General features: G+C 46.0%; 1 protein-coding gene and 1 pseudogene across 1 annotated transcript; both read left to right on the forward strand.

The window, feature by feature from the left end:
* The first annotated feature begins 25,728 nt into the window (after window positions 1–25,728).
* RTL6 (retrotransposon Gag like 6) lies at window positions 25,729–31,463 on the forward strand. The gene is made up of 2 exons (XM_007976046.3): window positions 25,729–26,039; window positions 26,277–31,463. Exon 2 carries the CDS (start codon window positions 26,540–26,542, stop codon window positions 27,257–27,259), a length of 720 nt encoding a protein of 239 aa, XP_007974237.1. The 5' UTR covers window positions 25,729–26,039; window positions 26,277–26,539; the 3' UTR covers window positions 27,260–31,463.
* Window positions 29,028–31,463, forward strand: LOC140709076 (uncharacterized; annotated as a pseudogene).
* Window positions 31,464–72,089: the final 40,626 nt, after the last annotated feature.

The raw sequence follows: 72,089 nt of genomic DNA on the forward strand, positions 1-72,089 counted from the left end.
AGCTCTCAGCATCTCCATCTCCTCATCGGTAAAATCAGGCTAACGAGGGGAGCGGCTACAGAGGGCTGCTGAGAGCATCACATGAGAGGCTGTGAAGTGCCTGGCAGCTGGTGTTTGCACTAGAAACACTCTCCAACAGGCAGCCTCGGGGCTCCCGCCACTGTCTGAGGTCTGTAATAATGAGACATTGGTCCTGAGAGCCTCTGCTCCCTGGGCTGCCCTCCTGGCCCCATGATCCCCCATATCCTCACCTTCCTGTGGCCACCTGCTAAATCAGCCAGGTCCCTGGACCCTTGGGATTTAACCAAAAGGTCCTTAGAAGGGGTGATGGCTCCCAAAGATGTGACTTGGATACTGCACTTGCAGATGTAGCACTGCCAGGTGGCTATGACTGCCAGATGCCACATGGCATTCCTCTTCATTCATTCAACTATGTGCCTGTGTGGTTGGAGACCCTGGGGCCCGTCCATCCATGGAAGACACAAAGGACACCTGGACTACAGGGGTTGCCACTGACCGGGGTGCTGCAGGGAGCACGGGGCTACCAGGTGGCAGTTTGTCTCTGTGCTATACTTTCACATCATGTTCCTCTAATTATTTCCTTGAGTTAATTTACATTTATCATCGTTACAATTCGCTGTGTTGTGCTCCTGATTTGCAGGAACGCTTCAGCAGCTCAGAACTGATCCATTAACGCACAACGGTGTGATTAAGACGGTGGAACGACGGTGAGAACACAGAATGAGTTCGTAATTGTAAACCAAGTGAGAGGTGTCTGTGTTGGTCCTGGGAGGAGAGCCTCCTGAAAGATGACTTTGCACAGGCAGCCCAAACACACAAGCATGAGTTAAAATACAGCAAGTCCCTGTTTCTGAAAAATGGATTGCATTGTAGCAGTGAACTCACCCATCAGACCTTGTACTTTGTTATCTGTTGTGAAACTTTATCAAACAGCCTCCTGAAGGGGAGGAACGCTTCAACTCTTTTTCAAGGAAAGTGTGGGGATCTCTCGAGCAAGCAAATCGCTTTTCAAGCACAAAACCAGGCGTGCCCATGCAAAATTGAGTAATTTCACGAATAAAGGCCGAAATGAGACAAAAGCAACATCAGTCAAAGTTAGTCGCTCTGTAGCCAAAGCAGAGGAGGTGAAGTGGCTGCTGAGGAGGCAATAAAAGCAACCCCCAAATTAATGCCAAATGTGATGCTCAGGGAGAAAACTAAAGGACCAGCAAAATCCTCTATCAAATGGCACTCTGGGATATAATGTGGAAGAGCAATACCTGAATGTGTGCCTGCCAGCAGTCACTTCTCTTTACGCAGGAAAACCTCTGAGGCAAAGAGGGTGAATTGGGTCCTGGCAGGTTCGATATGAAGAGAGGGTGCATCGGGTCCTGGCAGGTTCGGTATGAAGCATGATGGTTTTGAGGAAAGTGATCGTGATCACAGCCAGCATTTTGTGAGCATGTGCTTGGGCCAGGAAGTGCTAAAAGCACTTTACAAGCATTCAGCCACATTTACTTCTTCTCTTTTATTTACGTATTTATTTAATACGGGATACTTTTATTATTTAGATTTTATAACTGACAAGCCAAGGGACATGGAGGCAGGCTACCTTGCCCACCGTGACACAGCTAGCTAGCAGTGGAGAGGTGCATGCCCTGCCAACTAGCTCCATACACACACTTAACCATCGTGCCAAACAGCTTCTGGCCAAACCTGAGGGAGAAGTGACTTTCTTCCCTGACTTTTGAAAGCTCATGTTTCAGGAAAAGAGGTTTTCCACAGAGTTAAGTTATGAGGATGATAATTTTCTGGTAGCCATGGTGTGGACTGGAAAATGTATGTTCCCGTTGGTTCTGACAATGTGTCACCATCTAATTCCCTGTAGGGGCAACCGTCAAATCCGTGCCCTGGCTGGGCGTGGGGGCTCATGCCTATAATCCCAGCACTTTGGGTGGATCACTTGAGGTCAGGAGTTCGAGACCAGTTGGCCAACATAGTGAAATCTCGTCTGTACTAAAAATACAAAAGTTAGCCTGGCATGGTGGTGCATGCTTGTAATCCCAGCTACTTGGGAGGCCAAAATGGGAGGATTGCCTGGGTGACAGAGTGAGACTCTGCCTAAAAAAAAAAAAAAAGAAAGAAAAATCGGTGCCCTAACTTTGCCTCACATCAAAGGAATTAACTTGAATCACTGACAGCAGGACGAAGCACAGCTGCTGAGGCGTCTGAATTCTCCCTGGGAGGTCATTGACAGCAGGCACCACATTCTCAAGAAGAGATCTGAAACAAAACAGCACATAAGCCTCTGCTTCTTGACACGGATAAAGTGAGTGGATGTCCCTGCCTGATGCCCAGGGGCTCAAGGAGGATCCATTTAGTGTCTGTTTAGTACCAGGAAGGCCCCAGGTCCGTTGTTTCAGGCCAGGAAAGTCAGATGCTTCAAAAAGACCAAATCATAGTGAGAACTGCTGGGAAAAGCAGCTGAGGATTAGACACAAGGGATCCCATCCACGAGCTGCAACCAAACGTGAACGATGTCCAGAGCTGAGCACAGTGAAAAAGCGGGTGAGGAGCCCGTTTCCTGTTATCTTTCTCACAGCCTCCTCTCCAGCATTCGACTGAGTCTGGCAGTGGCAGAATCCGTTTTCTGCAAGAAACCTGTCACAAGTGACTGTCTCTTATCTGATCTCAGCCTATCTTTTCCAGAAGGAGCCACAGTGTGCTGCCTGCCATTGTCAAAGGTCGGGAATTGTGAGATGGGATTTTCTAATTCAGTAGAAATGAGGAGTTGGAAAGAAAAGGAATCCACAACTCAGTCTCTCTGGCCGTGGGGCCATACCACCTCGATACACATTTAATCTCTCAAACTTACAGGAAACAGTCATTATTTATGACTTGTTTTTCAGTATCACCTTCACTTCAATTGCTTTCAAAAATTGTGATGAATTGGCCGGGTGCAGTGGCTCATGTCTGTAATCCCAGCACTTTGGGAGGCCAAGGCGGGCGCATCACTTGAGGTCAGGAGTTCGAGGCCAGCCTGGCCAAAATGGTGAAACCCCGTCTTTACTAAAAATACAAAAAAATTAGCCGGGCATGGTGGCCCACGCCTGTAGTCCCAGCTACTTGGGAGGCCGAGGCAGGAGAATTGCTTGAACCGAGGAAGCAGAGGTTGCAGTGAGCCGAGATTGTGTCATTGTACTCCAGCCCGGGCGACAGAGCAAAACGTCTCAAAAAAAAAAAAAAAAAAAAAAAAAAAATTGTGATGACTCTCTAGTGAAAACAATTCCCTAAACTGGGCTGGGGGATCTCCCGACTTTTCTCTGGACGTGCAGTCTTCCCTTTGAGAGGTCACAGCCAGGCTGGTAGCCTCAGGGCAGGGTGGGAAGTGGTCCCCACATCTGGTTCTTCGCCAGAGCTCTCCATCTCCATGGCTGGGACCGCCACCCACTCAGCCGCTCTGTCTAGAGGTCATACTTAACATTTTCCTCTTCCTCATCTTCTTTTCCTGATTTATCACCGAATCTTGAGGACTTTGCTTCTTCACAGTATCCAGTCTGCCTCCCTCCCCCTATCTTCACCACAGCCCCTGATCCCAGGCCCCATCTCCGGGCTGGACCATCCCAACAGCAACTTCTAGGACATGCTCTGAGTTCCCCCAGGCCCACTGTCATTCAATGGCCTGGGCAGGTGCTTCAAAGCACGAATGGGCGCCCTCCCTTCTCTCCTCTCTTGCCCTTGCACCGCAGACCTCTCAGTCACAGCTCCTGCCCTGCCCTGAGCTGTGTAACTCACCGAATCCCACAGCAAGCCCACGAGGGAGGCAGCTCTGTGTGGGCCACCGGGGAAGCAGATGCTGGTACAGGTTGCAGTCCCAGGAAGCAGGGTGAGGCAGGCCAGGAGGGAAGCCCACCCAGAGTGTGTTACTGCTGCAGGGGATACCCAGCCCCTCCAGGGCCCTACGGCTGTGTAGAAGGCACCTTGACGATATGACGCAGAGCTCTTCTCCACTGACCCCAATCCCACGAGTTGAGGTTTGTCCCAAAGGGTGGTGACTCCCCTCCACATCCAGGCTCCCCATAGGGGGAAGGCTGAGTAGGCTTCTGGCTTCAGAAAAAGCCTGAAAGCACAGAGGTGGGGACATTTTGAGGGCACTAGGGGCAGGGCATTGGCAGTGGCCTGGGTCCTGGCATTGGGGGTGCTCTGCTGAGCCTGCCAGGGTGAGCTGAGGGGGTGGTGTGGGGCCAAAACGGTCTCCTACACCAGAAGGTCTCCATTTTGCAGCTGTGGACACAGAGGCACAGGGAGGCCAGTGGCTTGTTCAGGCTCATGCCATCGCTAAAGACCAACACCATCCATTTGGTTGGCAGCATCCCTGCAAGAGCTGGTCCCGCTCAGAAGTGCTGAAGAGGCCGGGCATGGTGGCTTCTACCTGTAATCTCAGCACTTTGGGAGGTGGAGGCAGGTAAATCGCTTGAGCCCTGGAGTTCAAGAGCAGCCTGGGCACCATAGTGAGACCTCATCTCTACAAAAACAAACAGATAAATAAATAAATAAATGTAAATAAATTAGCCAGGCATGGTGGCACCCACCTGTTGTCTCAGCTACGTGGGAGGCTGAGGCAAGAGGATAATTTGAGCACGAGAGGTTGAGGCTGCAGTGAACTACGATCTTGCCTCTGCACTCCAGCTTGGGTGACAAAGACCCTGTCTCTAAAAAAAAAAAAAAAAAAAAAAAAAAAGTCCTGAATTCTTCACACCTCTGGAACACCCCTCATCCAGCGAGTGCTGAGGGTGGAGAATAGAAACTGCCAGGGGTCCCTGAGGCACCAGCTCTCAAGGGACTCCCAGAGTCCCCAGCTTTCGGGATGAATACGGAATAGAAGCACGCTTATCTGCAGCCGAGACATGGGCCCTCGACCACAGGAGACCCCACCCGGCCAATCACAGTCCCTGGCCCCTTTTGGCTCAGTCTTGTCCTTTTTGGTGTGGGACAAAGACCCAGGCAGCTGGCACTTTCAGCTCCTCTTCCATTCACTGTGTATGTCAGTAATAAACTGTCTCCAGGAGTGGTTTATTGTGTGCACACTGGCTGACTCTGACCGTCAGACCTCGGCTTTGTCCAGCTTGCTGTGAACTTCTGAAGAGGCCCAAACTAAGACAGCTTCTCATTTATTCCAACGTACACTAGAAAAAAATATAACTAGAACCACACACCCTAAGCTAAATCAAGCATCGAAGGTTTGTATGTTTCAGTGAATTTTGATTCAAAGGTGAGAGTCCTGACCAGGTGGCCCCATGGACACAGGACAAATGGAGAGGCGGGTCTTGAAGCTGCTGGCTGAGAAAGGCCCCTGAGTGTTGGCCTCTGGGTCACACGGGAGGTGGGCATGTTCCTGGGATACATCCCAGATGGCTCCTGGTGCTTCCATGACCAGATCCCAGATCTCCGTCCTCCAGGTACGGGGACTCCCCTCACCTTTTCTGGTTAACTGATCCTGAGTCACCGCGGTCCCTGGATTCGTAGGTTGCCCTGCCCTCATATGGTAGAACATACACATTGTGTTTGTCCCTCCCTTCCTTCCTTCCTTCCTTCCTTCCTTCCTTCCTTCCTTCCTTCCTTCCTTCCTTCCTTCCTTCCTTCCTTCCTTCCTCCCTCCCTCCCTCCCTCCCTCCCTTCCTTCTTTTCTCTCTCTCTCCTTTCTTTACTTATCTTTTTTCTTTCTTTTTGAGATAGGGTCTTAGTGTGTGGCCTAGGTTAGAGTGCAGTGGTGCAATCATGGCTCACTGCAGCCTCTACCTCCCAGGCTCCAGCCATCCTCCCACCTCAGCCTCCTGAGTAGCTAGGACCACCATGACCAATACTTTTTTTTTTTTTTTTGGTAGAGACAGGGTCTCCCTGTATTGCCCAGGCTGGTCTCAAACTCCTGGGCTCAAGCAATCCACCTGCCTTAGCCTCTCAAAGTGCTGGGATTACAGGCATGAGCCACTGCGCCCAGCCCACACCGTGTTTTCTTTCTCTCCGTCCCTCCACCCACTTGCAGCTTTCTTCCCAAATTAGATTCGTGGTGGCATACAAAATCCATTTCTCATCCCTAAGATGCCCCCAGGCATGGGAGGCAACACTAATTTGACAGTTTTCCAGGACACTAGCAAACACGACTATAATTCCAAGATTTAAAAAAAAAAAACAAAAACCTCAGTGACAAGTGCATACCTCCAACCACACAATTCCATCCCGATTGCTCAATTTCTTTTTGGTGATCATTATCAAGATTTGAGCCCACGATTTCTTCTGAATCCCACTTGGCCACTGCATGTAACATCACACTTCGCTTTCCAAACCCTGTTTGTGATCTGCCTGCCCCCGCACTCTCAGAACTGGCAGAATGGATCTGAGTGGCATTGAGGAATCCAGGGGGTTTGTACAGGAGCGAGAGTTTCATTTTCCCCTTAATTGAATTACTTATCACTGGAAGTTAAATGGCTCTTTCTGAAAAGCAGCCAGACACTTTAGACAGAGGGATGTTTGCCTCCTGAGTGATATTCCTTTTTAACACACGAATTGGTCACCAAAACCTCTCCAAGCCTCGGAAATGCTAGACTCCATTCTGAGAGATTTGGCAATTTCACCTGCCTTTAATGCATCGGCAGGTGTGTGACAAGCATGGGTCTTACACACAAAATGAATTTTTGGCCTTTTTGTCTATTATTGTAGCTCAGGAATACACTCACAGAATTGGGAGACTATGGTTGGGATGGCCCAACATAAAATGTATTCCAAGAAGTAATTGCAAAATTCACTCGGGGGTGGGGTGGAAGGAGTTGAGGCAGCACTCAAAGACAGAGGCACTCATCCTCCTGAACAACCAGCACTGAAGTGCTTCAGTAGGTCCATGTGACTGCTGTGATATTGTGATATAATTAGAAACGTATATTTTGGTCTTTGTCCCTGGCTGCGGGCCAGAGCTCTGAAAACCCTTGTAATCTTCTGAGTGACAGGGGTGCTAGTAAAACCTTTTGTTCTAACATTTGGTCTGCGACCCTGGTTCCTGACAGTGATTCTGAATCCCTTGGAATTTCTGGGGAGATAGAAACACCTTTTATTCTAATGAGGTGATGCTTGGTGGCTCCTGGGTGGGGGTTGAGGGCTAGAAAGACCCAGACATGATTAGAAGCCTGGAGCTTTCAGCTCCACCCACCACTCTCCAGGCAGGGGAGAGGGGCTGGAGACTGAGCTAATAACCGGACTTGCCTCCATGATGAAGCCTGAACTACAGGTGCAGAGAGCTTCCAGGTGGGTGAGCACATCCAGGTGCCGCACCCCAACTCTGGGGCGACAGAAGCTCCTGCTCTCAGGGCCTTCCCAGGCCTCGCCCTGTGTGCCTCCTCCTCTGCTATTCACCTGCCCTCTTTATCGTCTCCTTTATAATAGACCAGGGAGCACAAGTGCAGCGTTTCCCTGAGATCTGAGTCCTGGCGAATTAATCGAAACCGAGGAGAGGGTCATGGGTGACTTATAGTCAATTTAGAGCCAAGTTGAATGGAAATGTGGGTGACGTGGGGATTTAATACTTGCCACTGGTGTCTGAAGTGGGGGACAGTCTTGTGGGACTGGTCTTTACCTGGTGGGGTCTGCACTAATGCCAGGTACATAGTGTCAGAATTGAGTTAAATTGTGGAACAACCAGCCAGTGTCCAGGGAGCTGCAGAATTGGTTGGTTTGGGAACACATATTTGATGTCAGTTGGGAAGTGGTGGTGAGACTAGAGAAACTTTTTTTTTTTTTGATACGGGGGTTTCACTCTGTCACCTAGGCTGGAGTGAGGTGGCGTGATCTTGGCTCACTGCAACCTCTGCCTCCTGGGTTCAAGCGATTCTCCTGCCTCAGCCTCCTGAGTAGCTGGGATTATAGGTGCCCACCACCATGCCTGGCTAATTTTTGTATTTTTAGTAGAGACAGGGTTTCACCACGTTGGCCAGGCTGGTCTCGAACTCCTGACCTCAAGTGATCCATCTGCCTTAGCCTCCCAAAGTGCTGGGGTTACAGGTGTGAGCCACTGCACCTGGCCTATTTTTAGTTTTTAATTGCCAATTAAGAGAGACAGGCTATGAGTATAAAGATGCTGACATAGATTAGATTATTGTTCCAGAATATTCACTCCCTGCCCCGCACCCCCATGGGGGATGGCACTTCTTCACCCCTTGGTGCTGGACCTGGACATGTGACCTGCATTGGTTCCACAGTGGGTGGAGCCCAGTTGCCCACTTATTGGTGTGACTTGTTTTAGTCAAATGGAAATGAGTGGCTTTGCTACTGCAAAGACCTGAAATACTCTGAAGAAGTGGCCTCACCACACTGCACTTCTACCACCCGTGAGAAGGCTGCCCCGAGGTAGCTGCTGCTTCTTTGGCTTGCAGCTGCAAACAAACACAGGTGGAGCACACCTGGATTCAACCTGCAGCTTAGAGTCAAGCCTGGCCCAGTCCTTGTTCACTGACCTCCAACTAACCACAAGCATGCGGGAGAGAAGACTTGATTATTGTTTGAAGCTGTTGAGTTTGGGGTGGTTTGTTAGGCAGCATCACTGACTATAGCTGACTAATACAAATGCCAACATGGTTTCAAACGTAAGCCTCAAAAGGTAAGGGGGTCTGGCTGCAGTGGCTCACGCCTGTAATCCCAGCACTTTGGGAGGCCAAGGCAGGTGGATCACTAGAGGTCAGGAGTTGGAGACCATCCTGGCCAACATGGTGAAACCCTGTCTCTACTAAAAATACAAAAACTGTCTGAGAGTGGTGGTGTGTGCCTGTAGTCCCAGCTACTCAGGAGGCTGAGGCAGGAGAATCGCTTGAATTAGGAGGCAGAGGTTGCAGTGAGCCGAGATCGCGTCACTGCTCTCCAGCCTGGGCAACAGAGTGAAACTCCATCTCAAAAAAATAAAAAAAGGTAAAGGGAACCCCCCTGCCCCTGGCCAAGTGCAGGCATCAACTCGTGATGAAGCTGCTGATGGCACGGACAGCTCTGCAGATGCCTCATTTCCATGTGGACAACGCCTCATTTCTCCAGGCAGCCTGCACTGACTGAAGAGAAACAAATGTTTGGCTTTAATACTTCACCATCTTGTCCCATGAAACCCAATTTTAAAGTCAAATTAGGTGTGCACACTTAGGTTTCAGTCTAAATGCTGTGGTGCTACCAACGTCCACAAATTAACTGAAGTGATGAGGTTGAGGGGACACCAAGTGGACTGAGGTCACACCCTCTGGCCTGTGCAGCTGGGTTACCCTTGTGTAGGATGACTTGCTTGTCCCACGTTTAAAACGGAAATTCCCCAATCCCAGGACCCCTCTTAGTTTTGGGGGGTGGGGTCCCTCTATGCCCACCTAGGCTTGGGACTGGCCAGGTCTTTGACAGCCGCTGTAAGATGAATTCATTCATTTCAGAAACATTTGTGTTTCAAACATTCAGAAAAATTTGTGTCTTAGGATTATGGAGACATTATTCCTGCAGTAAACAAGATAAAAATAGATGCAGACATTAGGATGGAAATTAGGCTGGTAAAGATGGTGTATGAAGCACACACTATTTCTCACTCTCCCTCTTCAAACCCACTAGCATGACATTCAGTGGATTTTTACAGATGTTTATCCACAAGGACAAAGAGAACAGGACAGGTGATGATGGAAATAAGATTTGAGAAGCAGAAAGAGACACACAGCACCTGACCCGGCAGCTCTGAGAGAGATGAATCAGAACAGGTGTGGGGGGAACCTGAGAAGCCCTGACTTACCCAACAGAATCCCCTGGAAGAGGGATGAAGGGTACCTGGCTAAGAGGCAGTTTGATCCTGATTCTTCTCCCTGGTGCCATGCTGGGGTGGCATGAAACGCAAATTTCCTGAAGCTTATGCTGGCAGAGGAAACGCAAATTTGGTTGTAGTAAAGAAAGCTTTATTCAAAAGGATTATTGCAAGTGGGTGGAAGGGAACTATTGTAATAGAATGAGGTCTGCAAGCATCTCCAGAGTTAGACAAAAAGAACTTTTCTTTTCTAGAGAGGAGTAAGCAAAGCTAGAAAGAGCCAGGTGTAGGGAAATGGGATGAAAGAATGGTGTGTAGCCATGTGCAGTGGCTCATGGCTAGGACTAGCCTGTAGTCCTAGCACTTTGGGAGGCCTAGGTGGGCGGATCACTTGAGCTCAGGAGTGATCCACCTGCCTTGGCCTCCCAAAGTGTGGGATTACAGGCATCAGCCACTGCACCTGGTCACAATTTCTTGATTGTTAGTCAAATTGAGCTTTTCTTTCCTTTTTTTTTTTTCCCGAGTCTGTTTGCTGGCCTTTTGGGTTTCGTCTTCTAAGAAGTAACTCTTCAGAGTCTTTCCTTATTTTTCTATCGTATGTACTCCTGGTCGTAATTTAAACAACGATCTTCTCTCATCTTGACTTTGGTGTGTCTTCATTTTGTGTTATTTGTGTGTGTGCACATGAGGAATTGTTACATGTTTTGATTAACTGAATTTACCTATCTCTCTTAGTAGTTTGAGTTTTGGTGTCTTACTTAAGGGAGACTTCATAACCCTGGGGTCAAATGATACTGTCCTATATTTGCTTCTAAAAGTTTTAGAATTTTGCTACTCATCGTTAGGTCTTTTACCCATGTGTTATTGATTTCTGCAAAAGATACGGAAATAAACGTGTCACATCCTCCAATACAGCAGGGGAAAGTGAAAAAAAAAATCAATGAACTGGAAACTATACCTGAAAAAAGTATCTAGAACATGGCACAGTGGGACAAAGTGGCAGGAAATCTGAAAGAGGCATTGAGAGACATAGATAATAGACATGGAGCACAGACCCAGAAGGATGAGAAGAGTTAGCATCCCCTGTGTTCCAGAAGGGGATTAGGGAGTCCATGTGAGTGAGCAACATGGGAGATGTTTAGACAGATTTCCAGAATGAATGTGAGACACCAATCCTTGAAATCAGGAAATCCTATCAATTTCCAACAAAATAAATAAAAGAAATTCACACTTAGGTAAAGAATAACAGGGATGGAAGGAAGAGTGGGGGCGAGACAGAGAGAGAGAGAGAGAAAGATGTGGGGAAGGAAGGAGAGAGAAAAAAAAGGAGGAGGGGTAGGAGGGACCAATGGCTGGCTCTCAGTAGCAAAAATGGTAATCTGAAAATAGTGAAAAATATCTTCAATACGCATAAAGAAAATATCTACGTAGCAAAAATGACTTTCAAGAATGAACGTAAAGCTGGGTATGGTGGCTCAGCATTTTGGGAGGCTGAGGCAGGAGGATCACTTGAGACCTGGAGTTTAAGGTCAGCCCGGGCAATGAAGTGAGAGCTTGTCTGTATAAACAAAAAAGGCCACATGTGGTGGTTCATGCCTATAATCCCAGAACTTTGGGAAGCCAAGGCAGGAGGATCACTTGAGGCCAGGAGTTCGAGACTAGCCTGACCAACATGGTGAAACCCTGTGTGTACTAAAAATATAAAAAATTAGCCAAGCATGGTGGCAGGTGCTTGTAATCTAGTGACTCAGGAGGCTGAGGCACAAGAATTGCCTGAATCTGGAGGTGAAGGTTGCAGTGAGACAAGATTGTACCACTGTACTCCAGCCTTGGTGACAGTGAGACTGTGTCTCCAAAAAAAAAAAAAAAAAATTTAAAAATCTGCAGGAATTTGCCCCAAAAGATTGTCACTAGAAAGAATTCTAAAGAAAAGTCAGATAAATAAGGAAGAATGATGAGCAAAAACAGTGCTCAATATGAGTAAATCAAGACAAAACTGATTACATAGAAAACCAACATTTTGTGGGGTTTTAAAAGATACGTGTTTACCTTATTCATCGATATTATACAGCAGGAAAAGACTGATCAGAGTTTGAGTGTTTAAGGTTCTTGTGTTATTTAGAAAAAGTTAAAGATTGTGATGAATCTCAGAATTCCTTACTAAAATTACTAGGGCAACCACTAAAGGAATAAAAGTAAAAGCTATAACTTCCAAATTAATAGAGGGAGATACTGGAATGAGGAAAAGGAATTTAATCCAACAGGAGTTAAGGAAGGTTAGAAAAAACAAAATTGGTAGCACAATTTGAAAGCATGTAATGCGTTGGTGGAAATGAATCCAAATAAAACTATAACTACAATAAATATAAATGAAGTAAACTTGTAAAACTCTACGGTTAAAGATTGTCTTACTGAAATTAAAAAAAAAAAATCTGGTCAGGAGTTTGAAACCAGCCTGGTCAACATGGTGATGGTGAAACCCCATCTCTACTAAAAATACAAAAATTAGCCGGACGTGGTGGCATGTGCCTGTAATCCCAGCTACTTGGGAGGCTGAGGCAAGAGAATTGCTTGAACCCAGGAGGTGGAGGTTGCAGTGAGCCAATATTGCGCCATTGTACCCCAGCTCTTGGCAACAGAGCAAGACTCTGTCACAGAAAAAAAAAAAATCTATCTATAGGGTATTAACAAAAGACACACCTAAAACATAAAGGCATAGAAAAATTGAATGCCACTTACTAAAAGAAAGTTATAGCTATATTAATATCAGACCAATTGACTTTAATGTAAACCACTTGACCAGAGACTAAAAGTGCTGCTCATAATGAACAGTTCAATTAACTAGGCGTCTGTAACAATTAAAATTTTGTATGTGTCTAATAATATAAATAAAAATACAAAAAGCAAAAATTGATAGAATTACAGAGAGATAAATTCACTACCATGTGGGGAAGTTTTAGTATACCTCTCTCAGCCATTGATAGATTAGGAAGATAAAAGTTTAGGAAAGATGAGAATATTAGAATAACAAAATAACAGCTCAAAAGGAAAACAAAAGACAAACTTAATCCAGATAGAGGAGGAGCGCCTGCAGCAGCATCCTGATAAAAATCTATGTTCTCACCACTTAGGAGTCCTGTAGAGCAGAGGTGTACTTGGCACTGGTTGAGGTGAACCTGTTATTCATATTTGCAGTCAAAGCATCTCTGATATTTTATCTGATATTTTAACAGTAGAAGCTGTTACAAACGTTTACATTTTTTTTTTTTTTTTTTTTTTTGAGATGGAGTCTCGCTCTGTCCACTAGGCATGTGGCATGATCTTGGCTCACTGCAACCTCCGCCTCCCCGGTTCAAGCAATTCTCTGCTTCAGCCTCCTGAGTAGCTGGGACTACAGGCACATGCCACCATGCCCGGCTAATTTTTGTATTTTTGGTAGAGGTGGAGTTTCACCATGTTGGCCAGGCTGGTCTTGAACTTCTGACCTCAGGCGATCTGCCCACCTGGGCCTCCCAAAATACTGGGATTACAGGCATGAGCCACTGCACCCAGCCTTACAAATATTTTTATATATACTGGAAATTGGGCTACAAAAAACACTGTGACAAAGTTCATGCTGAGTACCAAAATAGACTTCAGCCTCCAAGGCGTCCTGTCTTTGCTGCAGTCATTAATCAGACCCTCGAGATGTTGGAACCCTTTGTACATCAACCTAATGTCCTTGAGAGGGACGCAACTTTTTGTAAATAAGTCCTCTAAATTTTTGTCGCACTGTTTTCAAATTTGTTGGAAGTCTTTAATCAATGTGTTCAATAAATGAGTGCCAAGAATTTTGAGCTTTGAAGCTCTAGTGAATTATAATTATCAGAAACAATCCTTGCCAATAGAGAAACATGGAAATTCATTCCTACAAAAGCAAGGGAGGAGATGAAGAAATTAAATGCTGAGAGCTCCAATGGTGTACGAGGTATAATTTTTAAATCCCATAATTGTTTTTGGAATAGCTCAACACGTGGGGAAGAAACTTTTGATGAGATTCTTAGTTTTAATTGGAAAAATTTATATTCAGTACTGGAATGGAAGGAAATCAAGAAGGTCTACTGTTTTGCAGCATCTAAATTTGATTAAACATTCGAAAGGATAATCAATTTTGCCAGAGGGGAGGGGATAAGTTTTGGCTTATAAAAATATTTGTTGATGAAAATTACCCTGGATGGAAGCAGCATGATTGAAATCTATGGAGATATTTGAGCTGGAATATTTACACATTTCAATTAAATTAAAAAAACTCAGAATATCCTCCATTTAGTAGAGATTTTTTCTGAGCTTACCTATTACCTCAGCACCTATAGGAAGAGGATTTTCTCAAGTAAAATATGGTCTCCAGAAAACAGTTAATTAATGTCCACAGATGTAATTTATAGCAAAAGAATGCAACTTTGAGTAAGACTCTAAGTGATTTTATCAAAGAAGTAAGAATAGTAAGACCATACTTAAGAAAAAAATGTTTTTAGGAAAATGCCAGTGGCATTTATAGGTCCACCACTATAACAATCTAATTTTTGTTTGTTTTTTTGTTTTTTTGAGATAGAGTCTTGCTCTGTCACCCAGGCTGGAGTGCAGTGGCGCGATCTCGGCTCACTGCAACCTCCGCCTCTCGGGTTCAAGCGATTCTCCTGCCTCAGCCTCCCGAGTAGCTGGGACTACAGGTGCCCGCCACCACACCTCGCTAATTTTTGTATTTTTAGTAGAGGTGGAGTTTCACCATATTGGCCAGGCTGGTCTCGAACTCCTGACCTTGTGATCCACCCTCCTCAGCCTCCCAAAGTGCTGGGATTACAGGCGTGAGCCACTGTGCCTGGCCAACAATCTAATTTGTCAGGCAATACATAATATTTCGGAAATGCATTATTTTAATTATCTCTAGCAACTTGTTTTGCTCTCAAAGGCATCCTAGCTTGAATGTTAACCCTATCTTTACTCAGACCTTGACATGGTCGGTCACCCCATCTCCTCCTGGAAGCCTTTTCTTGGCTTCTGGGGCTCAGCAGTTGCCTGGTTTTTCATCTGCCCCATTGGCCACTCCTCAGCTGACATCTCTGGTAGCTCCTCCTCAACCCCTAGGCCTCTAAACCCATGGCCTGCACAATTTTCAGCCTTCTTCGTTTTCCTGTTTACACTCTCTGCCAAGGTGATCACAGGATTGGGCTTTAAATACCAGTTATTAATGATTCTCCAAAGGACCTCTTTCCAGAACTCCAGAATCGCATATATCAGAGCCAGCCTGATATCATTCCATTGGGAGAATTTGTTTATTACGTTTTTTATTTCCATAGGTAATTGGGGAACAGGTGGTGTTTGGTTACATGAGGAAGTTCTTTAGTGTTGATTTGTGGGATTTTGGTGCACCCGTCACCCAAGCAGTATACACTGCACCCAATTTGTAGTCTTTTATCCCTCATCCTCTCCCCACCCTTTTCCCCGGAGTCCCCAAAGTCCATTGTGTCATTCTTATGCCTTTACATCCTCATAGCTTAGCTCCCACTCCAAGCTCAACAATTGTGATCTTCTCCTCACCAAGCCTATTTCTCTCACCTTTGTTGCTGCTTCAGTTGATGCCTCCACGTTTATAGAACCTGGGGGCAGCCTTAAGTCCTTGCTGTTTCTCACACTTCACATCCAGCCCATCAGCAAGTCCTGTTGGCTCTGCATTCAAAATATAGCAGTAAAAATGGGGACTTAACAAATTACAAATAGGGGTAGTTTGTTATGCAGCGATGGCTAACTAATACAGCCTGGATTTAATGAATGTGGACACTTTAATATTGGACTCCTATCTTTCTCCAGTTCTGGAAAAGTTTTCAGCTATTTTATCTTATCAGATATTGTTTCTCTTCCTTCTTTGTTCTTTTCTATCCTTCAAGTGTTTTACCTTTTTCATATTTTTCAAAATATCTGCCTCTTTGCTGCCTTCTAGATGAGTTATTCAGTACTTCCTTCTAATTCATGATTTATTTAGCTGTGTCCAGCCTAAATTTTACATTCTGTATTAAGTATTTACTTCAGTTATTTTCTGTTTTTTCTTTTTTTTGGTTTTTTTTTTAGATGAGGTCTTGCTCTATTGCCCACAGGGCTGCAATGCAGTGGTATGATCATAGCTCACTGCAGCCTTGACCTCCTGGGCTCAAGCGATCCTCCCTCCTCAGACTCTTGAGTAGCTGTGTCTACTGGCATGTGCCGCTGGACCCAGTTAATTTTCTAAATTTTTGTACAGACAGGGTCTCCCTATGTTGCCCAGGCTGGTCTCAAACTCCTGAGCTCAAGTGATCCTCCCACCTCAGCCTCCCACAGTGCTGGAATTACAGGCGTGAGCCACCATACCCAGCCACATTTCATTTAAAAAAAAATTTTTTTTTTTTTGTTTCAAGATAATTGTAGATTCACATGCAGTTGCTGAGAAATAATATAGGAAGATCCATCATACCCTTTACTCAATTTCCCCTGGTTGTTACATCTTGCAAAATTATAGTGCAATATCACAGCCAGGATCTGACAGTGTTGTGACCCAGTAGTCATGACACCAGAAAGTCTGCCTGCTGCTCTTGTAGAGTCACACCCACTTTTCCTCTGCCCCAACCCCCTCCTTAAGGCCTGGCAACCACTAATCTGTCATTTTGTAACTTCAAGAATGTTACATACAATATATCCATGTAACACACAGGTACATTTGCATCCTGGATCTAAAATTTTAAAAAGGGGAATCGTATCTTTTGGGACTGGCATTTTATTGATTGATTAATTGATTGAGACTGAGTCTCGCTCTGTCACCCAGGTGGGAGTGCAGTGGTGCGATTTCAGCTCACTGCAACCTCTGTCTCCTGGGTTCGAGTGATTCTTCTGCCTCAGCCTCTGGAATAACTGGGATTACAGGCATGTGCCATCATATCCGGCTAATTGTTGTATTTTCAGTAGAGACGGGGTTTTGCCATGTTGGCCTGGCTGGTCTCGAACTCCTGACCTCAGGTGATCCACCCACCTCAGCCTCCCAAAGTGCTGGGATTACAGGTGTGAGCCACTGCACCCAGCTGGGATTGACAGTTTTCACTCAGCATAATTCTCTACAAACTCATCTCATTTGTTGCCTGTATAAAAAGTTTGTTCCTTCTTTTGTTGAGTAGTATTCCATGGTAATGATATATCATAGTTTTTCTAATCATTAATGTCTAGGTTGCTTGCAGGCTTGGGCCATGTAGTTGACATAAACATTTGTGTACTGTTTTTGGTGTGAACATAATTTTCCGTTTCTCTGGGATAAATATACCCAGGAGTGCAATTGCCGAGTTGTACGGTAGTTGCCCGCTTTTTTTGTTTTTGTTTGTTTGTGTTTTGTTTTGTTTTGTTTTAAGAAACTGCCAGACTGTTTTCCAGAGTGGCTGTACCACTTTGCATTCCCATTAGCAATGTATCCACGTTCTCTGCATCTTTGCCTGCTTTAGGGTTTGTCACTATTTTTCATTTTAGCCATTCTTAGATGTGCATGGTGATATTTCATTATGATTTTAATTTTCATTTTCCTAATGGCTAATGGCGTTAACTACCTTTCCATGGGCTCACTTGCCATTTGTATCTCTTCTTTGGTGAAATGCTAGTTCAACGTCTTTTGCTCATTTTATAATTGGATGTTTGTTACTTTACTGTGGAGTTTGAGAGTTCTTTATACATTCTAGATACTAGTCCTTTGAGGGACATCTGATTTGCAAAAATTTTTCTCTTAGTCTCTAGCTTGTATTTTCATCCTCTTTCACATAGCAGAAGTTTTAAATTGTGATAGAGTCCAATTTATTAATTTTTCCTTTTATGGATCTTGCTTTCGATATTAAGTCTAAAAATTCTTTGCCTAGCCCTACATCCTAAAGATTTCATCCCAGATATATAATTTATCCTATAGATATAGTTTTATAGCTTTATGTTTTGCATTTAAGTCTGTGATCCATTTTGAGATAATTTTTATAAATGTGAGACTCAGATAGAAGTTCTTCTTTTTTAAACCTATGGATATTTAATTGCTCCAACACCATGTATTGAAGACAGTCTTCCTTTAATTGAATTGCTTTTGTAACTTTGTAAAAAATCAGTTGGGCATATGTGTGTGAGTTTATTTCTGAGTTTTCTATTTCATTGATCTTTGCGTCAATCCCTCCATCAACATAACATAGTCTTGATTACTGTAGCTACGTAATGTCTTGAAATTGGATTGACTAATACCTCCCATTTTATTTTTCTTTTTAAAAATCATTTTACCTATTCCATTTCCTTTGCCTTTCCATATATATATTAGAATAATCTTCTCTATAGCTACACAAAGTCTTGCTTGGACTTTGGCAGATGTTACTTTAAACTTTCACATCAACTTGGAGGATTGGAGTATAACTGACTTTGTGTGTGTGTGTGTGTGTGTGTGTGTGTGTGTGTGTGTGAGACAGAGTCTCACTCTGTCACCCAGGCTGGAGTGCAGCAGCATGATCTCGGCTCACTGTAACCTCTGCCTCCTGGGTTCAAGCGATTCTCCTGCCTCAGCTTCCTGAGTAGCTGGGACTACAGGCACCCACCACCATGCCCAGCTAATTTTTATTTTCAGTAGAGATGGGGTTTTGCCATGTTGGCCAGGCTGGTCTCGAACTCCTGACCTCAAGTGATCCACCCGCCTTGGCCTCCCAAAATGCTAGGATTACAGGTGTCAGCCACCTCACTCGGCCCACTGACATCTTTACTATGTTGATTCTTCCCATCTGTCTTAGTCTGTTTGTGTTGCTATAAAGGAACACCCGAGGCTGGGTGGTGTATAAAGTAAAAAGATTTGTTTGGTTCATGGTTCTGCAGGCTGTACAAGAAGAATGACACCAGCATTTGCTTCTGGTGAGGGTCGCAGGCTGCTTCCACTCTTGGCGGAAGGTGAAGAAGGGCTGGCATGTGCAGATCACATGGTGAGAAGGAAAGCAAGAGAGAGTGGGGAGTGAGACGCCAGGCTCTAATAACAACCAGTCCTTGTGGGAAGTAACAGTAGAACTCGCTGCTGTGAGAATGGCACCAAGCCACTCATGAGGGATCCACCCCCGGGGACCCAAACATCTCACATCAGGCCCCAACTCCAAAACCAGGATCAAATTTCAACAGGAGACTTGGCAGAGCCAAACAAATCATATCCAAACCATAGCGCCGTCCATGACACACTGTCTCTGTTTAGGTCTTCTTTGATTTCTTTCATCAGTTTTTTTTGGTGTTGTTTTCTGCATGTAAGTCCTGTACCTAGTTTGTTAGATTTACATCTGAGTGGTTTTTTTGAGTTATTGTAAATGATATTATGTTTTGTTTTGGTTTTTTTTTTTTTAGAAGTAGTCTCACTGTTGCCCAGCCTGGAGTGCAGTAACATTGATCTCGACTCACTGCAACCTCCACCGCCCAGGTTCAAGCAATGCCACCATATCTGGCTAATTTTTGTATTTTTAGTAGAGATGGGGTTTCACCATATTGGCCAGGCTGGTCTTGAACTCCTGACTTCAGGTGATCCACCTGCCTCGGCCTCCCAAAGTGCTGGGATTACAGGCGTGAGCCACCATACCCGGCCCATGGTATTGTATTTTTAACTTTTCTGTACATGTGTTCATTGCTAGTCTATATAAATACACTGGATTTTTGCATGTTCATATTGTATTCTGCAACCTTGCTGAACTTACTAGTTGTAGGAAGTTTTTATGTTTGTTTGTCGTATAGATTCCTTGGGATTTTCTACATACACAATTATGCCTCTGAAAATAGGGACAGTTTATTTCTTATTTTCAATCTGTATATATTTTATTTCCTTTTCTTGCCTTTTGCATTGGCTACAACTGCCAGTACTATGTTGAATGAGAATAGTGGGAGTGGACATCATTACCTGGTTCTCCATCTTAGGGGGAAAGCACTTTGTCTTTGATCATTAAGTGTAATGTCAGTTATAGGGTATTTATAGATACTTCCTATCAAGTTGAGGAAGTTCCTGTTTATTCTCATTTTTATGTGAGTTTTGATCACAAATGGCCATTGAATTGTTTCAAAAATACAATTCACATACCATAACATTTTAAATAAACTTAGTAGTTTTTAGTATAGCCACAATGTTGTGCAGCCATTAATATTAATTCTAGAACAATTCATCACTCAAAAGAAATCCTATACTCATTAGCAGTCATTCTCCTTCCTTCCTTCTTCTCAGACCCTGGCAATCACTGCTCAACTTTCTGTCTCTATGGATTTGCCTATTCTGGACATTTTATATAAATAAAAATCATACAATATGTGGCTTTGTTCTTGACTTCTTTCACTTAGCACAATGCTGTCAAGGTCCATTCATATTTTAGTATGTATCGGTATTTTATTCCTTTTATAGCTTACTAATATTCCATTGTATGGTGATACCACATTTTATTGGTCCATTTATCAACTGATGGACATGTGGGTTGGTGCCTTTTCGTGGGAGGGGGAAGCTATTAGGAATAATGCTTGTATGAACATTTTTGTACAAATTTTTGTGTAGATATATGTTTTCAATGTACCTAAGCATACACCTAGGAGTGGTTTAACTTTTTGAGGAATTGCCAAATTATGTTCCATAGTAGCTGCACTATTTTACATTCCCGCCAGCAATGCATGAGGTTTCCAATTTTTCAACACATTCACCAACATTTGTTATTGTCTGTCTTTTAGGTTATGGCAATATGGGGGTGGGGGTGTGAAGTGACATCTTATTGTGGTTTTGATTTATATTTCCTTGATGGTTTATGATATTGAGCATTTTTTCATGTGCTTATTGGTCATTCATATATCTTCTTTAAAGAAATGTCTGTTCAACTCCTTTGCTCATTTTTATTAGGATATCTTTTTATTATTGAGTTGTAGGAGTTCTTTATACACTCTGAATATTAGACTCTCATCAGATACATAGTTTGCAAATATTTTCTTCCATTCTGTGGGTTGGCATCCTTTAGCTTTCTTGATATGTTCTTTGAAACATAAAAGTTTTTTAAGAACAGAGTGTGGAGAAAAAGCCGTACTGTACCAAGATCAGGTACCTGTGAAAAAGTACCTTTTTTGTTGTTATTTTTTTGAGACAGAGTCTTGCTCTGTCGCCCATACTGGAGTACAGTGGCGCGATGTCTGCTCACTGCAAGCTCCGCCTCCCGGGTTCAAGCCATTCTTCTGCCTCAGCCTCCCGAGTAGCTGGGACTACAGGCACTCGCCACCACGCCCGGCTAATTTTTTGTATTTTTAGTAGAGACGGGGTTTCACCATGTGAGCCAGGATGGTCTCGATCTCTGACCTTGTGATCCACCCGCCTCGGACTCCCAAAGTGCTAGGATTACAGGCATGAGCCACCGCACCCGGCCCACACTCTGTTCTTTTCACAAATATTATTCCTTCCTTGTTCTCACTGAGCATCCCAAATACACTTACTTTAAAGTCTTTTTTTTCAGACTGTTTATTATTTTAATTTCCTCTGGAGTTAATTCACATTATAATTATTGATTTTTCTTTACTATTATTCTTAGCATAAGATGTCTTCATGGGCTTCAGAGTTTTGAATCTCAGGCTCATTTTGTGTTGAAAGACTTTGTCTCTCTTTCTCTCTTGGTACTCCCTTCCCCCATCTAGCAGTTTCAAGTGGCTCTGTGATGCCTGGTCTGTGGTAAAGAAACATATATATACACACATATATGTATATTATATATATACACACATACACATATATCTTATATACATATTATATGTACATATTATATGTATATAAGATATATGTGTATATATATTTTATTGGTGGTTTGGAATCCTGACCCTCTTGGTCTATTTGTTAAACCAGGGGGCAGGAGATTAATAACACTGTATCTGTGTTCTCCTTTGCCCCAGGGCCACACTTTCACATAAACTGTCACACCCCACCCCCATGAAATGACTGAATCCAATTTTTCAGACTTTTTTTCTGACATAGGGGTGACTCCTCTGTCCCCCATCCCCTGGCTTCAAATAGGAAGCCTGGCTGTGTTCCCAGCCTTGGGTCCCTATTATGTCTCAGGTCCAGAGCCCGGCAGGCCCATGTCAATACTCAGAAGTTTGTGTTTCTGGACCATTGTGAAGTTTATCTTGTTTATCTTTTTCAGCCCACTTATAACCTTTCAATAGTTTCTTTGCATATTTTATTGTTCTGTGTTCACAGCCCAGACAGGCGCCTCAGGGCATGAATCATAGCTTCATCTGGATGAGCAGTCACATATTCTTCTCCTGTTTTTATTTTTAAAATTCCATTAATTTTTATTTTGTTCTATTTTTATGGGCTGCCATCTAATTTCCCCTTGGAAGTAAAGTGAAATACAGATAAATTATTTATTTCTTTAAATGTTTTATAATTTCTGAAATTGGGGTGCACCTTATATTCAATGCACCTGGGAATTTAAGATTTATGGTGTCAACCACACTTGGAATTGTGGCAGACACTTCACTCATGTGCACAGTATCCAGGGGCCTAGAGAGGCAGAGAGACAGATGGAGTGACTCCGAGGAGTGGATGGCATTCCTCTGTGTATTTAGAAGAACTTGGAGGGATAGAAGGCTGCAGGCTCATTTCTGTTTTTGAAGTCACTGACTTCAGTCAAGGTTAACACAGCTCCTGCCCCCATCTGATTTGGAAGGTCTCATGGAAGAAGTTTAAGGACACAGTCTTCCTTATTTCCCTCTTGCTTCATGCTCTAGAAGTTTTCACCTGGTCACAAAGGGGGCACACTTTGGCACACTGGGGTACAAGTATCCTTTCCAAGTTCTGATATTGTAGTTGTGGGACCAACCCAAACTGGGCCTACCTTGTTGATAACAAAATGTCAAGCTGCCTTTTAGGTAGAATAGAGCCCAAAACTGCAAGTCATGTAGCCTGGGCATGTGCCATAACAAAAGCTTTGACCTCTAACAACACCCGGAACCGATGAGTCCTCCCCTTAAAACCAAGAAGACTGGGACATGACCAGAACTTGAACACCAGAACTCATTCACAAGCAAGGGGGTCCATCAGCCTGGAAGGTCTGGGGCTAAAATCTACTTTAACATACATTACCACATATGGTCAAATTTGAAGCCCTCCAATCAGACCCTGGAAAGCCAGCATTCCTAAGTACTTTCTCTTGCCACCTGATCCCTTAAAACTTGCCCCATGCCTCAAATCAGGGCGATGGATTTGAGCCCACCTCCTCTCTCCTTGCTGGTCGGCTTTGCAATAAAGCTTTTCTTTTCTCAAAAGCTTGTGCCATATTTATTGGCTTCTGTGTGCATCAGGCTGCAAGACCACTTGCTCAGTAACAACATCCTCATGCCCTAATTCTCTTGAGTGGAAACTGTAGGTCTGAGTGAATCCAGCTCTGTCCCAGGCCTGCCTGAGGAGTGCAGGTAGTTCCCAGCTTCAGTCTCCTTGAAGACTGCATCCTCAAAAGACTGGCATGCTGGATATTGTTAACTGAAGAATGACGAGGTTCATAAACTTGGAAAGGAAGGTTTTATTTCTCATAAAAGGTTGCATCCTGCAGAGTGGCCATTTGAATAGGCTGGGAAGTGTATCCTCTGGCCAGAAGCCATAAACAGGCACTTCAAGGGTTGGAAGAGTAAGACAGGAATTTATGTTGAACAGGATGGCCAAATATACATATTCAATAAGCTACAGGAGGAGTCATAAATATTTATGAGAAGAGAAATATGCACATGTGCAACTGAGCTTCATGCCCCTTCATGGGTAGCATCTACAAAAAACTGCAGTGTTAGCATGATCTGAGGGTGGAGTTTTCAGCCATTTAACGTTAAAAGGTGAATCAGAGGACACAAAAGCTTTCACTGCACATCCTCCACAGCCTGGCCAGAACCACTCCAGGGTTGGTGGTCTCTTACCAGGAAAGAATGCTGGTCAGTTGTTGTGTGCCACAAAAAGGGAGGGGCAGTGTCAGATGGTTGGTTGGTATCAATGCTGAAGTCTTTCAAAGGGGCTTGTTTCTGTTTAACCCTTAGGGAAAAAAGCCTAATGGTGGTTATTGGTTATGGAGTGGGGGCAGTTAATGAGGTGTGTCCAACCTCCCATTCCATCATGGCCAGGAACTCGGCTTCCCAGGTTTCTCTGGGGTCCCCTGGCCAAGAGGCATCTGTTCAGTTTGTTGGGGGGCTTAAATGTTTATTTTTATTTCTCAGTATCTTTTCTCTCCAGCCATGCCAGTTTGCAACTGACCATGCAGAAGGATCACCTAGGTCAAGCTGGAAATCCAGACCCGGAATCAAACAGTTCTTACCCCTTGGCCAGTGTATTAGTCTGTTTTCACGCTGCTGATAAAAACATACCCGAGACTGGGCCATTTACAAAAGAAAGAGGTTTACTGGACTTACAGTTCTGCGTGACTGGGGAGGCTCACAATCATGGCAGATGGTGAAAGACATGGAGGAGCAAGTCAGGTCTTATATGGATGGCAGCAGGCAAAGAGAGAACTTGTGCAGGGAAACTTCCCTTTTTAAAACCATCAGATCTCTTGAGACTCACTGTCACAAGAAGAGCACAGGAAAGACCTGCCCACATAATTCAATCACCTCCCACCAGGTTCCTCCCATGATGTGGGAATTGTGGGAGTTAGGACTCAAGATGAGATTTGGGTGGAGACACAGCCAAACCTTATCAGCCAGGTATCTTCACTCCTTGGTATTTACCCTGGGGAACCCAGCAGAGAAAGTGGTGGGGATTTATATACAAGTGTAGTTTATAAAACTTTAGCATGGTAACAAGATAAGGATCTATCAAAAAGGGTATGGCTAAACATGTTGCGGTACAGGATTTCCATGGACCACAGGCAATAACTGAAAATCATGCTCCTGAACTATCTTTAATAGGAAAACGCTCAAAATTCAATGTGCTATTATGGTTACAAAATATTCATAAAAATTAATATTTTGTAGAACATATCATAGAAAAATGACTGATGGAACTACAGAAATATTACTATTTGCTTAGCTGGGTGTGCTGGCCTCTTCCTGTGGTCCCAGCTACTGGGGAGGCTGAGGTGGGAGGATGACTTGAGCACAGGGTTCCACGTGGAGGGAGCTATGATGGTGCTACTGCACTCCAGCCTGTGCAACAAAGTGAGACCCTGCCTTAAAAAAAGTAATATATATATACACACATACACATATATACATATATGTACATTTTATATATATATGTATTACTATTTGCTATCTTTAGGTGGAGTCTGAGTAGTATAAGGTTTTACTTCTCTGACATCATTTGTTACATTAAATTTATATTCAAAGCACAATAAGGGTCTGATGCGGTGGCTCAGGCCTGTAATCCCAGAACTTTGGGAGGCCAAGGCAGGCGGGTCCCCTGAGGTCAGGAGTTCGAGACCGGCCAGGCCAACATGGTGAAACCCCGTCTCTACTAAAAATACAAAAATTAGCCGGGCATGGTAGCACGCGCCTGTAATCCCAGCTACTTGGGTGGCTGAGGCAGAAGAATTGCTTGAACCCGGGAGGCAGAAGTTGCAGTGAGTCGAGATCGCACCACTGCACTCCAGCCTAGGCGACAGAGCGAGACTCCGTCTCAAAAAAAAAAAAAAAAAAAAATCACAATAAGAAGAACGGTAAATTATCAAAAAAAAAACCCCAATGACAACCACAGAAAGAGCCTTGCAAGCCCTCTTGGGAGGAATGGCTGAGAGAACACCAGGAACCCGCCCTAATGAAGACACCTCAGCAACCACAGTCTTCCCTGATTGGCAGCTGGGAAGGACTCGCAGCGATTGCCCGAGCTGGGGGAGGCGGGGACTTTGTGCGTCACTTCCGGAGGCGGCGCTACGGCCATCCCGAACACGCGGGAGCAGGCGGTCTCCATGGCAACCAGCGGGGCCCGCCTGAGGCCCGCCCGCCGCCGCCACCGCGCTGGCCCCGCCCGCACAAAGGCCGCGCGGTGACCCGCCCTCTGCCGCGACCCCGGCCCCGCCCCGGCCCCGGGCCCTGCACCTGCCTGAGGCCGCCCGCCGCCATCGCCAGCGCCGTCGCCCGCCTGCGCTGACCGGGAAGCAGTTCTCGGAGGGCCGCGCGGTGACTCATCGGCCTGGCCGCGTCCCCCGCGCGGGCCATCTTGGTCACGGCCGGCGGCGGACGGAGCCGCGGAGGAACCGCGAGACCCCAGGTACGCGCGCCCCCGGCCCACTGCCCGGCCCGGCCCGGCCCCGCCACTGTGGTGGCCCCCAGGCCCGCGACCGCGGAGGAGCAGCCCGCTTTGTTCTCCCCCGGGCGGGCGCGGGGCGGGCGCCGCGGGGCTTTGTGCAGCCTCGCCACCCACGCGCGGGCCCTCCACGCCGCCTCTCACCGTCCTGCCCGCTAGTCGCAATTGAAACCTTAAAAACATCTTTTCTTAATCCTCCAGGGCCCAGAGAGGTCCAGCCGCCCGTCCGGCTCCGTAGCCCGCGAAGTCTGCAGTAAAGGAGCCGCGTGGGACCGGGGCCGAAGTCCCCAGGGCCTGCCCCCGCCTGGCACGCGTGCCCCTCTCTTGGGCCCTCAGCTTGGGGGTCTCGCAGCGCCCTCGCGTTGTGCACCCCACGCTGCCCCCATTTCTACAGGGGCCCACCTGGTCACCACACCCCCTTGGCCCACCCGCGGATCTCAGTCCGTGGCTGACCTCTGGCCAGCATGGTGCAGCCGCAGACGTCCAAAGCTGAAAGCCCGGCCTCGGCAGCGTCTCCGAACGCCCAGATGGATGATGTGATTGACACCCTGACCTCCCTGCGCCTCACCAACTCCGCGCTGAGGCGGGAGGCCTCCACCCTGCGGGCAGAGAAGGCCAATCTCACCAACATGCTGGAGAGCGTGATGGCAGAGCTGACCTTGTTACGCACCAGGGCGCGGATCCCGGGGGCTCTGCAGATCACCCCGCCCATCTCTGCAATTACTTCAAACGGGACTCGACCCATGACCACACCTCCAACCTCTCTGCCCGAGCCCTTTTCCGGGGACCCAGGCCAGTTGGCGGGGTTCCTGATGCAGATGGACAGGTTCATGATATTCCAGGCCTCCCGCTTCCCGGGTGAGGCCGAGCGCGTGGCCTTCCTTGTGTCTCGACTGACTGGGGAGGCGGAGAAGTGGGCTATCCCGCACATGCAACCTGACAGCCCCTTGCGCAACAACTATCAGGGGTTCCTGGCAGAGTTGCGGAGAACCTACAAGTCTCCGCTCCGGCATGCGCGGCGCGCCCAAATCAGGAAGACTTCTGCCTCTAACAGGGCCGTGCGAGAGAGGCAGATGCTCTGCCGTCAGCTGGCCGCTGCGGGCACGGGGCCTTGCCCAGTGCATCCAGCTTCCAACGGGACTAGTCCAGCGCCAGCCCTGCCTGCCCGAGCACGGAATCTTTAAGAATCCGCCACCACCTGGTAGCGTCTGCAGCCACCCAGGTAGCATACGCTCTTTGCTGTGTAGAAGAAATGCCCGTAGGACAGCATCGTCCCTGTTTGAAGACCTCCCTTCTTGCCTCTCCAGACGTGTTCCCCAAGGAGATCTTCCTTCCATCCCTCCTGGCGCCCTGGTTGCCCACCTTGCTGCGCTTCCTCTTACGTGCTAGCTTTGTACCTATCGCTCACTGCATGCTCGCCTCCCTCTTGCTGGCGTCCGGGGCTGTTTCAATGACTACCGCTCTGCTGCTTAGGCACAGGGACTCCGCCGCACGCTGACAAACCACGAGGGCTGACCCTCCCAGCCTGACTTGGTTCATGGAGGCTCCTACTCTGCCCTCTCCAAGCTCCCTTGGCGGCTCCCCACCTGGTTGCCCAGTTCCTATTGATGAGCTCTGGACAGAAAGATGCCAGTTTGGCCAGGCTGGTGGCTTGATGGGTGTACCTGGAGAGGGAATCTGGCTTCCCACCCAAGATGCCTGCCAGCCCTGCCAGGGCCCAGTGCAGCAGGCAGGGCCTCATCGGTGCTGTAGTGGTCGAGTGGTCACTGCTAGGAGTGTAGTTCTACCATTTCCGGGGGCCAGGTTCCACTCTGCACGTGAGTATGCAGTCTGGGAGGCCCCACTGCTCTCACTGGGAAGGACCAGTGTGGCACCTCTGTTAATGCCTGGCTTCAGCTGCTGGTGTTCTGATCGAGCCAGAAGTTTGGGGAATCTGGAACTTACCTGCTAAATAAGGTCATGGTGGACTCTCAGCCACTGGTCAAGTCTATCAGGCTGCAGGTTCCAGCATATCTGAACCTGAGGGCCATAGCAGGCTGAGGGTGGATACCAGTGACTCCCTTTGCTGCCCAGAATCTCCATGGGCAGTGCCACATCGGCTGATGCTCAGTCACTCCTGCTTCTACACCCTGTCACTGTCTCAAGCCTTGCCCAGCTTGAGACCCGTTCCCATCTCCATTCAGGTGCCATGTGGCCTTCACTGCAGCCCTGCAGCTACTCACACACCATCTGTGGGTCTCCAAAGGCACCTTGTAGCATGTCCTTCCCATGCCTGGGCAATCAGATGGGCTGCCTTTGTCCAAGAGAAAACAGACTCCCTTTGGGAAACATCCTTAAGCACTTAAGGCCGGGGAGTGTCTGCCTCTGGCAACCCAGCCAGTGTCTTGGTGGCATATGTAAAAGCAAAGAGCTGTGGACTGTCGTCGTCTTAGTGTGGTGACAATGCAGCACTAGCATGCATGTCCTGCTTCTGAAGGACCTGGTCCTTCCTCACAGGGGGGTGACCAAGAAATCATTTTGTGGCTGAGTTTGGCCACGCCCTTTGGACTGAGCTGTTCCGCCATATTTCAATGCCAAATGAACCGTATCGACATGACCTCCTGGACCGTAGGGATTCTTATCCTGGGCTCATCTGCCCCTGTCTGAAGGGTCCTGGCTTGACTGCAGAAGGACAACCTCCGCACCCACCTAAAGACATGTATGTGTCTTGGGACCCCAGAGGTTGGGTCCTTGGACCTGGCTTCTTAAGAGTTTTGATGATGGGAAAAGTGACTGCGATTCTGAAGAACCGCTGCCTTGCAAGGGCAAGGACATTCAGTGGTTGCTGGGGTCCGCAGACTACTGCCACCCACTCATCATGAACTCTGTTAGCCCAATTGCCCTGCTGAACAACTGCCTGAATACAGGCTTTAGGCTCCCCTGGACTCCAGCCAAGGCTGTTCAGGTGGGACCATGGTGCTCTTTAAGCATGGACAGAGGGAGGACACAGTGGGGCCACCATTCCATGAATGGGAGGTGTGCAGATTACTTTCTCTTTGTGCTCAGTTCTGTTCTGTCTCCAGCAACTGTATTGGTAAGACTAGTACCTGCCAGGCAGAGGTGCCCCCAAGTGAAGGGGTACAGTGGCACCTGGGAAAAGGCATCTGGAAGGTTTCCATGTGGCCCAGCCCAGCATGGAAGCAGGGTGGGAACTCTGCCGTGTCGCCAGCCCTAGCTCTACCCAAGTGGCTTGTTAAAAGCCATACCATGTCTGTGTCAGGCTTGTGCTGCTCCACACCCCAGAGCTGCCTAGGAAAGGCCATCCATGCTCCCTGTCCACACCTGCAGCCGGGTCCTCGGCCTACGGGCACGCAATCCAAGCGGCTGCCCCGCCGTTGGCGTGGTGATTTGTGTTTTTGCTCTCGGTGCTTATGTGTGCGGGCTTGGGAGGAGTGCTGGTGTGTGCTTAGGACCTTCTTGATAGCTCCCTGCACTTGGGAACATGGAGCAGATGAGAGAGGGTCGGGGCTTGCCCTTCAACTTGAACTTGGAAGAAGCCCACATTGGAGAGGTGAGGACCCCGTGGTGGCTCTAGTGGAAGATACCTTAGTCTCCAGCTAAGGAGGATGAGGCACAGCCCCAGAGGGAGACCTTAGTGACCGGGGATCAGGCTGAAGCACAAAGTGGGGGAAGGGAGTGCTTTGTACATATTTTGGGGTTATAATTTCTCTAAATTTTAGGAGAACAGGTATTGATTGGTAAAACGGACAGGCAGTAGTGTTCAACAGCGCATGTGAAGGCAAGTTCTCTTTTCCATGGTTGTGACATCTTTGGACTGTATTGTGACTGCTCTCTGCTCCACATGGTACCCCTCTGGTAAGTAAGCTTCATTGCATTCCAGGGCATCACTGGAGATGGAAGTTAGTGAAGGGGTGACTCCATGGCCTAGTATAGTGTGACCCTGGGACTAACTTAATGTCCTGAAACATTTTGGTGACTTCTAGGAAACAGCAAAGACCTATTTCATTGGCCCCAGGTAAGTACGTATTGAGCAGTGAGGAGGAGTGGAAAACAAAACCCAGAAAGTGCGACAGGACCAGCTCCTGTTGTCATGGCAGACAGAGCTGCCTTGGGTGGGCACCACCCTGGCAGTTCCAGCTTGTAGGGGAATGAAGGGATATGGGTTGAGCTGGGCATGTGCTGAGGTTAACTTAGGGAACAAACCTTGGGACTGGACGAAAGGGCGCATGCTGCAGCCACTGACGGGGGGCAGAGCTCTGGGTGGAAGAGGGAAGAGATCCTAGCAGAGGCGTCTCCATCTGCAACCACAGCTGTAAGGCTCATGGCACCTCTGCTTGGAGAGCACTGGTTTAGGGACTTAGAGAGGTAGGCACAAGGTGGGTCTCCTGGGGAAGGGAAGCAAGAGCAGACTGTTGGGCCAACAGGAGAAGCCATGTACTCTCCCAGAGCAGGGGAGAAGATGGAGGTGTATGGCCTTCCATGTGGAACAGACAGCCCGCGTGTCACGGTCTCTTGGGGACCTGAGGTTGGGTGGGGTGGCAGTCAGCACAGCACAGGTGGGGTAGAGATGGGAGGAAACCCAGCTCCTCACTTCCGTGTGCCTCATGCCTTTGCATACACAAGCACCAAACCTACTAGGTCTTCTCATTATCCATGTAAACCACATGTTAGATAAATTTTTGCAAGTAGAGGAAAGAAGGAAGTAAAACATCACATTTTGGTGTCTCTCAGGCTTCCCCCCCCAACTATAGTTTCTTTGCATTTTGTTTTAACATAGTTTTGCTGCTGTCTTCTATAATGATACAGTTCTGTGCAGATGTTTTCACTTAGCATATCGGGGGCATCTCCCCTTCTGATTATTAAATATTTTATTTTGGAGTGGCTGTGTACTCCTCCATCGACTAGATGGACCCTCGTGCCAGTTGCCGATCACTAACGCTGTTACTGATTTTTCATTTATAAATTGATGAATATTTGTGCACAGGCTGTTTCCCAATGTCAAGTTATTTTTTTAGGGTAGACTCCCAGAGGCGGGATTCTTGAATTGAAGAATATGAAAACCTTTGCGGCTTTTACTGCATATTGACAAAATGGTTTCCAGAAACATTTGTATCCCCTTACACTGCCACCAGCAAGGATAAACATGTCCATCTTGCCCGTATTGGGAATTATCATCTGGCTAAATATTTGCTAATTTGATAATGAAAACATAGCATTGTGGTTCAGTTGGCATTTCACTGATTTCTAGCACGGTTGAGCATCTTGCGTGTGAAGCGATTGTATTTCCTCTTTTGTGGATTGTCAGTGTCCTTTGCTCTATCTTCTGGGGTCTGATAAATTTCTATGAGCTCGGTATATATTAAAGATATTAACCTGGTGTGTGTCATATTTGCTGCAGCTGTTTCTGGGTTTTTACTTAGTGTGTGTGTTTTATCTTATTGAAATTTTGACATACATAGTCAATCTGTTTCCACAGCACTGTGTCTGCTAGACAAGAACACAAGGCAGGCAGGTAGAGTTTGGCTGTTTTGTTCATGGCCGTAGCACTAGCACCTATGACAATGCCTGGCACGTGATAGGTACTCAGTACACATTTGAATTAGTTACTCCAGTGGATCTGCAATGCCCTGGGATCCACGGCACGTGATAGGTACTCAGTACACGTTTGTTGAATTAGTTACTCCAATGGACCTGCAACGCCCTGGGATACGCACATGGATCCAGCAGTCTGCACTGCAGAGCTCACAGCCGAGGCCAGCTCTCACACATTTTGTATCAGGGTCCCCTTGCACCATCCAAACTCACTGAGGGCCTCAAAGAGCTTTTGCTTATATAGGTTTTATCCATCAATATTTACCATATTATAAATTTAAGCAAAGTTTTAATTATTTGGAAAAGAAAAACACAAATAACATTTTAAATAAAAAAACTATATTTTCCAAAACAAAACATAAGTGAGGAGAAGCATTGAAGAAGACATTTTTGCAAATGCCTGTAAGGTCTGGCTGAATAGAAGACAGTGGGAGCCTCCTACCTGCTGTGCTTAACCTGCAAGAGCGCATATGCCATGGCGCCTCTGAAAGCCCCACTGCACCCATGAGATGACGTGGAAAAAGCCTGTGATATTTTGGGATTCTTATGAAAACGGTTTTACCTCGTGGACCTCCAAAAGGCTCTTGCCCCACTTTGAGAACTGCTGGTCTAAAGAGAGACAAGGATCGGCAGTTCTGCAAACATCAGCAACTGTTCCTTCCATCGCTTTAAACTTCAGGTCTTTCTTCCCCCTCTAGATTAATACACAGTTATTTCTGGGATTAATTTGGCATGTCATGTGAGAGGAGGCTTTGAATAGACTGTCTTTCAAAGATTTAAACAAACACCCTGAGTCCACTTATTAAAAATTATTTCCCTCCCTTGGTCACGTGTGTTCTTTCCTTCGCACATGGGGAAATCTTACCTACAGTAGGACTTCCCCACTGTTTATTCAGTTGATCCATTTGTCTTGCCCGGTACTTCCCTATTTTAGCTGACTTGCGTTTTATAATTTCTTTTTTTTTTTTTTGAGACCGAGTCTCTGTCGCCCAGGCTGGAGTCCAGTGGTATGATCTTGGCTCACTGCAACCTCTGCCTCCTGGGTTCAAGTGATTCTCCTGTCTCAGGCCCCTGAGTAGCTAGGATTACAGGCACCAGCTGTCACTCCCAGCTACTTTATTTATTTATTTATTCTTTTGTATTTTTAGTAGATACAGGGTTTTGCCATGTTGACCAGGCTGGTCTTGAACTCCTGACCTCCGGTGATCCACGCCTCAGCCTCCCAAAGTGCTGGGATTACAGGCGTTAGCCACTGTGCCCTGCCAGGTTTTATAATTTCTATTCATATCTAGTAGGACTCTCCCCCTTCAGATTTTCTTAGCTGTTGTTACTAGATGAACTTGAAACATTCTACGGTTTCCTCCAAACCCTGGTAACAGGTGCAGGGCCTGGAGAGGCATAAGCGCTTTGGTGAGTTGTGTGCAGGGTGCAGCGTGGGGGGCTCTGTGTAGGGACTCTGCAGTTGTGGGCTGCAGAGTGGAAGGGTCTCCTTCCACCCTGCAGAAAGCCTTTCCCTGAGGTTTCCCCCATGTGCTGTTCTGTGACTGGTGGCTGGTTTGGGAATGGGAGTGAAAATCAGGGTCCCCCCTGGCTTGCCCATTGCCTAGTCAGTGTCTTCCTCTATGGAAAGGCCTGGAGTGTACATAGTACCCTCCTGCCTGTCCCCACGTGGCTGATCCGAGAGCTTTACAAGGACCTGGCCTTGCAAGGTCTCTGCCTGACCTGGGGGGTCTAGGGCTGAGCCCCCTCCCCATCCCACTGCCTGGCCCCTTTGAGGCAAGAGAACAGATTATGGGTAGGAGCTGGGCCTCCACTCTCTGGCTCTGTGACGCTTGCTCTCACTTTGTGCTCCCATGGGCCCAGCCTGGTGGAATTCCATCCTGTGGCCCTGGAGATTTTCTGGGGAGCCTCCTCTTCTCTATCCAGGGCATCCCCAGCTTGGCGTCTGGGCATCTTTCTTGCCTTACTCCTCTCTCCTGCACCTGCTCCAGTGCCTGGACATCATGGTCCTCAATGACTCTCAGGTCAGCTGGGCTCTCTGTCCCCACCACCACTGCCCGCTGCAGGTCTGGGCCGCCAGCCTCCCTAACGGCTTCCTTTCTCCTGCTCTTATTGTTCTGTTAAGAAGGATCCAGTGTTACTCCCCTTAGGACCCTTCCTGAGCAATCAGGCCGGGCGAGGGGTCCCGTGGCTGTGCTCCTGCCCTGACACCCTCAGGCTTACACCTAGTAGGTGATGGACTTACCCCATTACTGAGCCTGTCTGTCCCCCCCCAACAGACTGTGCTCCTAGAGGGCAGGGCTGCTGTGTGAGTCACCTGCGTCCCTAGCACCTCGCCCAGAGCCGGGCGGAGAGGCTACCGGGTGTCTGTTTAGCGGCTGAGCAGAAGGACCACACATCAGAGCACAGCCAGAGTCTCGGGTCCATGTCATGCCAACCAGTCACGTTGCAGCTGGCCACCAAGCCGAGCCGGAGACCCCAGTCAGCCGCACATCTGTGTTGTCCTATTTACTTTCCTTTCTTACAGAATGGGACAATATTCTACATGCTTAATATGTGATGAGAACTTGCCGAGGTCATGACATGGTCTTTGAAAATAGGATGTGTAAGTACATAATATCCCATCTCTGGACTCGCCATGCTTCACCCAAATGATCCCTTTGCTTTGGAAGTGTGTTGACAATTTTCGTCATAGAGAACAATGCTGTGAGAAGCATCCTGGTCGCTAAACAATTCTTTGGGCGTAGTTTTCTGCTGTCGGTATGATCCTGTGGCGAGTCTCACAGGTTTCCTTCATAGTTACCGAGAGATTGTTGCTGATACATAGGAAAGATTAATGTTGTGTTTCTATTTGACTGCCTCATTGAACGTTTAGTCGTTTGAGGGATGTTTCAGCTAATTCCACAGACTGACTGGGTTTCCACCAGAATCATCAGTTTCCAATTAACTGCAGTTGTCTGCCCCTGCTATGGATGCCTTGGGCCATCTGGGTTTCCTTCCAGGACTAAAGGGTCTGTTCTCCTGCTCCTGGGAGTGCTGGCCATGAGAGGGCTCGGCTGGGGTCCCTTCTGAACCTTGTCCTTGAGCGAAGGCGCCACTTCACCCAAGGCCATGCGAGCCTCCTTTCTGTGGCAGTGCTCACCCTGGGCCCGGGGGACGCGGGACCACTGTGCAGAGCCAGCCGGCTCCAGAGCTCTCTGTGGAACTCATGGAGACTGCAGACATCTCCAGTGCCAGTCCTTGGCCTCACGTCCCACATGTGTCCATCCTGAGAGCATTTTCCATAGCCTTCCCCCAGGCAGATCTCCAGGGAAGGTTACTGGCAACAGTCCCTTCCTTCCCTCCCTCCCTCCCTCCCTCCCTCCCTTCCCTTCCCTTCCTTCCCTTCCCTTCCTTCCCTCCCTTATTTTCCCCTCCCCCCCCCCACCCTTACCTCTCCCTTCCACCCTCCCCTCCCTTCCCCTCCCCTCTCCTCTCCTCCCCTTTCTTTTCCTTTGCAAAAATTTTATGTAGAGATGGAGTCTCAGTATGTTGCCCAGGCTGGTCTGTAATTCCTGGGCTCAAGTAATCAGGCTTCTAAGGTGCTGGGATTACAGTTGTGAGCTGCTGCGCCCGGTTGTTTCCTTATTTAGACTTTCACCTGTACATCCTCTTAGGTCACTTGTGGAACTTCCCCAGCACTGCTGTTGCCGGGACTGATGGGTGACACCCTCGTCCCGCTCCCAACACTAAGGGAAAGCAGAATCGGTGGGCTCCATAGGTGTTCCCTGTGTGGTCGACTGTGCTACTTGCTGATGAATCTATCTCAGTTCATCCTCATAACAACCCCACTTGACAGATGAGAAAATTGGCTTGGAGTGCTGAAGACAATTTTCTGGATCATGATTGAGTTTATACAGAAACCTCCCTCTTCAAGTCCATGCTCTCGAAGTGAAAACACCAATACCACCACACGCACAGACACACACGAGAGATGTATGAATGGAGCATTTGAAAATAATGAAAGGATGTTTATATGGACCAGAAGTGAAAACATCTCCCCCAAACTAAAATGCAAGCAATAACTGGGAACCACGTGCTGTCTGCCCACGGGTGGGGGCTGGAAATCTTGTCAGGGTTTGTGGCCAGGAAAGGTTCACCCATGGCCAGGAACAGAAGCAAGTCGTTGACATGAGTCCAGGGTCCATCCTGCATGGCATGAGTGGTGTGCACAGTGCCCTGAAGAGAGGCCTCCTTCACCCTGTGTGCACTGGAGGACCAGGGTGGATACAACCGGGGGACCACAACACATAGACACACAGACCCCAGTTCAGGAAGGAGAGATGCCCTACAGGAGACAGCTGCAGGAACAAACAAAGCATGCAGGACAAAATAGCATTGCGACAGTCACCAGACCACATAGAGGAAGAATCTTGCAGGATAGAGATGATACAGCAACCTGAAGAGGACTTGAGAGTAGTTCTGTTTAAAATCATTATAGGAGGCTGGGCATGGTGGCTCATGCCTGTAATCCCAGTACTTTGGGAGGCCGAGGTGGGCAGATCACTTGAGGTCAGGAGTTCAAGACCAGCCTGGCCAACATGGGGAAACCCCGTCTGTACTAATAATACAAAAATTAGCCAGATGTGGTGGTGTGTGTCTGTCATCCCAGCTACTCAGGAGGCTGAGGCAGGAGAATTGCTTGAACCCTGAAGGTGGAGGTTGCAGTGAGCTGTTGTGAATTATGTGTAACTAGTTTATTGAGGAATCTCAACTTGTTGGGAATATAAATATACACAATTTTATATTCCTATTGCACTAGCCTGGGCGATAGAGTGAGACTCTGTCTCAATAAAATATAATAAAATAAATACAATCATAAAAGGGGAATGAGGAAACCATATCCATGAAATAAGAAGTAGAGATGGTGAAAGAACAGATGCCATCAGCCCCTGACCTTCCCCTTCCTCCCCGGCCCCTCCACATCCCTCATATGTCCCCATCATTAGGACTGGGCTTCCAGAATTTTCTGTTCTAGGAATCTGCCCTGTGCTTGCACCCCTCCTCCATCCTCCCCACCACCAACTTCTCGTGCAGTGGGATGGACTCCCTGCAGCCCACATTTCCACCCACAGCCAGGGTCTACCTCACAATGGTTTTATCCGTCCTTCCTCATTTAACATTTCCTGATGAATGGAATTGTTTAGCATTTATTGATTTAATTGAATTATAATGGTAATATGTATGTATTACATACTTTTAAAACTATAAAATATGTGGAGCATAAAAATAATCTGTACTCCCACCACCCAGAAAATATTACAATTTCTGCATATTCCTTTCTAGTCTATTTTAATTTGCAAATATGGACATGCACACACACATGTACACACATACACACTCACACATACATTCTTACAAATTGGGATCATTCCAGAGAGACTTTAGAATTAAACATAATTACATTAGAATTTTTATTAGCATTTAATCAATTCTATAAACTTCTTTGAAAAACAGACATCTTTGCAATGCTCAGTCATTTACTGTGGGAACAAGTGCCATCTCCCTGTTCATTTAAATCCTATTTCATGTCCTATTTCAAATCCTATTTCATATGAAGTTTGCGGTTTTATCCACATTGGTGTCATTTCTTCAAAGATTGTTGATATGCATGTCTGTTTCCTATTGCAAATGTAAAATAGTTTACTTTTTTTTTTTTTTTAACCAAATGGGTTACTCATCATTTACATTAGAGATATTGATTAAGGTATTATTTTCTTTTCTTTTTTTTTTTTTTGAGATGGACTCTCGCTCTTGTCACCCAGGCTGGAGTGCAGTAGTATGATCTTGGCTCACTGTAACCTCCACCTCCCGGGTTGAAGCAATTCTCCTGTCTCAGCCTCCCGAGTAGCTGGGACTACAGGCGCCCACCACCACGCCCAGCTAGTCTTTGTATTTTTAGTAGACACGGGGTTTCTCCATGCTGGCCAGGCTCGTCTCAAACTCCTGACCTCAGGTGATCTGCCTGCCTGGGCCTCTCAAAGTGCTGGGATTACAGGCATGAGCCACCACACCTGGCCCAAGGTACTTTTTTCAATGTTGTCACCTGCAGTGGACTGAATGTTTGTGTTCCCTCAATATTTGTGTGTTGAAATCCTAGCCTCCAATGGGATGGCTTTAGGAGGTGGGCCTTTGGGAGGCGGTGAGGTCATGCGGGTTGCACCCTCACGAATAGATACAGCAAGAGGACAATCGGTCATCGGCCTGCAACGTGGAAGCAGGTCTCACCAGACACTGAATCTGCCATCACCTTTATCTTGAACCTCTCAGCCTTCAGGACTGTGAGAAGTAAATGTTTGTGGCTCAAGCCACCTAGTCTGTGGTACCTTGTTAGAGCAGCCCAAATGAGGAAACCATCACATCCTGAAATCTCAATTTTTTTTTGTTTTTTTGAGACAGAGTCTCACTCTGTCTCCCAGGCTAGAGTGCAATGGTGCAATCTCGGCTCACTGCAACCTCCGCCTCCCGGATTCAAGCGATTCTCCTGCCTTAGCCTCCCAAGTAGCTGGGATTACAGGCGCCTGCCACCGCGCCCAGCTAATTTTTGTATTTTTAGCAGAGACAGGGTTTCGCCATGTTGGCCAGGCTGGTGTTAAACTCCTGACCTCAGGGGATCCACCTGCCTTGGCCTCCCAAAGTGTTGGAATTACAGGCGTGAGGCACCACGCCTGGCCTGAAATCTCAATATTTTTTATAAGTTGTAAAGTTGATTATTTTCCATACCTCTTGCACATAATGGTATTTTCACGACTGTGATATTTTGTCATTTTATTTTCTTCTCTCACGGCATTGATGGAGGTCAGCAGGAGGTCCTTGCAAGCTTGCACTGCCCTGCTGGTTATCACTGCTGGTGACTCATGCAGCCGGCCTGCTGATGCCCTGACCTGGCCCATTCAGGTCAGTGTCCAGAGGGCTCTGCTGCGGGCCCAGGGGGAGGGAACCCACGCACCTTCCTCTGTGGAACTGTGGCTGCTTTCCCCCTTCCTCACCCCATTCTTCATCTGCCCTAGCCTGTGAAGGGAACTCCTCGTGCCTGGGCAGGCTAATGGGTGCTGGGGAGCTGGGGAGCTGGCTCACGCTCTGAGTGGGCTTCCCTGGCCTGTCCTGTGCCCCATCACCAGCCTCCCTCTGTGATCTTTGCCCTGGTGCACTGGGCGGTACCACCTCACCACCTCTTTCAGTGGTCCTTCCGTGTGTCCCCAAACTTCCGGATTTCAAATGTTACTGTGCTCACAGAAACCTGATGGTTACACACCAACCACCACCACAACAAAATAATGAGTAGAAACTGCCAACTCCCTCAGATCAGGTCACAGCATTTTCAGAAACAGCAGAACCCATGTGACTTACCCGTGGCTCTCCGAGAGCCATCTTCGTCACAGGACACCTGCCAAAGCCTCCGCCCACCTTTCAAGAAAAGCGATGTATTTTCTAGTTATACATATATAGCAGGATATTGAGTTTGGTTTTTTCTGTTTGCCCAAAATTATAGCGAAGCCCTGAAGCTGAGAATGCAATGCAGTAAACAGGCTGTATTCTGAACCTGGAATGCTGTCCACAGGCCATCAGCTACCGCACTTGAAAGGAATTCCTAGACCTGCCATTCTCCCAGAACCCAAATGTTGCACAAACAGACTGGTTCTTTATCAATCCCGTTTTCTCTTCTTCCTGGGCAAAAAGCTCAATGACATCTCTCTGCCCATTCAATGACAAGGTGTGGCTCCATGCTTAGACTCTAGCCAATGGAATGTCGGTGGGGATCCTGTCCCTCCCACTGGCTGGATTCAAGCTAATGGGCAGGGTGACCTTGGAAACAGGCTGCGAAGGCGACAGGTTCGTGCAATGAGGAGGCCTGGGCCCCCGAGTTACTGGCTGGAGGAGGACTTCCATCTGCTCAGTAGCATGCACTGTGGACGTCCCCTGAAGGAGACAGAAACACCAGCTCTGGCCGGGCACGGTGGCTCACGCCTGTAATCCCAGCACTTAGCGAGGCCAAAGTGGGTGGATGACTTGAGGCCAGGAGTTCGAGACCAGCTTGGCCAACATGGAGAAACCCTGTCTCTACTAAAAATACAAAAATTAGCCGGGCGTGGTGGTGGGTGCCTGTAATCCCAGCTACTCAGGAGGCTGAGGCAGAAGAATCACTTGAACCTTGGAGGTGGACACTGCAATGAGCCGAGATCACACCACTAAATTCCAGCCTCGGTGACAGAGTGAGACTCCAACTCAAAAAAAAAAAAAAAAAAAAAAAAAAAAAAATCCGGAAACCAAAACCCAAGAAAACATATGAGGTGTGAGTCCTTACGTGCAGAAGATGGGACTGTGGGAGTGATCTGCCTGGGGGCTACCATGGAGGTTTGGTGGTAAGTGCTGTTTTCTCCTTCACGGGAGAAAGCTAGGGGAGAGCGGGCTTTGAGAACTTCATGTAGGTTGAAGGCACCTCTGAGACAGGGACAGGTGCATTCTGGTCATGTCTGGTTGGCCAGTGGACTCGCCACCTGCCTTCATCCCATGAATCATGGGTTAAGGGACTCAGAAGGAGAGGAGATTTCCCATTCAAGGGGAGTCAGCATCAACCCCTTTAGCTTCCTGTTTCCAGAATGTATGGAAGCTGGATCCCTACCTGCCGGTGCCTGCTGCCCCCGGGAAGGTGGATGAGACAGGGAACCACAGTGTTGTGGGATCCCCATGGTGGGGAGCACACAATAATGCATGCATCAGAGCACTGTGGTGTGACCGCCACCAGCCAGGGCCAGCCAGGAGAGGAGGGCAGGTGACATCACGGAGCAGAGACACCTGGGAGGGCCCAGGTGGGAGCTGAAGTCTTCTCATGCTCAGCGGTGGATGGGAAAGTGGGAGAGGCCACCACCCTTCCAGGGCCCTCTCCCTGCGCCCTCTCTGAGCCGTCCCAACACGTGAATAAACACAGCCTGGTGAGGGCAACAGTTTCGTTGAGTCCAGAGGGGACCTTCCCCACTCCTCCAAGCCACCAGAGCCACAGAGAACTCTGACCACAAGCCTTGAATTGTGTTTGAGCTGAACATTCTTTAGAAATAGACAGGGCTTAGTCTTAAACACCAAGAGGCTGTTCTAAAGACGAAAATGAGAAGAAAACCTTGGAATCTGGGCAAGATGTCATTAAGGGACCTCCTACCTAGCAGGAAAGAGGGCTTCAACAGATCCTATATGGATTGGGGTTGGGGAGAAATAAAATTGCATCTATTTATAGTCTCAACAAGTTGAGGTTCCTCAATAAACTAGTTACATATAATTCACTTAAATTATGAAAAACACAAACAGCAAAGCTATTAAACTACTAAACAGGAAAAGAAGAGAAAACACTGGTGCCGTCAGTGCTAAAGGAGCTTTTAGGGCATGGAAAGTGTAGTGTCAGAACAATGCTACCCTTAGCACGCCAGCTACCTGGAGCGGTCTAGAAGAAACTTTTGTATCTGAATGAGAAAAACAGCTCGAATAATGCACTGCACTCCAGCCTGGGTGATAAGGGCAAGACTGTCTCAAAAAGAAAAAAGAAAAAAAGAAATGTATCTTGTGTGGAAAGCATGTAGATTATAAGAACGTACAGCTCTTGTCCCACTTTATTTCTCCATTTACTGGATGCATTTATGGAAGGTGCATTACAAGTCTCTGTGGGAAGAAACAGAAAGAAATCACAAAACAATTAAGAGAGCTCAAATCACGGGATTTATGCCAGCTACATACGAGGATCTGCATATCTCAAGGACCCGAAAGTCAGTAATATCAGATGTTGGGAATAAATTCTATCACATTACCACCAACAAACTTATTTTGTAGTTAAAAAAAAAATGCAGATGGGATCTTGCTGTGTTGCCCAGGTTGGTCTCAAACTCCTGACCTTAAGCAATCCTCACACCCAGGCCTCCCAAAGTGCTGGGATTACAGGTGTGAGCCATCACGCCCAGCCTCAAGTTTCCTTTATTTTCTTTCTTTTTTTTCGAGATGGAGTTTTTCTCTTGTCGCCCAGGCTAGAGTGCAATGGCGTGATCTCGGCTCACTGCAACCTCCACCTCCCGGGTTCAAGCAATTCTCCTGCCTCTGTCTCCCAAGTAGCTAGGATTACAGGTGCCCACCACCACGCCTGGCTAATTTTTGTATTTTTAGTAGAGATGGGGTTTCACCATGTTGGCCAGGCTGGTCTCGAACGCCTGACCTCAGATGATCCACCCACTTCAACCTCCCAAAGCTCTGGGATTACAGGCATGAGTCACTGCACCTGGCCCTCAAGTTTCTTAAGATGAAAACTATCTTCTGTTTCTATTCCCCAGAAGCTAAGGATCTTCGTGGACCTTAGGAGGATTTCCTGCCCTTCCCCCAGTGGCCTGGAGCTCTTGTTTTTATATAAGTAAAGGGTCTGGGAAAAGGTGTTGTTTTTCGTGTCTGTGCGTCAAAAAAGGGGCAGCTTTTGATGCTGTCCTGCCCTGTCTCCAATATATCCAGTGAGCACTCAGAGGATGGGAAGAGTTTGTAGGGAACTGAGGTGACCTCCGCTAGCATCTGGGCTTCCAGTTACTCCAGAAGGTCACAGTATCCCATATTCAGCCCGAAAGAATTTGTTACTATTTTAGCCATTTGCTCTTTGCCTGTCTTTCCAGCAGCCCTATGTTTTCTCGTTGCTTCGCTAACAACGCCACAATTCATGTGCCTTGTCTTCTCTCTCCTCAGTGGGGCTGGGCACTATTTGGAATTCACTTCCTTGTAATCTTAGCTCTCTCGTGGGCTCAAGAAAAATTCTGATTTTGTAGCTTATGCAGACTTTACTCACCGTTAGGTTGTGAGTGGTGTTTTTTTGTGGCCTTCTACATCCGAAGCCTCAGCTGACTTTAAAAAAAAAATTAAGAGGTTGGGTGTGGTGGCTCATGCCTGTAATCCCAGCACTTTGGGAGGCCAAGGTGGGTGGATCACTTGAGGTCAGGAGTTTGAGATCAGCCTGGCCAACATGGTGAAATCATGTCTCTACTAAAAATACAAAAAATTACTCGGGTGTGCTGGGGGGCGCCTGTAATCCCAGCTACTCGGGTAGCTGAGGCAGGAGGATCGCTTGAACCCAGGAGGCGGAGCTTGCAGTCAGCTGAGATCACACCACTGCTCTCCAGCCTGGGTGACAGAGCAAGGCTCTGTCTCAAAAAAAAAAAAAAAAAAAAAAAGCAATACAGTATAGCAACTATCTACATAGCATTGACATGGCATCAGGTATTATAAGTAATCTAAAGAAGATTTAAAGTACACTGGAGGGTGTGTGTTATATGCAAATCCTGCACCGTTAAGTAAGGGACCTGAGCATCTTTGGATTCTGTGGGGGTGGAGGTGTGTGCTGGAACCAACCCTGTAGATACCAAGGGAAGATCGCACTGCATGTAAATACACATGTCCGTTGAAGGCCGTGCTCACTCACGTGGCTGTGCAACCGCAGTGTCACCGCGGAGAGGAAGTGCTCCGTGACGTTGGTCTCGTCCTAGTTTCAACCCTGTTCCACAATCAAGTTTTGTATTTTCCTTCAAACAGGTCTTATACATCTCTTGTTATAGCTACTTAGTTTAATTTCATCACGTTTACCTTTACAGTCTCTATCTGACTTGTGCTGGGTTTTGTCCTTCTTTTTTCCTGTGACTCTACTTCTCAATTATTCATGACCTAGCTAGATAAACATGTCCTTGGCAGATAAGAGTGTCTGTCTCCTGCTTGAGGAAGCTCACTCCGCTGACTTATTAAGTCTAATTGGCTGGAATTTCTGGTACTGGGTATCAGAGATGGGAAATAGCATTTCTTCCCAGATGAGCTACTTCTGCTTTAATCATTTGGGAGGGAATAGAAAACTGTCCATTTCATGGAGATTTTCTAATTGATCAGCAAAGAATCATGCGTAGTTTCATCTTAGGCTTTGAGAATCCTGTCTGCATTGATCACACCCTCTTTCTTCTGCTTAATTTAATCTATTTTCTTTTTTTATTGATTAGATTTGTCAGAGATTAACTGTTGAACTTATTTATTTTTAAAGAATCAGCTGTTGGTTTAAAATATTCTCTCAGTTTTCTTTCTTATTCATTAATTTCTCACTACAGTTTCACCATTTCTTCTTCCAATGCCAGCAGCTCCTAATAAGTGAGGAAGGGGCCACGTTTTAGTTTATACATTACAAAATATGCTTCCTGGATTGTCACTGGTGTCAGTAAGAAACTGTGTTCCACGGCAATGAAACCCAGGAAGTAATGGATTAAGTAAAGTTCACTCTTTTGGGAAGAAACAAGAAGGGAAACAGGAAACGCATACACTGGAAAGATATTCCCCAGGAGGGAAGGTGAGGACAGAACTGAGAGCAGAGGGGTCCTGAGCCCTGTCACCAGGCAGAGCTCCCCCAGGGGGTGGATTTCACGAGACGCGGCTTTGTGGCCCTTCAGGTGATGACGGGCTACACAGTTCAGACCAACCATTCCTCTGAAGATAAGGAAACAGATGGACGGAAGATTTTAAGATCTTTCTAGAAGCAGAGTGACGAGATAGTGAGTAAAATCCGAGAAGGAAATTCAGAAAGGTGAAGCTTGCATTTGGGGTGCCTTCTCCCTGGAGAACATTAGCTAATCTGGAAGAGGAAAGTCAGAGGCCGGGCAGCAGCTTTGACAGCCTCACAGGGTGACGGGGACAATCACTGGTGTCCAGAGCCTGCCAAGCAAGGGTAGGGGTCCTGGCACACATCCCTGACCCCATATTTAGGGTTGGGCTCCAAAAGGGTGTATGTGAGGTATAAAGAGTGCATTGGAATAAAACCAGCTCTTTTGTGTCCTATAGCTTAGCTTCCAGTAACCAGGGTAGTGCCAAAAATCTCAATCCCTGAAACTGGATTGAGGTAAATCTAGAATGCCCAAGCACCTGGAGAAGGAAAGATAAAGTCATCCTGGAAGAAGATAAAGTCATCCTGGCCTTAAATTATTATTATTATTTTGGAGACAGGGTCTCACCCAGGCTGGAGAGCAGTGTCACTACAGCCTCAACTCACTGCAGCCTTGACCTCCCAGGCTCAGTGATCCTTCCACCTCAGCCTCCCAAGTAACTGGGACTACAGGCATGGGCCACCATGCCTGGATAGTTTTTTTAAAGTCTTTGCAGCAACAGGGTTCCGCTGTGTTGCCCATGCTGGTCTTGAACTCCTGGGCTCAAGCAGTCCTCCTGATTCAGCTTCCCAAAGTGCTGGGATTATAGGTGTGAGCCATTATACCCAGTAGATTACTTCTACAGAGAGTTTTTCAGACATAATGTCCATCATCACACAATCAAAGACAACCAGCACAGAAGGAGGCAAGATAGCAGGAATGAAAACCAAGACAACAACGAAAAGATCCACAGTTATCTCAGATGGTGGAACTACACGACACAGTCTTGACAACATGCTCACTATGGGTGCTCTTGGGGACAAAGTGGGGAGCTTAAAACTAAAAGCAAGGAACTAGAAACTAGAAAAAGTAACAAACATATTGGAAGAACCAACTACAAATTTTAGAAGTAAAGAAACCAATAACCAATATTAAGAATTCAATGGGTGATTTTAATAGCTGAAGAGATAACTGAAAATTTACCATTCAGAATGAAACTCTGAGGGAGAAAGGGATGGAAAACAGAAGAAAGGGTAATAGAAATAGACAATATAGTGAGTATATGAATTTGTATCTGGAGTTCCAGAAGAAAAGGAGAAAGGGTATTGAGCAGAAATAACATCTGAAGAAATAATAACTGATAATTTTCTACTTGATGGCAGATGTAAATCCATGGATTTAAAGAACTCAGTGAACCCCAAGCAAGACAAATAAGTAGAAATTCATACCTAGAAAAATCAAAACAAAGATTTAGAATAACAATGAGAAATCTTCTATGCAGTCATGAGTGGAGAGTGGGGTGGGATAGTTGAGTAGAAACAAATTACAATCACCTCTAGTTTCATGGAGTAACAATGCAACTGACAGCCATCTTTTCCATGGCAGCAATAGAAAAAAAAAACAGAGAAATTATATTTTCAGTACTATTAAAGAAAATAACTGCCAACCTAAAGTTATATACCTAGAAAGATGAAGGTGAGAAAAATGAAAGTTCACCAGGTAACAAGACCCTCCTCCTGTATGGGATGCCGGAGAAGCTGAGTGAGGAACCTAGACTTCCACCTCCATCTGGCAGTAATGAGGCAGTACCACTCCCCTACTAGTGTAGTATCATAGGCCGCCTGATAAATTAGATTTAAATAAGATCTGAAGTCTCATAACATAGTGCCCCAAATGACTGGAATACAGTTGAAAATTACTTGCCATTCTGAGAGACAAGAAAATCTCAACTTGAAAAAGAAAAGACAATCAACGGATGCAAGCCCTGAGATGACACAGATGTGGCGTTATCTGACAAGGATTTTAAAGCATCTATCTTAAGAAATTTTCAATGAACTTGAGACAAATGAGAAAATAGAAAATCCTGGCAAAGATGCAGAAGATATAAAGAAGAGTCAAATGGAAATTTTAGAACTAAAAAGTAATAACCAAAATTTAAAACCTCATTGAATGGGCTCAATGGAAGGGACTGAGGAATAACCACTGAATTTGAAAATAGAACAACAGAAATTACATAATTTGAACAATAGAGAGAAATTGGTTTTTTAAAAAATGAACAGAGCCTCAAGGACCTATGGGACCATTAACAAAAGAGCTAACATCCATATCATCAGAGTTTCAGAAGGAGAGGAGAAAAAATGTGGAGCTGAAAGGTATTCAAAGAAATATGGCTGAAAATTTCCTGAATTTGGCAAAAGACACAAACCTACAAATTCAATAACTTAAATGAATCTCAACTAAAATAAACGTAAAGAAATGCATGCCAAGACACATCATAGCCAAACTTCTGAAAACTAAAGACAAAGGAAAAAATCTTGAGCACAGTAAGAAAGAAATGACATCTTACCTACAGGGAAAAATCAGTAAATTTCTCGTCAGAAACCATGCAGTTCAACATTTTTGGATTCTTGAAAGAAAGGACTGACAACCCAGAATTTTATACCTAGCAAAAATATCCTTTAGAAATGATGGGGCAATTAAGACATTCTCAAAGGAAAACAAATGAAAAGAATTTATTGCCAACATGCTTACCATAAAACAATGGCTATAGGAAGCTCTTGAAACAGAAAAAACAAATGATAAAAGAAGGAATCTTGGGACATTTGGAAGCAAGAACAAGGGAAATAGTAAAACTATGAGTGAATGCAATGTAATTTTCTTTTCTTGAATTTCTTAAATTATGTTCAAGGATTGAAGCAAAACTTATAACATCATTCACTATGGTTCTCAATGTATGTAGAAGAAATATTTAGGAAATGATATTTTAAATGGGAGGGTAAACAGACTCCAAGGGAAGTAAAGTTTCTATATTTCACTTTAACTGATAAAAGGTTGACACCAGTAGACCATAGGTTATGTATATATATTGTAATGCCTAAAGCACCCACAAAAAATCTGCACAAAGAGGAACACTTGAATATACTATAGACAAATCAAAATGGAATCCTAAAAAAGTGTTCAAATGCTCCAGAGGGATGCAGAGAAAAAAAAACAGATAAAGAAAATTAGAGGAGACACACATGAAAAAAATGACAAACTTAACCTCTGAAATATCAGTAATTACATTAAATGTAAATAGTCTTAATACACCAATGAAAAGACAGGTTGGTGGAGTAAATCTTAAAAATGACTCAACTAAATGCTCTCTGGAAGCAACTGACTTCAAGTATAACTAGAAAAAAGTTTAAACTAGAAAGATAGAAATATGAAGATGAAATAAAAACATTTTCAGACAGACTAAAACTAAGAAAATTCATCAATAGTAGGTAGACCTATGTAAAGAAAATACTAGAAAGTGTTCTGTGGGCATGAAGAAAATGACCCCAACAGAAGGTCAGACTTGCAGTGAAAAAGAGGAATACAATGCAGATATGCGGGTAAATATAGACAAAAATTATCACAATGAGATACTACTTCACGCCTACCAGAATGGCTACCATCAAAAGGATAGACAATAACAAATGTTGGTGAGTCTCTTAGTCCATTTGTGCTGCTGTAACAGAATACCACAGACTGGGTAATTTATAAAGAACAGAAATTTATTTCTCACAGTTCTGGAGGCTAGAAGGTCCAAGATCTAGGTGCCGGAAGGATTGATATCTGGTGAGGGCTACCCTCTGCTTCCAAGATGGCGTCTTGTTGCAGCATCCTCCAGAGGAGAGGAACACTGTGGCCTCATATGGCAGAAGAGACAGAGGGCAAGAGAGGGTGCTAATCCCAGTCATGAATGTAGAACCCTTCTGTCTTAATCACCTCCCAAAGGCTGCAGCTTTTAATACTGTTGCATTGGGCATGAGTTTTGGAGAGGACACCATCATTCAAACCATGACATTCTGTCCTAGCCCCCCAAATTCATGTTATTTGCACATACAAAATACATGTATTCCATTCCAACAGCCTCAAAGATTCTTAACTCATTCTAGCATCAACTTTAATGTCTAAGTCCAAAGTCTCATCTAAATATCATCTAACTCAGATACAGGTGGGACTCAAGGTACCATTCATCCATAGGCAAATTCCTCTACAGCTGTGAGACTGAAATCAAACGAGTTATGTGCTTCCAAGACACAATGGTGGGACAGACATAGGATAGGTATCTCCATTCCAAAAGAGAAAAATAGGCAAGAAGAAAGGGGTAACAAGTTTCAAGTGAATCCAAAACCCAACAAGAAAACAACATTAAACTGTAGAGCTTGAGCTGGGTGCAGTGATGTGTGCCTGCAGTCTCAGCCACTTGGAGAGGTTAAGGTGGGAGGAATGCTTGAATCTAGGAATTCAAGGCCAGCCTGGGCAACACAGTGAGACCCTGTCTCTAAAAAAAAAAAATCACTTAAAGTTTTGAGAATAATCTTTGACTCCATGTCCTGCCTTCTAGACACACTTAGGTGGGAGTTGGTCCTTCAATGTTTCCAGGGATCCCTACCCTAATAGCTTTGCTGGGTGCAGTCCACACAGCAGCTCTCATGGGTTGGAGTTTGGTACTTGCAGCTCTCCCAGGCTGGGATCATACTCCAATGGCTCCACAGTTCTGAGGTCTCGAGAGCAGCTCCACTCCCGTGGCTCCACTAGACGTTCCCCTGGTGCCCCTTTCTTCTGGCCTAGTAGGGGCTCTCCATGGTGGCCCTGACTTCACCAGGCATTGCCCTAGTGGGGACTCTGCAGTGGTCCTGCCCCTGCAGCATTTCTCTGCCTAGGCCCCGAGGTTCTCTGAGATATCCTTTAAAATCTAGGTTGAGGTAGCCATGGATCCACAGCTTGTGCACCCTCTGTGCATGAGCTCTGCCTGCAAAGTTAGCACCAAGTGGACACTGCCAAGGCTTACTGCTTATACCTTCTAGAGTGGTGGCCTGAGCCACATCTGGGTCCACTTGAGCTAGGCTGGGGTGGCCAAGGAGCACTGCACAAAAATGTAGGGAGCATTTTTGAGACTTGAGGCAGCTGTAGGCAGTGAGCCCAAGGTCCTGTGAGTCCCCTGAAACCCTCCCTTAGAACTCTGCTACCCTCAAGAATGTGGCCCGCTGGACCTGTGAGACTTGTAGCAGATCTCTGAAATCTTGAGGACGGAAGATCTCTGAAATGCCATCAAATGACTCTGAAATGGGCCATTTTTCCTTTGCTTTGATGAATAGTGTCTGGCTCCCTTCTATCCATGCTAATCTCTTTATCCAAGTGTAGCTTAGCCACACCCTTAATTTTCTCCCCTAAACATGCGGTTTCATCCTTCACATGGCCAGGCTGAGATTTTCCAAATCTTTATGTTCTGCTTCCCTTTTGATTATAAATCCTGTCTTTAACTCGTTTCTCTTTTCTTGTATTTTATAAGCAGTTAAGAGAAGCCATGCAGCCATGCTTAGAGTTTTTCTTTGCCAAATAACCTAGTTCGTCACTTTTAAAGTCTGCTTTCACAGAGCAGCAGGGCACAGATATAATTCAGCCAACTTCTCTGCCACTTTGTAACAAAGATGGCCTTTCCTCCCGTTTCCAATAAGAAATTCCTCATTTCTGTCCAAGACCTTATCAGAATGGCCTTTCCTGTTCATATTTCTACCAACATTCTGTGCTCGACCTACTTAGATAATCTCTACAGTTCTTTTCTGGGAAGACCCAGTCCTCACCAGAATCTACCTTAATGAAATACAGGGTTTTTCCAGCACTCACTTCAAAACTGTTTCAGCCTCTACCCATTGCCCAGTTCTAAAGCCACATTCACATTTTCAGGTGTATATACACACACACACACACACGTAACTATATAATTATATATAGGTGTACACACACACACACGTAACTATATATATATAAATTGCTATATGTATACATATATATAATATATATATAGCAATACTCTACTCCTGGTACCAATTTCTGTCTTAGTCTGTTTGTACTAGTACAACAGAATACCACAGACTGGGTAATTTATAAAGAATAGAAATAGATTTCTCATGGTTCTGGAGGCCAGAAGGTCCAAGATCAAGGTGTCAGCAGGATTGGTGTCTGGTGAGGGCTGCTCTCTGCTGCCAACATGGCGTCCTGTTGTAGCTTCCTTCAGTGGGGAGGAACACTGTGGCCTCCCAAGGCAGAAGAGACAGAAGGCAAGAGAGCCCTCCCTCCAGCCTTGAGCCCTTTTACAAAGGTACCATTTGCATTCACCCCTCAAAGGCCACACCTCTTAATACTGTTGCATCGGGGATTAGGTTTCATCATGAATTTTGGAGGGACCCCATCATTAAAACCACAGCAATGAGGATGTAAGGAAACTAGAACCCTCATACATTGCTGCTGGGAATGTGAAGTGATGCTTCCGCTTTGAAAAACAGTCTGGTGGATCTGCAAATCGTTAAACATGGACTTAGTGTATGACCTGGTAATTCCACTTCTAGGTATATACCCAAGAGAATTGAAAGCATATGTCCACCCAAAAACTTCTACACAGATGTTTATAGCAGCATTATTCATAAAAGCCAAAAAATGGAAACCACATAAATGTCCATCAATAGTGAATAAACAAAAGGGGGTGTATCTTTGCAATGCAACATTATTCATCAATAAAAAGGAATGAAGAACCAACACAGGCTATAACATGGGTGCTCTTGAAAACACTCTGCTCAGTGAAGCCAGACACAAAAGACTATGTATTTTATTACCCCACTTATATGAAAGGTTAAATTAGGCAACTTTACAGAGACAGAAAGTAAATTGGTGGTTGCTGGGGGCAAAAGGCGGGGTAAGGAGAAGGTGGGAGGTGGGTCATGGGGAGTGGCTGCTAATCGGTACAAGGTGTCTTTTGGGGATGATAAAAATGTTCTAAATTGAACTATGGTAATGGTTGCGGAACTCTGCAAATAACTTAAAAACATTGAATTGTACACTTCAAACAGCAGAACTCTATGGCATGCAAACTATATTTCAATGAAGTTGTTTAAAAAACTGAAATGAGAACAAACCGTATATACATTCTTATGGAGTTTAAAATATATGGAATTAACATATAGAAACACAAGAGCATGTAACTTGGAAAGGGGGTAAATGGAATTAGACAGATTTTAGATCCTTGCATTTCCTGGGGAAGTGGAAAAGTAGCAATTAATATTTAATGCTAACAAGAAAAGGAAGGGTATTGAAATTTCTAGCTAAGCCGCAATAGAATTGTCAAACAGGACAAAAATGGAATAATAAAATATAATCAATCCCAAAGGGCAAGAACAGAGTGAAAAATAACACAGAAGGACTTAGTGTATGACCTGGTAATTCCATTTATAGATAGATAGAAATACAAAGTAGGATTAAAAAAGGGAAATTTATCAGCAATTAGACTGAAATTACATGGGCAGATTCTCCAGTTGAAGGACAAAGCTTGTCAGGATGGGTTTTCAAAACTCTATGTGCTGTTTTCAAGAGATTCATGTAAAACTTAAGAATGCAGAAAAGTGAAAGGATGGAAAAGCACGTACCCTGCAAACACTAACCAGAACAAAGTCAGTCTAGCTTTATGTCTGGCAGGCAAAATAGCACGAAAGGAAAAGCCATTGGAAAGTATAAGCCCTTTGTAATAATAAAGGTTATGTTCATCAGAAAAATATAGCAATTGTATATTTGTATGTACCCAATAACAAAGCCTCAAGATAGTTAAAGAAAAATGACAGAACCACAAGGAACAGCAGACAAATTCACAGTCTTAGCGCAAGATCTCAGTAATTGGTATAATAAGCAGACACAAAATCAGTATGCATACGGAAGATTTGAAATACACCATCAACAGACTTGGCCTAATTGGCATATAGAGAAATTTGCATCCAACTGCAGAATGTACATTATTTTCAAACACAAAAGATTATTTTAAAATTGACCTTATTTTTGGCCATAAAACAAATCTCAATACACTTCAAAGGATTGAAATCATACATAAAAATCTGACACAAGATAGCAACTATGAATTAAGAAATACTCATCTAAGTAATTCACAGGTCAAGAAAAATCATCATGCAAATTAGAAAATGTTTTGAATGGAATGAAAATAAAAGCAAGGCACATCAAAACATATGGGAGACAGCTAAGCAGCACTTAGCGAGAAAGTTACAGCTGTAAATATTTACTTTAGAAAACAATCAAGGCTGGGAATCAATGGGCTAAGCAATCATCTTAAGGAATTAAAAAAAATAATCAAACCAGGGCTGGGAACAGTGGCTTACGCCTGTATTCCCAGCACTTTGGGACCCCAAGGTGGGAGGATAGCTTGAGTTCAGGAATTTGAGACCAACCTGGGCAACATAGTGAGACCCCATCTCTGCAAAATAATAATAATAATAATAATAATAATAATAATAATAACAATTAGCTCGGCATGGTGGTACACACCTGTAGTTCCATTTGCTTAGGAGGCTGAAGTGTGAGGATCATTTTAGCCTGGGAGGTCGAGGCTGCAGCGAGCCATGGTCATGCCGTTGCACTCCAGCCTGGGCAATAGGATGCCTCAAAAATAAAACCAGGCCTGGCGCTGTGGCTCATGCCTGTAATCCCAGTACATTGGGAGGCCGAGGTGGGCAGATGACGAGGTCAGGAGATTGAGACCATCCTGGCCAACATGGTGAAACCCCGTCTCTACTAAAATACAAAAAATTAGCCGGTCGTGGTGGCGCGTGCCTTAGTCCCAGCTACTCAGGAGGCTGAGGCAGGGGAATTGCTTGAACCCGGGAGGCAGAGGACACAGTGAGCCGAGATCATGCCTTTGCAGTCCGGCCTGGCTACAGAGGGAGACTCCATCTCAAAAACAAACAAACAAATAAACAAACAAAAACCAAAGGAGATAGAAAGGGGAAAAGAATAAAGATGAGCTTAGAAATTAATGAAATAGAAAAAAGTACGAGAAAATTAATGAAATCAGTAATTAATTCTTTGAAAACACTTAAGAGACAAAGATTCACTTGTTTGAGCCTATTTCCCTGGAGACTGTCAACACAAATGATGATCTCATGCATGTATCTATGATAGCCAGATAGAGCCAAGGGCTTAGGACAAGTGTTCCAGGCTGGAGGAAGGTGGAGGGATATTTAACACTGGAAGAGAAGTCTGTGATGGAAGCAGAGCCTGGAGGGTTTATAACGGGTTCTGCAATCATCACCATAGTTAATTGGTATTTATAATACCAATTATAAGTAATTGGTATTAATTCTTTCTTAAATGTTTGGCAGTGAAGCTGTCTGGACCAAGGCTCTTCTTTGCGGGAAGTTTTTTTTTTTTTTTTTTAAATTACTAATTTAATCTCTTTATTTACTTGCTCAGATTTTCTATTTTCCCTTAAGTCAGTTTTGGTAGTTTGTGTCTTTCTAAGAAATTATCCATTTCGTGTAAGTCATCTAATTTATTGGCATATGATTGTTCATAGTATTTAAATGGCATCTTTGAACATAAGAGAAGCGGCTACAAACAAGATAAGGAATATAGGTGGCCTCTGGAAGCTGTAAAAGTCAAAGAAATGGATGCATTTCTAGAGCCTCTGGAGGGAGCATGGCCCCACTGACAGCCTGATTCAGCCCAGCATAACCCATTTTGGTCTTCTGGCCTCCAGATTGTAAAAGAATAGATATGTGTTGTTTTAAGCCACCAAGTTGGTGATAAATGGTTGTAGCAGCTATAGGAAACTAAGTAGAGGCTAGCAGGAAAAACCGTAGCAATTTAATTGAAATTTTACATAAAATGGATAAACTAGAAAAACACAATGCTCCAAAATTGGCACAAGAAGAAAAAGAAAATCTGGATAATCTTATAACCATTGACTTTTAACTAAAAACCTTCCCACAAAGAAAACTCCAAGTCCAGATGGCTTCACCAGTGAATTCTGCCCTGCAAATAACACTACTCATACACAACCTCTTCTAGAGAGAGAAAAAAGGGAAGATTACCCAACCCACTTTATAAGGCCAATTTAATTTGATATGAAAAAGAGAAGAGAATAGACAACACGAGAAAGAAAAATTAAGGCAAACTCAACCAAAACACAGATGCAAAAATTCTAAACAAAACATTAGAAAGTGACCTAACCACAAGGTAGATTTAACATTATAAACTCAAATGTTACTTGCCACATTGACAGTTGAAGGAGAAAAATATATGTTCATTTCAATAGATGCAGAAAAAACATTTGACAAATCCCAAACTCCATGTATGAAAAAAGAAACTCTTAGAAAACTAGAAATATAGGCTGAGCACAGTGGCTCACACCTGTAATCCCAGCACTTTGGGAGGCCGAGACTTTGGGAGGCTGAGGTGGGTGGGTGACCTGAGGTCAGGAGTTAGAGACCAGCCTGGCCAACGGGCAAAACTCTGTTGGTACTAAAAATACAAAAATTAGCTGGGCGTGGGGGCACATGCCTATATTCCCAGCTATTCGGGAGACTGAGGCACGAGAGGCAGAGGTTGCAGCAAGCCATGATCATGCCACTGCACTTCAGTCTGGGTGACAGAGTGAGACCCTGTCTCAAAAAAATAAAATAAAGAAAAATAAAAATAAATAAAGAAAAAACCTAATCTGATAAATGGTGGCTACAAAATCTATAGAAGACATATATTTATTGGTAAAATGCTAAAAATTTTCCTTTTAAAATTGGCAGCTAGACAAAGATACCTGCTCCCCGACTTCTCTTCGGCATTGGACTGAGAATTAAGCCTTACTGTAAGGCAATACAAAGAAATTAGGTCATAAGGATTGGAAATGAAGAAACAGATTCATCATTATTTACAGAGAATTTGCTTATGTATGTAGCAAGTCTAAAGATTCTATAGGTACATTATTGAAATTCATTAGAGAGTCTAGCAAGTCAATATACAAACGTGAGTTGTTCTTCTGTATACCAGAAACAAACAGCAAATGGAAATTTAAAAGATGCCATTTAAATACTATGAACAATCATAAGCCAATAAATTAGATAACTTAGATGAAATGGATAACTTCTTAGAAAGACACAAACTGCCAAAACTGACTCAAGGAAATACAGAAAATCTGAACATAAATAAAGAGATTAAATTAGTAACTTAAAATAAAAACAAACTTTACACAAAGAAGAGCATTAGTCCAAATTGCCTCACTGCCAAACATTTAAGAAAGAATTAATACCAATTATTTATAAATTCTTCCAGAAAAGTCAAAGAGGGAAAACTTTCACAACTCATTCTATGAGACCACTATTTTCCTGATACCAAAACCAGACAAAGACATTACAAAACTACAGACTAATATCTTTTTTGAATATAGATACAAAAAGTCTGAAATAAAATACTAGCAAATAGAATCCAACAAGGATTATCCACCATGACCAATTGGAATTTATCCCTATAAGCAAGGTTGATTTAACACCCAGAAACAATTAGTATAATACACCATATCAATACAGCAATAAACCACATGATCATCTCAATAGATGCAGAAAAAGCATTTGGAAATATTCAACACTCTTTCATGATAAAAATACTCAAACTAGGATTAGAGTTTACCCTCACTGCTTCTGTTCAACACTGCACTGGAAGTTCTAGCCAGGACAGTTAGGCAATAAAAGAGGAATCTGCATTGGAAAGGAAAAGGTAAAATTATTTTTATTTGCAAATTACATAACCTTTTGTGGAGAAAATCCTAAGCAATTGACACACACACAAAGTAGAACTAAGAAATGAGCTTAGCAAGTTTCAGAATACAAGATCAATATGCAAACATATATTATATTTTTATACAATAGCAATAAGTGATCTGAAATGAAATTAAGAAAACAATTTACTTACAATAGCACTAAAAGGAACAAAATACTTAACGATACGCTTAAGAAAGAAGTAAAAAATGTATATTCTGAAAGCTATAAAATATTGTTGAAAGAAATTAAAGAAAATCTAAATAAATGGAAACACATCCCGTGTTCATGGATCAGAGTAATTAATATTGTTAATATGGCAATACTCCCAAACTGATTAGATTCATTGCAATCACTGCCAAAATCCAGGCTTGCTTCTTTGCACAAATTGACAATCTTACCTTAAAATGTATATAGACACTCAAGGGATCCAGAATATGTAAAACACTCTTGGAAATAAAGAGCAGAGTTAGAGGACTCACACTTCCTTATTTCAAAACTTACTATAAAGCTATAGTACTCAAAGCAGTGTGGTATTGACATAAGTATAGACATATATATCAGTGAAACAGAATTGAGAATCCAGAAATGAATCTTCACATTTATAGTTAATTGATTTTTGACAAGGATGTTAAGACCATTAAATGGGGAAAATAGTCTTTTCAACAAATGGTGCTGAGACACCTGACTATCCACATGCAAGGGAGTGAAGCTGGACCATTATTTCATGCCATATAAAAAATTAACTCAAAATGGGTCAGACCTAAGAGTTAAAACTATAACACTCTTAGAAGGAAATCTGGGGGTAAATCTTTGGTTTCTTAGATATTGAGGTAGAAGGCTGGACTCAACTCCAGAGGTGGGGCTCAGACTCTGGACCAGATTGAAGACTAGCTGAACCAAGGAGGAGGCAAAAGCACTCTTAAGTCTCCATAAGACACACTCACCAATGCCATGTCAGCTTACCATTGCCATGGCAAGACTGGAAGTTACTGCCCCTTTCTATGTCAATGATCCAGAAGTTGCCACCCTTTTCCTAGAAATTTCTGCATAACCTGACCCTTACTTTGCATGTAATTAAAAGTGGATATAACTATGACTGCAGAACTACACCTGAGCTGCTACTCTGGGCACATTTTCTATGGGGTGGTCCTGCTCCACAGGGAGTAGTACCTCTGCTGCTGCCATACACTTCCACTTCAATAAGAGTTGCTGTCTAACATCACTGGCTCACAGTTGAATTCTTTATTAGGTGAAGTCAAGAACCCTCCCAGGCTAAGTCCCAATTCTGGGGCTTGTCTGCCCTGCATCACCAGCACTTTGGGAGGCCAAGGTGGGAGGATCACTTGAGGCTAGGTGTTTGACACCAGCCCGGGCAGCACAGAAAGACCCTATATCTACCAAATAAAAAGTGTTTTATATATATATATATATATATATATATATAGATTTTTTTTTTTTTTTTTTTTTTTTTTTTTTTTTTTAAGAATAATGCTTCTATGTGGCCAGGCACAGTGACTCATGCCTGTAATCTCAGCACTTTGGGAGGCTGGGGTAGGCAGATTGCTTGAGTCTAGGAGTTCAAGACCAGCCTGGGCAACATGGTGAAATCCTGTCTGTACAAAAAATGCAATAATTAGCTAAGCATGGTGGTGTGTGCCTGTAGTCCAAGCTACTTGAGAGGCTGAGGAGGGAGAATCACTTGAGCCTGGGAGGTCGAGGCTGCAGTGAGCTGGGATCACACCTCTGTACTCCAGCCTGGGTGACAGAGCAAGACCCTGTCTCAAAAATAAAAAGAATAATACTTCTAGGAACGTTAGTGCACTAGTTTTTGTGTGGACATGTTTTCACTGCTGTTAGGTGTATTCCTAGGAATGGCATTGCTGAGTCATATAATAACTCTGTGCTTAACCTTTGGAGGAACAATTAAATTGTCTTCCAAAGTGGCTGCACCATTTTACATTTTAGCAGTGAATGAGGGTTCTAATTTCTCTACACCCTCACTAACACTTGTTATCTGTTTTTTTGATGATAGTTATTCTATAACTACCTCATTGGGTTTTGATTTATATTTCCTTGATGGCTAATAATGTTGAGCATCTTTTTGTATGCTTATTGGCTATTTGTACATTTTATTCAGACAAATATCTGTTCAAATTCTTTGCCTACTTTTAGTTGGTTTGTCTTTGTATTAATGAGTTGCAAGAGTTTTTTATATGTCCTAGATACAAATATCTTATCATATAGATGGTGTGCAAAAATTTTCTCTGATTCTGTGTTGTCTTTTCACTTTCTTGATGGTGTCCTTTGATGCACAAACATTTTTCATCTTGCTGAAGTTCATTATATATATACACATGCACACACACACATATATATGTATATATATCTTTTGGTTGCTTGTGTTTTGGTGCCTAAAAAACTGTTGCTCAATTGAAGGACATGCAGATTTACTCCTAGGTTTTCTTCTACAAGTTTTATAGTTTTAGCTCTTAGATCTTTGATCCAGTTTGAGTTAATTTTTGTACATGGTGTGAGGTAGGGGTGTAATTCCATTTTTTTGAGTGTGGATATCTAGTTGTTTCAGCAACATTTATTGAAAAGATTACTCATTTCCCCACTGAATTAGTTTGGAACCCTTGGGGGATTAAAAAAACAACAGTTTTGAGCACTAACCATGGACCAGGCTTTGTTCTAGGTGCTGGGGATACAGCTGTGCACAAAACAAAGTCCCTGCTGTTGGGGAGCTTATATTCTTGGAGGTGGGGGACAGTAGGGAGGTAGGTATTAGACAAGGAATGAACAAAGCATAATTTGTCAGGAGGGGACAAATGCCAGTAAGGGGGATGCAGCAGGGGTAGTAGGAGTGGGTGACTCATGGAGGGTGGCCTAGCCTTCATCAGAGACCTCATGAGCCTGGTGGCTACAAAGGGTGGGGCCCCAACATCAAGCAGAGGAACAGCAAATGGGGTAGCCCTACATAAGGACTCAGCTTGGAGCATCCAAGGACTGAGCGGAGTGGAATATGGGGGTGTAGAGTGGACAAGAGTTGTGGAAAGAGGGCGTGCTGAGCCTATGGGAGCCAGATCACTGGGAGCCTCCCGAATATGCTAGTTTCCCTCCTACCTGGTTTTTCTATTGAGATTATGTGTGTGCATGCATGTGTGTGTATAGATATAATCATTTTTAATAAAAATAGATTATGCTCATAGCCACTCTTTCATAACTCCTTTGAAAACACAGCCCTATGTGTTGAACATTTTACCCCGCAAATGAATATTGCTGTATTCCCAGGCACCATCGTTTTTAGCATCAATCACTTTAGTTCCTGGGCATAGTTTTGTCACGTGAGCAGTGTGGGAGCAATTGTCCCTGCTCAGATGCCCTGACTTATGTGCTCAGGACAAATTCCCAGAAGTAAACTTTCCTGGGTGGAAAGGCATGCATGCTCCTACGCGTTCCTGTGGCTGTCATTAGTGTTCAGGAAGATGTGAATGGCTTTGTTTGCTACAGGCTGAAGGGGCACAGAACTGGCATCCCATCCCAGTCTGATACTCTCTGAGCTTCTTGGGGGCTGCTTCTGTCTGCCTCCAAGGCCTAGAGAGAGAAGGAGCATGGCTGCATTTCTGTCCTGAGCTGAAGGTGTTTGCTGATGACCCCAACTCTTTGGACTTGCCTCACTGCCCCGTGCCAGTGCTGACCAGTGCAGGGTCAACTCTACACACGGGGGCCCAGGTGGGTGATGGCCCAGGCATAGGTCTTTCTCCAGTCCAGTTTCCCCTCCATATGAAGCTGTTCCTTTCTCTAGGAATATCCCAGAATCGAAGAGCATGCTGTGTTGAAGGAGAACTTCAGGCTGGAATTCATCCCTTTGGTGGCCTTAAAAATAGACTAGCCGTTATGTAGGTAATATGTTAATGTCAAGATTAGCATAATATGGTAATTGGCTCAGAGGCCACAGGGCCCACCTCATCTTTGGAGAGTCAAACCCACGTGTATTTAAAGCAAAGAGTTTGCACCCTAGCAAGGCTCTCCTTCAAGTAAACCCACAAGGAGGGCGGAAGAGTAGAGGTCCCAGAAATGACTGGGAGAGAGCATCTCAGAGAGGAAGCCGTGCAGGCAGAACGATCCAGCACCAGCTGCCAGCGCCAGAATTGTGCATTCATAAATGCAAAAGGATCCGCCTGGGACCTGGAGCAGCGGGCAGGAGATAAATGGAAAATTTTGGAATATAATTAACGTAATGGTAGTCCTCTGGCCCCGCAGAGTTCAATTTGCAGAAGCAATGTTTCAATCCTGGGCTGTTTATCACACCACGGAGGCCGGTTACACAGAGATAACAGAAAAGCTGTTGTGTGGTCTGAGCGGTGATTTGTCTTGGAGAGGATCCTGACGGCGATGTTTAAGGAAGCGTTATTACCAAGACATGTTGGGGAAAATGAATAGGACCAGTTGGATGACTGGCCTCCAAGCACTCTTGATAAGACTGACAGTTTTGGTGAGCCTGTGAAATTGCCAGACCCCAGATTTCACCCCAGAAGCAGGAGTCGGTGGGCTGAGGAGCCCAGGCTGGGGGCTTCTGTGGCCTCTTAGGTGACCCAGTTGCTGTCTGCCACCCTGGGGGAGGATGAGCTCTGTGTCTTTGGAGGTAATCAAAGATAGAATAAATGCTTGGAGGTGGTAGTGGATACTGCTAGTTGCCTAACTAATAGCTACTCTCCCTGATTTTGGTCAGAGTTGCAATATGCCCATTTAGAGCACTGGTTTTCCCAGCCTCCTTTGCAGCTAGAGGTGGGCTGATGGCACTATTATGGTAAAAAAGATGTGAGTGACACTCACTAGGGATGTCTTCTAGAAAAGCCTTGTAAAGGGACCAGAGCCAGCTTCCATTTCCCTTTTTCGGAACTTTGTGTCATAAAAAAAATTCCTGCCTGGAATACAGAGGTAGTGTCTTGATCTTAGCAGCAATTTAGTGATCATGGGGATCAAAGTCACAGGCAAAGGATGATGGAGTGACGTTGTTGGACTGAATCAGCTGAACGTGATCTCTGGGCTTTTCCATGAGACAAAAATCCTTACTTGCTTAAGTTGCTGGACTCTGTGATGCTAACTGGCCCAGGGTGATCTTGCATCTCTCTGGAGCTCAGGAGAGATGCTGGATGTGCCACTCTGGTAGTCATCCCCACTCAGGTAGGAAATGAAGCCCTGCCAGGGATGAGTCCTCCTGGGGTGAGGAGAAGGGCATCCAGAGAAAGCCCAGGACATCGGTATTAGAGAGAGGCAGGTTGAAGAACCAGAGCCCTCCTAAGAGTGAGGAGGGACAGAAGAATTTGGAGAACAAGGTGTTACAGAAGTCAAGGGTCTCCAGTTTTTTCAGTCACTCCTGGCATACTCTCCCAGATAAATAAAAGGTACTTCACCTGCAATGGCCACTAAGTGGAATCCATCCTCTACCCTCAGACCTCCTCTTCCGCCTCTACTGTTCATCCCCAAGTGATGGTTTCATCACCCACTCACATCCCTTCTCCCTCACACACCCTCCCTTGTGAAGCTCTTCCCTCTCCCCTCCATTCTATCTTGATCTCTGTCTCTAACTCTATCTCTGTCTCTGTGTCACAGTCTAAGCTTCCAGCATGTCCTGCCTAGACCATTTCATTGTGTCCTGCCTGGACCATCATGTCCTGCTCGGACTTTCTTTGAACGTCAATACATCTTCCTTCCACCCTTTCTGTGCATGGGGACAGATGGCTTTCAAAAAATCTTTATGTTGCTCTCTTGCTTAAAACCCTTCAGTGCCTTCCCTGCTGCACCCCATCCCCGATAATCTTCTTGGCATGGACTGAAGGCTCTTTATAACCTAACCCTGCCCCACCACTGTTTAGCCGACACTGTAGGCATTTCAGATGATTGTGTTGCCTAAGTGAGTCGTGTTCTTCTAGCATTCTGAGACTTTGCTATTTCCTCCTCCAGGAATGCCTTTGCCCTGGCCCTAGCGGTGAGCTCCCCCAGCCCTCATCCCTTGGGAGTAGAGCACCTGGCTGACTGTCCCTGGAGCTCATGCAGAAGCAGGAGCCTTTGGGGACTTGGTAGGAAGATGTGAGCATGTGGGGCACACTGAACACGGAGAAGAGAAAATGCAGCAGCTTTGCTCAGAGAGGCTCTTTCCGCCAGGGCCCCCGGGGCCGATCACCCAGGGCTTGGCAGGGCTGTGGCAGTGCTCCTCCATCAGCTCAGGTGCAGGAGCAGGGCTGGGGGTGGAACCAGGAGAGCGAGGTCAAGGCTAGAGGGACGGCACCTGGCCATCCTCACACCTCAGCTGCCAGAGGTGGCCTGGGGACCCACTCCAAAGCCCCTGGGTGCATCCCGCCTGGAGCAGAGCCCTGCAGCTGCCCTGGGCCCACATGGCTGGTTGCTAAGAGACCAGAGCCTGGAGGCCGACAGCCAAATTTCAGGCTGTGACTCAGTAAGGACCCTGGCTTTTGTCTCTGGCTCATGGAGTCTTTAGAAACTGAATTCTCAGACAGCCACCTGAGGTTGAGGGGAGCAGGGGCCTAGAGAAATCCCTCACCTGGGAGATAGGGTAGCCAGAGCTCAGCCCTCCCATCCTGCCCTGGAGCCAGTCCAGATGGGCCCAGAGAAGGTGGCACAGGGAGACACTCCCAGTGGGCACACCAGCTCCCCAGGGCTCTCTGTGCTGCAGGAGGGATGTCTCCGATGTCACCTGGACAGTACTTACCCTCCTCCTGCCACACTTACCTCCCTGCGTGCCAACACATGCACACACGTGCATGCACGCACCCCACACAGACACCAGACACGCACACAGCACACTCATCACTCACAGGCTACACACCCATGCACACACACACACGCCACACCACACACTACACATGGTTGCGGTCACACCAGATACAGATGCGTGTTCCAAGATGTCACTCTTTCTCTCCTCCAGGCTTCCTTCTGCCTTCTTCTAGAAAGTCTCTAAGGTCCCGCATTAAATGTCAGATCATGGGAAAGGCTGTCCCTGAACCCATTCAGCCGTGAGACTCTGTGTTCCCTTACAGAGCACGGCCTGTGATGCGACTGTTGGTTCAGGGACCGAATGCACCTTACACTGTAAACTCCTTCAGGTCAGGAACCGAAGCTTCTTCATGGATTATAGCCAGCATGTAACTCAAGACAGGGTTTCACCAAATGCTTATTAAATTAAATGAAGAGGCCAGGTGTGGTGGCTCACGCCTGTAATCCCAGCACTTTAAGAGGCTGAGACGGGAGGATCACCTGAGGTCAGGAGTTTGGCCAACAAGCTCTGTCTCTACTAAAAATACAAAAATTAGCCAGGCATGGTGGCGGGCACCTGTAATCCCAGCTACTTGGGAGGCTGAGGCACAAGAATCACTTGAACGCAGGCGACGGAGGTTGCAGTGAGCCGAGATCGTGCTACTTAAATCCAGCCTGGGCGACAGAGTGAGACTCTGTCTCAAAAAAAAAAAAAAAAAAAAAAAAAAGAGGAAAGAAGAAATGAATGAATGAGTGACAAAAAAACAGAACCAAGATTTAGCAAGTGCTGGGCCAGAGCCCTTTCTTCTGCCTCTCTCTTTTGGAAGGGTAAGGATATTTTACTCATTCTGCTTACGTTTAATGCATTTTGTTATTTTAGCTCAAACATAATTGCCTTTTCAGCATTTTTATTCAAAATGATGATTTAGGGTCATCCACATCTCAGTGCATAGTGATAATATTTCTATATGTTTTCCATTCAAAGTGAAGAATTTAAAATCTGGGGATGCTTTCAATAAGATCTAGTGAACAAAAGGAGCTTTTGCCCAAGATGATATCTTTTAAAATGTGCTCTATAAAGTTGCTTGGGGTCTAGAACTAGATGATGAGGCTTTTCTAGGAACATCTGCGGACAGGCTTCCAGGCCCCTCCCAGGGTCTCTGCCCATCCAGGCCTTCTCCCCGGGAACCTGAGCCGCCACCACCTCCCCTCCAGCTTGCGTCCTCCTCTACGACTATTTGAAGGGTCCCGACCAACATCTGCACCTGCCCCACCAGGCTTTGCTCCCAGCCTTCCTTTTGAACAGGAAGGCATCTCGAAACTCAGTGTCCCACGAATAAGCTGTTCGTATGGACCCTCTGAGCCTCTGAAAAGAGGTTCATCTGCATCTTCAGGAACAGGTGAACAGCATCAAGAAGCAACGGAGGTTTCAGCCCTGTCTCGGGCTCCATTGTTCTAGGTGCAGAACATCTAGGCCCTCTCTAGCCAGGGTCTTTTCCCCAACGGAGGGCTGATTATTTTATTTTATTTTATTTTATTATTTTTTGAGACAGAGTCTCACTCTGTCGCCCAGTCTGGAGTGCAATGGTGCAATCTCGGCTCACTGCAACCTCTGCCGCCCGAGTTCAAGTGATTCTCCTGCCTCAGCCTCCTGAGTAGCTGGGATTACAGGCGCCTGACACCACGCCTGGCTAATTTTTTTGTATTTTTAGTAGAGACGGGATTTCACCATGTTGGTCAGGCTGGTCTCGAACTCCTGACCTCAGGTTATCTGCCCACCTTGGTCTCCCAAAGTACTGGGATTACAGGCGTGAGCCACCGTGCCTGGTCTGTGTATTTCTAAACCTAAATTTAAGCTTTCATTCTCTCTCTCCATTTCACTCTCTGCTCTCAGTGTGGGTCATGGTCATCTTAAGATTGAAAACCAGTAATGAAGTGGATGAGTCAAGAATGCTGGACTGATGTCTTGGCTTGACTTCCCATTCTGCCACCAGTGGTAAGTCAGGTTTCTCATCTGAGCCTCCGTTTGCTCACCATGTAAAGTGGGAAAATCCTATGACTTTATTTATGTAAAGATAAGTCAAGAAAATGAACTGTTATTAGTGGAGGGCTTTGTGACCATGAGAACTGTAAAACCTGAAGAAAAGCAACCAAATAGTCCAGGTATTCGTGCATGGTAATCTCCTGGAGGTAAGTTCCTCTGTGACTGTGCTTGCGTGTGCACATATACGAAGGTGACTGGCTCTCCCACAACTCGCAGAGGTGACCACAGCAGAAACACAATGCCAGCAAAGCAGGTGCTGGGGTGTGATGGTACCTCCTCCTGGGTGTTAAGTGGAGACCAGAAGTGCAGACGACCAACCTCCTAAAGGCAGAAGAAAATGGCAAGTGGCCAATCGCAGTTATACGTTTAGGCTACCATTGCATGTTCCGGGTTTACCACCTCTGTTTACCAGCCCAATGGCCCTGGACCTATCGCTTAATATTCTTGTGTCGCAGTTTCTTATCTTCAAAATCTGGATAATAACAGTAGCCACCTGCTCAGGATGTTTTCAGTTGCAAAGAACAGGAAACAACAAGAACCCAAATGGGCTTTTAAAATAAATGTCAAGATGACATTCATCTGGCAAACCGAATGGCTCAGGTGAAGTGTGACTCAGCTGTTCAATGATGTAACAGAACATCAACTTTTGTTTTTTGCTTTCCCTCTACTTTCCTTTCTATGGCATCAGATTCATCCTAAAGTTAGCTCCCTTTAGAGTCCAAAGAGGACTGCCAATGGCTCCTGGGCCTGCCTGCTCCCTCATTCACATCCTTTGAGAGAGATAGGATTTCTTTGTCTCATCCAAATATCACTACAGGTCCAAGTCATTCCCCAGAGGCTGGTATTACTCTTATCGGACCAATCTCAGTCCACCCCCAAATTGGAACCAATTACCAGGCCAGGGGATGGAATACCGCTGATTGGTTCAGATAAGATCACAGGCTCCAACCCTGGGGCTGAGAGTAGAGCCAGTTTACTTGGACATCCAAATGGACATAGGAACCGTGGGAAGGGAGAAGAATGCTAGGAGGTGACGATTGTTTATTGCAGTCTTCACAGCCCTTGGCTACCCAAGGTTCGTATAGATCCTTCCTCTTCCCGTGAACATTCGAAGTTGCATACATCCATATAAACACAAAGAAGACAACCAAAATCTCTTCTAGCCTTCCAGGGACTGCCTTCATCTCCCGGTTCAAGATCTCATTCCAGTAATATTTACAGTCCTTCCATCAAGTCTGGATGGAAGTTATCATAGTACAGGGAAAGAATAATAAACAGAAATTAACTCACAGGACTGAGATGTCCGGCAGGAGAGAGGCTTCTGGTGTGGTTTGGTTAGAGGTTCTCAATGGCATTGATGCTCCAGATCTTCCTCCATAATTCCCTCGTATCAACCCTCCACCAAGCAGGGGCTTTTCCCTAGCGGGGTTTCCTTATAGCTGCCAATAGCTCCCAGAGTTACATGGACGCTTGTCCATGTATCATGGTAGCAAGAAGGCAATCAACAGTTTTGAGTCATTGTAAATGGGCCAGCATAGACTTTTGAGGTTGCAAGCAACAGAAATGCGACTCTAGCTTATAAGAAAAGGGCATTTATTGGTGGTCCATGTGCCTGGGATGGGGAGGACACTGGATGCCCCATAGCAAGGGTGACAGGGCTCAGGCCAATTCAGCCAGGTTCTAAGGGGCCACCCCATTGTCGTTGTAGGTGGGCAGCACCCTCTGCCTACCCCTGGCTTCCCTGAACTGTGGCTCCTCAGCAAGAAGTTGGTCACACAACCCCCTCAGGTCCTGGAATCGAGGAGACGCTGAAGGGCATCCACACACCCGAGTGTCATGGTACCATGGTGCAGCAGCACACGTGCCCCCATGAAGGGAGAGTCTAGACTCCCCAGCCTCCCGTCCAAGGCCAGCAGAAGCACTTTTGCCTGCATGCAGCAGGCTCCGCATGTTACCTTTTCAACCCAATTAAAGGTGGCTCTAGAGAGCAAGCTTGGAGCTGATAAATGTGCAGAAAGCAAACTGGATGGCAAACGGAAAGCAAAATCTTTCCCATCACACAGACCCAATTAGCCGAGCCTGTGCTGTGGTGGTCACGTGCGGAGCTCACAGGCTGTGGGAATCCAGAGCTCGCGGGGCAGGGATGCTATGGCCCCCAGGCATGACCACTTGCCCTGACTGGCCTGAGTCTCCTCCACAGAGGTTTGGGTTGTGATTTTAATATTAAGGATTTGTCCTGGGCCCACATGATAATACTTGCCCTATTAAAATGCTTTTGGTCCCTGATACCTGGATGAGGCCAGAGCACAGGTGTGTGAGCGGGAAAAGTTGGGAAAGGAGCTGAGATTGAGTGAGGCCCTATTGTGCGCCAGGACTGCCATTCCCTGCCTCATCGCCATCGCCACAGTGCGGCCCTGTTATCCCTACAGTCGTTTTCCTACGTGTGTGTTGGGGAGGGAGTTGGACTCTAAACGCCCCCTCCCCTAAATCTGGAATTGAAATTGCAGACATGGGGTGGGAAGGCAGGGGCCCCATGAATAACTGATGGATGAATCAATACTATTTTGAAACCTGCATTTCATTTCAACTTGACAATATATTTGCATTGATCAGGTTGATTTCAATGATGCAGCAGGAACAAACTGTCGAAGTCCCAGTGGTTTCAGTCAAACATGTGCTTCTACCCAAGCAAAGTCCACCACAGGTGCAGGTGATTCCCCAGAGCCACAGTCTCCCAGGGATGGCTCAACTGCTCCAGCTGACCAGAGCACCAACATCCTGGAGCTGCAAGTCGGGAGTGCGGGGCCACCATGTCCATTACAGTGGAAAGGGGGAGGCAGAGTGGTCTTTAATGCTTCTCCCTGGAGGTGACTCATCACCTTCTGCAGTCAGAGCAGGTCATAGGGTCACCCCTGATTTTGAAGGGGTGTGCACCTGGAATGAGAGGAGAACCAGAAATCCTTGTTCTTTCTTCCCCAGTTCCGGTGGGCTCTCTTCTCCAGCATCACCTAAAACCTTGTTTGTCTTGGACTTGGCCTCTGTCCTAGAGCCTTCGGCTTCTCTGTCTGGTCTGTGTGGATGAGTGATTTCATAATATCTGATAAGCTCATATCTGAGCCCTGATGAGTCAGAATGGGGCAGACAAGGAACAGTAGGTCCAGCTGTTCTGGGGCGTAACAGTACCGGCCGTGGGCACTGCAGGGTGGACAGGGGCACCCTTCCTTCCACAACCACTCTCTCTGTGACCGTTCAACTCAACCAGTGGTGGGAAGGACCATATATCCTGTGCCAGAGAATAGTTCCAGGTGCAAGTGTGCAGCAGGGACCAGGGAGCTGCCCCTGACCCGCCCTCTCAACTCATTCACCTGGCAAATCCTGCCTTCTCAACCCAATTAAAGGATGCTCCAGGGAAGGAGCTTGCAGCTGATGAAAGTGTAGAAAGCAAACCGGATAACAACGAGAAAGCAAAATCTTTCCCATCACACACACCCACATTTTGACTCAGCCCCCAAGACCTCTCTTGACCCATTGTATACCCCTATGGAGAGGGCTCTCCATTTTTCTTGATGAGGAAACAAAGCTCAGAGGCAAGTCACTTACAAAGCCAGAAGGAGCAGAGCTAGGAGGCCGGATTAGGCTGTTTGCATTGCTATAAAGGAATGTGAATACCCAAGACTGGGTGATTTCTGAAGAAGGGTTTATTTGGCTCATAGTCCTTCAGGCTATACAAGCAGCATGGAGCCAGCATCTGCTTCTGGGGAGGCCTCAGGCAACTTACAATCATGGCGAAGGCAAACGGTGAGCTGGCGAATCACACAGAGAGAGCGAGCAATAGAGGAGGAGGTCCCACTCATTTAAACAACCAGACCTGTGTGAACTCAGAGCAAGAACGCACTCATTACTTCGAGGAAAGCACCACGCCATTCACGAGAGGCCCACCCCTGTACGCCACACACTTCCCACCAGGTCCCACCTCCAACACTGGGGATCACATTCCAACATGAGATTTGAAGGGGACACACATCCAAACCATATCAGAGGCCAACCCACCAGCTTGACTCTGGGTCCTGAGTGCCCCCCACTCAGGAAGAATTGTAAGAGTTAAAGAGGAGGCCGGGCGCGGTGGCTCACGTCTGTAATCCCAGCACTTTGGGAGGCCAAGGCGGGCAGATGACGAGGTCAGGAGTTCGAGACCAGCCTGGCCAATATGGTGAAATGCTGTCTACTAAAAATACAAAAAATTAGCTGGGCATGGTGGCAGGTGCCTGTAGTTCCAGCTACTCAGGAGGCTGAGGCAGAAGAATCGCCTGAACCCAGGAGGCGGAGGTTGGAGTGAGCCTCAATCATGCCACTGTACTCTAGCCTGGGCGACAGAGTGAGAAGCAAGCAAGCCGGAAAGAGGAAAGAAGGAAGGAAGGAAGGAAAGAAGGAAGGAAGGAAGGAAGGAAGGAAAGTAGGAAGGAAGGAAGGAAGGAAGGATGGAAGGAAAGAAGGAAGGAAGGAAGGAAGGATGGAAGGAAAGAAGGAAAGAAGGAAAGAAGGAAGGAAGGAGAAGGGAAGGGAAGGGATGTCATTTGTGGTTTATGGTCATGCTGACCTTGGCCAAAGGGCTTTGGATTCGGGCGGTTTTTGATCAAGGTGCTTGTCCAAGATGGCGATGCTCCTGCTCTGTCAAGGATGACCTCCCCAGCCTGAATCTTGTGTGTGCCAGTTGTGAATCACCTATTGCTGTATAACAAATCACTCCCAAGCTTAAATCATTAGCATCCATGGTCTCGCTGTTTCTGCGGTCAGGCATCTGGGGGCTTACAGGGGTTTCCTGGCTCAGGGTCTCCCACAGGTTGCCAGGCTCTGGTGCCCACAAAGTGCTTGGCAAACATGCCGTGAAGGCATGAGCAAGCAGCCTGCAGGCTGGGGGCAACGGGTGCAGAGGGTACAGGCGAGGCCGTTCACATTCACAGTGTCTGGCATAAATCAGACACAAAATATATTGAATGAATGAATGAATGAATGAATGAACGAACAATCGGGACAGATCTCCATTTTCATATTACTACTTGGTCCTGGGCAAGTTATTTCACCTCTTTGGGACTCAGTTTCCTCATCAGTAAAATTGGGATAATAATACATGTCTCATAAGAATCCATGTTTAAGTAACAAGTCTAGCAGAGTGCCCAGCATATAACAGGTACCCAGGATGTCTCTTTGGTTTAATCCACCCTAAGGGTTTGACTTCTTCCTTTTGATTCAGTGATTGGCTTGGCAGTGACTTTCCAGAATGGAGTTCCTTATAAGGGGCCTTTCCGGATTGGAATTGCATGGTGTTCTTGAAGCTTGCAGACATGGAGCAGTTGCCACCAGGGCATGGCTCCTGTGCTCCTGCAGCCTGGGAAAGGCCACACAGAGGCTGTCTCTTTGGCCTGGTGGCAACTGTGACTCATGATCACCATCTCGGCCCCACCCTCAGAGCAAGTGGCCTTCCCTCCAGGACTTGAGAAGGGCAGCTGGACAGGATGGCCTGGACAGTCCCAGCTAAGGCTGGACTCTGAGACTCTGCACACTGATCACCCTGTGGGTGAGCCTGGGGGATCCTGTTCCATCTGGTCGGTCGCTGGCTGAGCTGAGGCTTCACATGTACCATGCCATGTCCTTCCTGAACTTTAGTTTCCTCATGTGCAATGTGTGCAGGGGATGAGACAGACCAGGCAGTCCCCCTGGAACCTCATAGCTCTTGGTGACCGTTCCACTCATGCTGGTGGCAGCCAGTTCCACTATCCGGATGCTACCCCCAATTCGTGGGCTCTTTCCTGGTCTTTTTGCTCTGTCCACCGCCCTGGATGGTGCATTCTGACTCTGTAGATGGCCTGGCTGAGGGTGACACCGAGCCCCAGTGTGCCAAGGCTATGAATGCCCAGCCTTGCTTGCATTCTGGGTTTGGGATGTAAAGGTCTCCCAATCCCCTAAAGCCACACCCTCCACAGCCACCCCAAAGCTGAGCCTTTGCTTTCAGGATTGCCATAATCCTCATGCAGCGTGCGCAGCACTGGGACTGTGCCCGCATGCTTAGGGAGGAGGGATGGCCCCACAGCCCTGGGGGCTTCTTCCAGACTCAACAATGGACTGACCCCACACAATGCCCTAAAAGGCAGGGTTATTGGTGGCAAGAACCTGACATTTCCTGGGTGCCTTCTCTAAGCCAGGCTCTGGGCCAGGCACTGGGCAGGGATGTGGGCCCATCCAGCCCTGCCCTGAGCACGGCCTGACCCCTCAGGGGAGACAGACATGCAGAGAAAACCCCTCCACATGGGTGGTCTGTTCCTGCAGGAGACCCTGGGGTTTCAAAGGAAGCATGATTGATTCGGATCATTCTCCAGGAACCCTGAAAGCGGGGAGGCCTTTTCTGTGTTTAATAGACAAAGATTCCAAAGCTCAGAGGATGAATCAGCAATTCAGAGAATGAGTTAGGAATTTCCAAACTGAGCCAATTTCACAGACACCCCAGCACCGGGCAGCACACACAGTAGGGATGTGACTTCCCCTTTCCCGGGTCTTCAGGTTGACTGCCGTTCCATTGATCCCAACTGGTTTTGCCTGGGCGACTCAACCTCAGGCTGCCTGCAGTCGACAGGGACGGGTCCGGGTCAGCTCCTGGCCCAGGCTGCTCCAGCCCATCTTCTCAGGGCTGATCACCAGAGTGCAAACCTCAAGGGCACTCTCAGGGCCTTTGGTCACATGGGGTTCACTTGATTCCATTGGCCAAAGCAAGTGACCTACCAGGATGGACAGGGTGGGGAGTGCCTTCCAACCACACGGGAAGGAGGCCTGTACTTCATCACCCAGTGGTGGAGCAGGAATTTGAACCCAAGCCTGACTCAAAGGCCTTGGCACCATCGGCCTCTCATTTGAGGTCATGTGCAAGGGCCCTGGCTCGGGGATCCATGGATAACTGCCCTTCTGCCCACCTTCTCTCAGAGGCATCGCTGACAGCTCAGGGCGCGGGTGGACTGGAGCAAGAGAAAGCACGAGGCTGCCCCTCAAACACTGTCGGCACTATGGGTCCCTGCAAGGCTCCGGCCTGACTGTATAGAGGCTGCCCCACGCCCCTGTGTGGCCGGGGTTCCTGACCTCTTTGAACGTCAGTCTACACCTCCTTAGCATGGGGATCACAGTCCTACTTAGGTTATTGGGCCGTGCTGATAATTAAATGGGATAACACGTGGCAGCCTTTTTGAAACAGCTTTTGCCATCCTGCAGGGCTTCCTAACTCCCCAGCTGAGTCCAGCATTGACATTTACATAGAACTGTCTTATCCATAAAA

This window comes from Chlorocebus sabaeus, chromosome 19, assembly GCF_047675955.1.
Source record: "Chlorocebus sabaeus isolate Y175 chromosome 19, mChlSab1.0.hap1, whole genome shotgun sequence".
NCBI lineage: Eukaryota > Metazoa > Chordata > Mammalia > Primates > Cercopithecidae > Chlorocebus > Chlorocebus sabaeus.

What these genes read in the sequence shown, in the direction of transcription:
- RTL6 (XM_007976046.3), top strand. Translation starts at nt 26,540, where the DNA reads ATGGTGCAGCCGCAGACGTCCAAAGCTGAAAGCCCGGCCTCGGCAGCG.